The sequence below is a fragment of the Tiliqua scincoides genome, chromosome 2 (assembly GCF_035046505.1).
Source record: "Tiliqua scincoides isolate rTilSci1 chromosome 2, rTilSci1.hap2, whole genome shotgun sequence".
Taxonomy (NCBI): domain Eukaryota; kingdom Metazoa; phylum Chordata; class Lepidosauria; order Squamata; family Scincidae; genus Tiliqua; species Tiliqua scincoides.
In genome coordinates this window covers 270,964,033-271,035,011 of record NC_089822.1, presented here as the reverse complement: position 1 = coordinate 271,035,011, position 70,979 = coordinate 270,964,033, and the positions used below count along the sequence as shown (strand labels likewise).

General features: G+C 48.6%; 2 protein-coding genes across 2 annotated transcripts; both read left to right on the top strand.

Moving 5' to 3' along the window:
- The first annotated feature begins 11,552 nt into the window (after nucleotides 1–11,552).
- Nucleotides 11,553–16,971, top strand: LOC136639208 (vomeronasal type-2 receptor 26-like). The gene is made up of 4 exons (XM_066613210.1): nucleotides 11,553–11,705; nucleotides 13,566–13,796; nucleotides 14,667–14,793; nucleotides 16,061–16,971. Exons 1-4 carry the CDS (start codon nucleotides 11,553–11,555, stop codon nucleotides 16,969–16,971), a joined length of 1,422 nt encoding a protein of 473 aa, XP_066469307.1.
- Nucleotides 16,972–35,518: 18,547 nt separating this feature from the next.
- LOC136639207 (vomeronasal type-2 receptor 26-like) lies at nucleotides 35,519–49,089 on the top strand. The gene is made up of 10 exons (XM_066613209.1): nucleotides 35,519–35,547; nucleotides 35,746–36,037; nucleotides 36,295–36,544; nucleotides 36,902–37,101; nucleotides 39,404–39,634; nucleotides 41,147–41,275; nucleotides 41,402–41,594; nucleotides 41,907–42,604; nucleotides 44,261–44,299; nucleotides 48,883–49,089. Exons 1-10 carry the CDS (start codon nucleotides 35,519–35,521, stop codon nucleotides 49,087–49,089), a joined length of 2,268 nt encoding a protein of 755 aa, XP_066469306.1.
- Nucleotides 49,090–70,979: the final 21,890 nt, after the last annotated feature.

Genomic DNA, 70,979 nt, shown 5'->3' with positions numbered 1-70,979 from the left:
CTGGCAAGGTAAAAGCGACCCACCAATGTCACTACCCTAATTCAAAACCATGGTTTGACAAGGAATGTGTACTTGCAAAAAAAGTCTTACAGAGCACCTACCAAGCCTATAAATTACCTTCAGATCTGATAGTGGCTCAGTCCCTTTTGAGAGAGAAAAAAACCTATAAAAAGTTACTACTGCAAAAGAAAAAAGAGGCCCAGAAAGAAAATTGGGAAAAACTGATTCAAGAAGCAAAATCTAAAGACTTGACACTCTTCTGGCGAATGATAAAAATCTCTCCAACCACTGGGCCAACACTCCCAGATTGCTATATCCACCCAGGGATATGGGAGGAACACTTTCGAGACTTATATAAAGACGCAGATGCGGCCCAGCTGAGATGGAATAGCACACTTGAAGATGTCCCACTATGGTCACCGGTGTCAACTTCCAAAATTCATAATTTAATAACCCAGATGAAAATGGGAAAAGCCCCTGGAGAAGATTTGATACCGCCAGAGGCGGTTAAAAATAATTGAGAATTTTGGGCTCCGGTCTTAGCATCGTTATTTACGTATATTGACACAACTGGTAGAATTCCAGAAAATTGGGGATTTGCTATCATAGTCCCCATATTTAAGAAGGGAAATAGAGATGATCCTGCAAACTACCGGCCCATTAGTTTACTTATTACTATTTCTAAATTATATACCAGGCATTTGTATGAGAAATTTAAAGATTGGCTGGAGGAGGAGGAGATACTTGCAGAAGAGCAGGCAGGCTTTAGAGAAGGACGTTCTATCATTGACCATTGCTTGATATTACAATTTCTTGTTGAAAAATATGCCTCTGACAAAGCAACCTCACTCCATGTAGCTTTTATAGATCTCAAGTCAGCCTTTGAACCAGCATAGCATCGATCAGATCCACCAACTTAAATATTTAGGGGTTGTCTTCCAATCTAATGGCTCTAGGAAAACGCATGGTGATTGGATTGGTGATTGGATTTGTGAATATTAGGAGTCCCCAGAGATGTCGCCAATGTAAAACTAAGACTGGAAACTGGCCAAATTAAAATCGAGGCCAGGATATGGATCGCAACTCTCATGTACTGGCTAAGAATGCTCTGCCTTCCCATTGGTCTTCTACCATTGATCCTGCAAGACACTTTTAAGTCGAAATGGGTCCAGTTAATTGAGCAAAAAATTGCCTCCTTGGGTCACTCTAGATTGACTCTGTTAACCATGGGAATGGAACAGGCAAAGAAAATCATTAAGCAGTGTATTGAGGATAACGAGAGACAATATGACTTAAGCAGTGCCCCAGAATTCTTTCTTAGCGAAGATAGATTATATAAGGTTGCAATAGCACCTTATTTTGCCCAGCTGGAGCAGCCTAGACATAGAAAGGTGTTTACTCTGGCCCGGCTTAATGCACTACCCTCAGCAGTGCAGGAGGGACGGTATAAAAAGATCCCCTGGGCAGAGCGCCTTTGCCCATGCGGAATGGAACAGATAGAAACAACTGAACACATTCTGTTGTGGTGTATATACTACAAGAAGATACGTGAAGAACTTATTTCTCCTTTGATTGGCCGATCTTTCGGTTGCACAGAGCAACAATGTATGTATGTACTGTTATCTGATTCCAATCCTATGTTTACATATAGTGTCGCTAAATTGTTTACTGCTGCAATGGGCATTAGGAAAAGGACCTTAAATATGGATGAACCTCTGTAGTTAGAGCATAGTCTGCTAGATATATTGGAATTGCTTTAGGGGAGATGGCTGGAAGCTGTTGTTGGTTACCTCAGAATAGTTTCATACATAATTATAAACGGTTTTATCATTTTAAACTTAATCATCATATATTGCATACTTCTTTATCTGTATATATTCTGATATTTTATATGTGGCTGGTCTTATGACCGTAATAAAGTTCTTCTTCTTCTACCTTTCTCCCAGCTAGCAAATAGGAGCTGCAATCCAGCTGAAGCTTGGAGAAGTTTGTGCAACTAGCTGGCAACTCACTCCTCCTCCCATATAGAAAGCAGAGGAAGAGTCCATCAGCAATCAAGGTGTCCCTGAGGGAATTTAAACTGTGCAGAGCTAGGGCCCCATCCTATCCAACTCTCCAGCACTGATGCAGTCGCAATGCAGCCCCAAGGTAAGGGAACAAATGTTCCCATACCTTGAGGAGGCCTCTGACTGCACCCCCTACGCAGGAAGCAGTGCACACCCCTTTGGCCCAGCAGCACCAGCACTGGAAAATTGGAAAGGATTGGACCCCTAGTCTCTTTGCCAGCTGGTTCTTGGCACGGCCACAGTGACGCCACGAGGGTTTGCATCACATGGTACGGGAGGCCAAAATATCAAGATTTTAAAAATTTGGGTGCCTAGTGGTGCTACCCCCCCTGCACATCACCCGGTTCAGCCTGCACCCCCCAGTGAGGCCACTGCACAGCCATTCCCAACTCCAGATCACAAAGTCTTTTCTCAGCACGCGAATGAGCTGCTTTCCCACAGCATAGAAAACGGACACCGCCAGGCCCCAGACGGCATCGGGCAGAGGCCTACTTTTGCCCTTCCACCAGAGAGACACTTTTCTGTGTCACACAAATTTTCTAAGGTACGGACTGCAGGGATGGGAAAACCCAGTGCAGCTTGACTCAAGTCGAGTCACCGCCCTGCCCCTGCGAAAAGGTCTCTTAAAGGGGCACGTTCCAAGCCTCCGAGTCACCCTTTAGTACTCTAATGGACTCAAGGCGAGTTGCCCCCTTTAAAAAGCCCGCTGCGGAAAAAATGGGGCTGCTGCTGAGGGGTGCGTGTGTGTTGGAGTTCTCTTTACTCGCTCCCCTGCTGCCCCATCCATCTTTAACAGGGCGGGAGGGGGTAGGAGGCTGTGGCGTCACTAGTGATCCTGAGGAGTGGGTGTGGTGATGTATCACTGCCCCGCCCCAGATCACTGCCCCCCACGTCATTAAAATTGCACCTTTAAATTACAGCATTGTACACACTGCCTAAATGTACCCATTTCTGGAACTGAACGTGATTCAGCTTCGACAGGTTTAGTCTACTGGCTTCCATAGAGAACATGCCTGTTCAACATATTCTGGTTTTCAAGGCTTTCTGTGTGAAGTCATACCAGAAGCAATGTTCAACATCATGTGAACAGTCATCACAGGATGTCACATGGAGAATCATGGAAATCAGAGTTGGGACCTTCCAGATCATCAAGTCCAACCCTCTGCCAGTGCAGGGTGACCACAGCTACAACCAGTGCTTTTTTTGTAAAAAAAAAAAAAAAAAAAATGGTGCAGGAACTCACAACTTGTTAATCTTTTATTTATTTATAAACCATTTTTTATAGGAGAAATAAAATATTTTTTATGTGCTTCCCCCCTAAAAATAAACTTACTTCTGAGTAGACATAAATAGGATTGGGCTCTCAGGCTGCAAGTTTATGCACCCTTTCCCAGGAGTAAGCCCCGTTGAGCACAATGAGCCTTACTTCTGAGTAGACATGCATAGGCTTGGGCTCTCAGGCTGCAAGGCTATGCACCCTTTCCAGGAGCAAGCCCCATTGAGCACAATGAGACGTACTTCTGAGTAGACATGCCTAGGCTGTCTCAGGTGCAGGGGGTGCACCAGCCAGCTTCCTTCCCCCCTCCTCTGCCAAGCCAGTACCTGGGTGCTGCAGCCCGTCTCCCTGGCTGGCTGGCTGGCTGTCCCTCTTAGTCATCGTCGTCGTCCTCAGCACATGTCCCCGCACCCTCCACCGGCTTGGAAGCTGCGCGGGAAGCAGAGCGCAGGGAGAGGAAAGGCAGGCTGGGCTCAGGCGAGAGCTGTGAGTGCGGTGAGGGAAGGGCAGTGCTTTTTAGTAAAAAAAAAAAAAGTGCAGGAGCTCACTTACAAGAACAAGTTTAAGATTAACAAGTGTAATCTTTTATTTATTTATTTACCTCCCCACCTAAAAAAAAGAAGAAAAAAAAAATTTATTCCTTACGGGGATTTGAACCCCCAACCTCTGGCTCCACAGACCAGCACTTCAGCAATTGAGCCATAGGAAGTCTTAGGCTCAAAGTATTTGGAACTAGTACTTGAGGCGCTGATGGCCACCAGCTGGGCTCAAGACCTGATATATTAGTTCTGAACAATTTAACTATAGGCTTTCCTATAGCCCAATGGAGAGAGTGCTGGGCTGTGGAGCACAAGGTTGGAGGTTCAAATCCCTCCCTAGCCAGCAGTGCAGGGCAGCGCAGGGAGGGAAAAAAGGTGGGGGGGAGGAGGGGGGAAAAAAGGTGCCGGAATGACATTCTGGTGCACTCCATTACAAAAAAAGCCCTGGCTGCAACATTCCAGACAGAGCCTTCCAGACAGGAAGCAGAGAGTGGGTGTCAATGGGCAATTTTCACAATGGAGAGAGGTGAAAAGCGGTGTGCCCCAAGGATCTGTCCTGGGACCAGTGCTTTTCAACCTCTTCATAAATGACCTGGAGACAGGGTTGAGCAGTGAAGTGGCTAAGTTTGCAGACGACACCAAACTTTTCCGAGTGGTAAAGACCAGAAGTGATTGTGAGGAGCTCCAGAAGGATCTCTCCAGACTGGCAGAATGGGCAGCAAAATGGCAGATGCGCTTCAATGTCAGTAAGTGTAAAGTCATGCACATTGGGGCAAAAAATCAAAACTTTAGATATAGGCTGATGGGTTCTGAGCTGTCTGTGACAGATCAGGAGAGAGATCTTGGGGTGGTGGTGGACAGGTCGATGAAAGTGTCGACCCAATGTGCGGTGGCAGTGAAAAAGGCCAATTCTATGCTTGGGACCATTAGGAAGGGTATTGAGAACAAAACGGTTAGTATTATAATGCCGTTGTACAAATCGATGGTAAGGCCACACCTGGAGTATTGTGTCCAGTTCTGGTCGCCGCATCTCAAAAAAGACATAGTGGAAATGGAAAAGGTGCAAAAGAGAGCGACTAAGATGATTACGGGGCTGGGGCACCTTCCTTGTGAGGAAAGGCTACGGCGTTTGGGCCTCTTCAGCCTAGAAAAGAGACGCTTGAGGGGGGACATGATTGAGACATACAAAATTATGCAGGGGATGGACAGAGTGGATAGGGAGATGCTCTTTACACTCTCACATAATACCAGAACCAGGGGACATCCACTCAAATTGAGTGTTGGGCGGGTTAGGACAGACAAAAGAAAATATTTCTTTACTCAGCGCGTGGTCGGTCTGTGGAACTCCTTGCCACAGGATGTGGTGCTGGCGTCTAGCCTAGACACCTTTAAAAGGGGATTGGACGAGTTTCTGGAGGAAAAATCCATTATGGGGTACAAGCCATGATGTGTATGCGCAACCTCCTGATTTTAGGAATGGGTTAAGTCAGAATGCCAGATGTAGGGGAGAGCACCAGGATGAGGTCTCTTGTTATCTGGTGTGCTCCCTGGAGCATTTGGTGGGCCGCTGTGAGATACAGGAAGCTGGACTAGATGGGCCTATGGCCTGATCCAGTGGGGCTGTTCTTATGTTCTTATGTTCTTACCCAGCCTCTGTTTAAAGACGCACTGGGTCACTCTCTTCAAAAGCCTCCAAAACTACAGCAGTTCTCAGCTCCAGCAGATTTGAGTTCCTGTCTCATTATTTCCCTGCCAATAGTACTAGCTTGAATAGCATCACTTTGTTCTTCCCCAGCTCTCCCCTCAACAAAACAGAAATCAAAACATCCTGAATAATCCCCAGTTTGCAACTGAAGTACAGCATGCAAATCCTGCTAAATATTGTGCAATTGTGCAAATGCTGCTCTGTGACATGCCCCACAACAACTTCCAGTGCTCAGTTTCAATCAAAGGAGGAGACTGCAATCCCACACACCCTTACTTGAGAGGAAGTTCAGTTGAATGCATTGAGGCTAACTCCTGAGTAAGCATGGATTGAATTGCACTGTAACCCTTGTAGGACTGCCCTGACACTGATCCTGCTGGGATGCAATACTACAGAGAGGCAGCATTTCCAGGCTTCCCCCTTCTCCAGCTTCTGACTCTCTTGCAACTCTACCTACAGATATCCCCCCCTTTTTGTTCTGTTCTATCTATCTGGGGTGGGAAAGAATGGGGGGGAGGGAAAGGAAGTTTTAAAATGTAGAAAATGTTGGCGAAGGCAATAATCCTGAAAACATACAGGCTGAGGGAGTGGGGGAGGAAGGGAAGGGGAGAACCTCATGGAGGAGGCAAATTTGCTGCAGGTTTCGCAAAAGTCTCCCCTCCCAGACACAGCATTGGGGTTACCACCTTGCTCTTTGCTCCCACCTTCCTGCAGTTGGTGAGTGACTGGGATCTCCACCTCCCCTTCCACTTTTGCAGAGCATTATTTCAGATTTCCAGTGCCTGCCTTTTTTGGACAACAAACTTTTTAGCCCCTCTCCATGATCATTGGGGAGGGGGAGGAAATCCTCACCTGCCCATCATGACTCCTTATCCTCTCTCTGGGCTTCTGAGTGCAGCCTGCAGTCGGGGTGCATGCAGCCATCCAGAAAAAGGGTAGTTCCAACCTCCCCCCCCAACAGGGGGCAAAGGCAGAACTGAACCCTCCCTTCCAAACAGGCAACTCACTGGACCAGGTTTTGGTTTTAAAGGGACAGCAGCCCTTCCACGCTTTCCAGGGAGTAAGCCCCATTGACTCTAATGTGACTTACTCCTGAGCAGACATGCAGAGGACTGGGCTCTAAGGCTGCAATCCTATCCATGCTTTCCTGGGAGTAAGCCCCATTGACTGTGATGGGATTTACTTCTGAGTAGACTTGCAGAGGATTGGGCTGGAAGGGCTGCTGTCTCTAAAAACAAAGCCTGCTTGTTGCAAGCACAGCTAGTTGCCTGTTTGGGAAGCAAATGCCAGACAGGTGGGAAAGAGGCAGACGGAGGAGCAGCAGCAACTCCCCTTAGCTGCGCACAGAGAGGGAGGAGGGCAGGCTTCGGTGCTCCCAGGCTGCTCAGGTGAGGGCACAAGAGCAGGATGTCCCAGCAACCTCTAGCCCTTCTTTGCTGGGGCAAGCCCCTCCGAGATCGACCTGGAGGTTGCCATGCATTGCACTGGACGCACGTGTGAGGCTCACACATGCGTACAGAGCCTCAAAAGCCTCCAGACTCAGGCTGGAGGCTCCTGCAGCATCACGCGGGTGTGAGGCTTGCCTCAGAAGCCTCCGGCAGCACTTTAAGGCAGGGGTTTCTTTGGAAGGGCAGGGTTGGGGGCAGGGTAGTAGGCGCATCACCCCCCCAGCGCATCACCTGGTGTGGCCCACACTCCCCGCACCCCCTATTGATGCCACTGGTAGGAGGGACTGAGTGAGAGCCAGGACAGAAGTGGTGAAAAGGAGAAGGGTCACATCAGTAGCTGCAAGGCTTACGAGATGACCCAATCCTTGGCAGCCCTACGCAGAAGTAGTCCCGCTGTAGCCAGTCATTTAATGAGAGTTGCCCCTCCCCTCTTGTCCTCCTGCCCTCCCTCAGCCAATGGAAATATGAGAACGGCAACCCTTTGACCCTTGATAATCCCTTCCTTCCTATCAGAGAGGGGAAAAGAGAGCTCAGTCCTGTCTCCCCCTCCTGCTCACATTAACCCTTTCCTGCTGCTCACCCTGTTGGAATGCTGGCCGCAAGAGGTTCTTTACATCATGAAAACAGTAACACCTCTGGTCACAGGCAGACTCAAGTCAGCAGGCATGGGGATGAGTGACAAGTCAAGGGGGCCCTGACATAACACTTTCAGCGTCTTCCACAAGGGCAACTCATGATTCGCGAAGCCACCCAAAATCACACATATTCACAACACACAAAAGGCAAGGTGAGAGAGAGAGAGTGATGGCAGCAGGGAGGGGAATGTTCTCAGCTGGAGGTTCTGGGGAGTCCCCATCAGTAAGTGTAGAGTTGGACAGTCCCAGTTGCAAGCTGAGGAGGGTCATAGGAGTCACAGGACCTGGGTGGCACTCCATGGGGTGGGTGGCAATGCAACACTCTTGCAGCTGCCATGGTCCCACCCCCGTCACTTGCAACCACTCCCCCTCCAAATGTGACCAGAGCTTTTCTCCGATCACGTACGGAGGGGGTTCTGAGGGCTGAGGAGGCTGCACGCCTCTGGGCTCTGGAAGGCTCACCACTTCCAGTCTTTCTTTGGAAACCGGAAGGAACAATTTTCCATCTCCTGGAGGCATTCTGTGAGCCTCCCTGGCCCTCACGCAGCCTCCCTGGCCCTTAAAACCCCTCCAGTTGTGACTGGAGTGCAGCTCTGGTCACGTTTGGAGGGACAGCCCTGTAAGGTGTCCCCTGGGGTGGCACATCTTCCAGCCACACTGCTGGACAGTCCTGGTCTGGATGGGTCTCAGGTCTGGTGACATGAGTGTCCATCATCATTCCTTCTGGCGGGAGGTGTGGTTGACCAGAAGGACAGAAGATCGGGCTGCCCCCACACAAGGCCAGGATTTTCCCACTCTCTGGGGAACTCTCCAGGCATGCAGAAGAACATAAGAACAGCCCCACAGGATCAGGCCCTAGGCCCACCTAGTCCAGCTTCCTGTACCTCACAGCGGCCCACCAAATGCCCCAGCAGATGCCCCTTCCAATGGCACAACAATACCCTGAACAGATCCAGTGCCTCTTCAGGCAGCTTTGCTAAGCTCAAGTGATCCCACTGCTGACCCCTGGCAGAGTCTGGAACTGCATTCTCGCAAACATGTTTTCTCCAGCTCACACCTGCGCATGGAGGCACACAGGGAGTCCAGGTGTTGCACTGATGACTGCCCTCACTGTTATTACCCAAATCACGGTGTTCTATTCTCCAAAGGTCAAGGAACTCTTTTTTCTTAAAGATCATCTTTAACTTCATCAACATAGATAGACTGTGTCTGAAGAAACAGCTGCAGAAATAGCTTCTGGTCCATGGAGAGCTTGGAATGGGAATTCAGCCAGGCAGGGCCTCTGCTGTGAAGCTTCATATCACCCCCTTCAGATGCAGCCACTGAAAGGACTTGCAGCTTCCGCCTGGGAAGACGGTCTTGGCTTCCAATCCGCGGCTGGTGTTGGAGAGCAGATGCTGGGAGATGATTGCAGCAGGGGTGCCCAGACTGCTGCTGCTGCTCCTGGTCCCTGTGGCCTGCGGGGGACTAAAGGCAAAATGTCCCCAGTCTGTGATCAGGGAGGAGAAGGAGCTACTCAATTATTACAGGCCAGGAGACTACCTCCTCGGTGGGGCCGTTTCTGCAACTCGTGTCGTCTTTCAGCCACGACCCTTGACTGAGCCTCCCTCATCCAGCATTTCCATGTAAGTCAAGAGGGGCTGATGATGAGGGCTTGGTGGCTGCTACAGCCCCTTCTGATGTCATGGCTTCCAGCCACCCCAAATTGGGGGGGGGGGCTTTTCCTGCTGTGTCCTTGTCTTGGGTAAATCAGTAATCTTTCTGCATATGGGGGAAAATCTGGGAATGCATCAACATACTAAGGCACCATTTGGCATGCAGTCTGCCACTTCACATCTGTAGTCCCCACACTTGGGGGGAGTTGTCCATCTATCTGTCCCCCACTCACTGGTGGTGGTTTTAAACTGCCTAGATCTGGGCTCCTTGTAGCAGGTCCACATCCCCACCACCTGCAGCCTGAGCAGTGAGTCAGGTAGTCGCAATTCTCTGCAGTCCTCAACCTTCCTCTGCCCTCCCCTAAGAGGCTGCTTAGGGAAACCACATCACCGACTGACTCCCAATTTCTCCCCCTTCCCCCAACCTCACAAGTCATGAGCCTGGCCAGGCAGAATGTTCAATGATGACTTAATTAATTCCCCTGCAGTCCTCAAGGTGCCACTTCAACCCCTGAGCAGTCACTGAGCTCTGCAGGGCTTCTAAGGTGGGTGCAAATACTCTGGCCATTGCTGCTGGGAGGGAGAAGTGCTGCATGAATCTTCCCCGCAAAGGTGATGGCAAAAATCCCCCCACCCAGCCCCTAACAGAGAGAGCACCTGCTTTGCATGCCAGGTTCAATCCCTGGCAGTCCAGCCTTTGAAAGATCCCCACCTGACACCCTGAGGAGCTGCTGCCAGTCAGCGGGCAATGCTGAGCTCAGGGGCCAAGGGACTGACTCAGTCCAGGCAGCCTTAGATGCTCCCCTGTGCAGAGGATGGGGTTGGGGAGGGGCCCTGCCCTGGCTTCCTTTTAGAGGGAAAAGCGCTGGTCACCTCACAGCATGGATGTCCAGCCTGACACGCCCAAACCCTCATATGGGAATCCCCTCATGTTTTGGAACTAGACCTGGGGTAGCCACAGTTCTGACCCCCAGCAAAATCCAGACGTCTACATCAAGAACATGGCACAGTCCTTTTGTTTCAGGAAAGCATCCACACAGTACTGGCTCATCCTGTCCTTCCTGTTTGCCACTGAGAAGATCAACCGGGACCCCAGGCTCTTGCCCAATGTCACTCTGGGCTACAACATCTACGACACCTATTCTGATGCCCAAATGACTTCCGATGCCCTTGTAGACCTGCTCTCCACTGGACAGACACATGTTCCAAACTATAGCTGTGGAAGGCAGAAACAGCTGCTTTCAGTTCTTGAAGGGGCTGAAGCTGGCCTCTCCAGCCATATTTCAGCCATTTTGACTGCCTACAAAATTCCCCAGGTGAGAGTGGGTGGAGGGCACAGGCTGCGTCTCGTCCCACGTGGCTGCCTCCCATCCAAAAATGAGGTGGGGGCATGCAGTGTGTGAGTGGGCTGAACAGAGAAGCACTGCCTAGTTCCGTGGACGTGTCCTTGCAGTGGGTGGGGGCTTCCTTGCATCAGAATGAAAAAGGGTTTTGCTCACTGTTAACAAGCTCAGGCCACCAAATATGTGACCTGAAGATAAATCCAAACATCCATCTCTTCTCTCCTTTCCCAGGTCAGTTATGCTTTCACGGCTCATGTTCTGAATGACAGAACTCGGGCCCCCTTTCTCTATCGGATATTCCCCAAAGAGCCCCAGTACGTGGGGGTGGTCAGGCTGCTCCTGCACTTCCAGTGGTCCTGGGTCGCTCTGGTTGCTCCAGACACTGACAATGGAGAGCGGTTCATCAGGACCTTGACACCCGAGTTAACTCAGAGCGGCATTTGTGTCGCTTACTCCCAGAGCATTCCAGGGACAACTACAGGTAAATTGGTGCTCGATGTGGCATCATTGCTCAAGGAGAGACAAGTCAATGTGTTTCTTTACCATGCAGAGACCGATGCCTTCATAGATGGATTATTAATTATACAAGGGGTAGTTGAAATGTTAATAAAACCCATAGTGGGGAAAATCTGGATCACAAGAGCCTTTTGGGACATCAGCTTGGTCCTGAGGCTGAATCATAAGTCTTTCCAGCACATTCAGGGTCTTTTTTCCTTCTCCATCCAGTCAATGAAAATGATAAATTACAATGATTACGAAATGCTTTTCTTCACCTGGCAGCGGTTAGTGGCGGGGGGATTTCACTGTGCGTTTCCAAAGCCTGTTCTGTCCGTGAAAGGCTGGACGAGGTGCAGAGAAAGAGCGCAGCCCCTGCCTTGGGACGTGATGGAAAGAGCCCTGGCCATGGACAGCTATGCCATCCACAGCGCTGTCCAGGCCGTGGCGCAAGCCTTACATGCCGCGTCTTCGTCTCGACTCCGGCGGAGGGTGGTGGAGGCCGGAGGCAGCCTGGAGGTTCCGAGGGTGCAGCCGTGGCAGGTACTCCTCTCCCCACCCAGACAGTCAGGGCTACTGATGGGCCTTGGAACAAGGTCAGAAGGAAGTGAAATGGCACGTATCTTTCAGGGGAATCCAGTTGTGACTCTCCCTGCACAGGTCCTTCTCTCTGCCCCCTCCAAGTGGCTCCAGGGGACACAGACCATCCAGCAGCAGCCCCCAGGCAGGGCCTAGGAGAGGGGGGTAAAGGGGGTAATTTGGACCTGGGCCCAGGGTAAAAATGGAGCCAAAGAGGGGGCCCAGAAATTTCCTGGGATCTGACATTTTACAATCTCAGCCAGACTCATTGCCCTCATAGGATGCTGGGGGCATTACCGTCGGCACATGGCAGCAACTGTTGCCACAAGCCATACACACCAGACTCAGGAACATTCCTGAACAGTGTCATATCTGAGAGGAAGCTGGCCTGCTACAGTGGATCCGCTTATCATGAAGGAGTGTAGAGGAGCTCAGGGACACGGCTGTGGGACTGCAGCAGTCTGTTCTGGTGCAAACAGGACACTTTTCATTCTGGTGTGAGTCTGAACGCTCGTCTCCAGCAATGGTTTACTGTATTGGAAAGATTTGAGAGAGACTTAGGGGTGGGTTTGGTTTTCCGTATTGCTGTATCTAGCGACCAGTGCCGGGAAGGCAGGTAGACCTGAGTCAGGCCGGCTTCATACAGATTTCACACCTGGAGCAGAACATTCACATGACCCTGTGAAGGAAAAATGGGGGGGGGGGCTGGCCTGGGCAAAGCTGTGCCTTGTGGATAGCTAAGAGTTCACTGCCCCTGTTTTCCGCTACCCTCTGTTTACTAGGGAAACTGGTGGTTGAGTCCAGGCCACCATCAAAGCCAAACAGAAAGAGAACACCTTGAAAAACTCCTCTTTATAAGCACATCAGAAGAGCCCCGCTGGATCAGGCCAAAGGCCCATCTAGTCCAGCTTCCTGTATCTCACAGTGGCCCACCAAATGCCCCAGGGAGCACACCAGATAACAAGAGACCTCATCCTGGTGCCCTCCCCTGCATCTGGCAGGCAGCCTGCCTCTAAAACCAAGAGCTTGCACAGACCTACTATGACTTGTAACCCGTAATGAGCTTCTCCTCCAGAAATTGGTCCAGTCCCCTCTTAAAGGCATCCAGACAAGATGCCATCACTACTTCTTGTGGCAAAGAGTTCCACAAACTAATTACATGCAGGCTAAATAAATATTTTCTTTGTCTTACCAAACTCTCCCAACACTCAACCCTGGAAGCCTGCTGGTGCAGGTAAGGCCACACAGTGGCTGAGAGGGAGGTGAGAAGAGGATGGAACAAGTAGATGGGCAGAACAGGGAGGTGACGGAGCAGGAAGGAAGGCAGATTGGGTCCGGGAAGGTTTGGCAGCAGCACCACTCAAGCACTTTCTAGACCGAATTTCCCTTCACCTGTCAAGGTGGTCATGCACCAGTGATATTGCTGACACAGGTCCGAATTGACCCATGGCGACAGAGGGGGCTTACCCTGAAGGAGGGGAACAAATTTTCCCTTCCGCCAAGGAGGCCTCAGCATGACCAAACTCCCTCCCCTTACGGATTCAGCAAATGCCACGTTGGGGCTGCTCTGTTACCAAATGGGGAGTTGCGGTGATCAAGTTGCCTGTGTCTCTCCTGGACTGAGTCGGGATTCAAGGCAGAGGCATACCTGGAGGAGGGCAAGTGGGGTAGATCTGCCTCTGGGCAGCAGAACAGAAAACGGGGTTTAGACAAACCAACCAATCAGCCGTTTTCATTGGCATCGTCCCTGACTCATAGGAGATTCAAACTCTGTGAAGCACCCAACACGGTTCCCTGACCTCTGATGTTTCTCTTTTGTGTCAGCTCCATCCTTTCCTGAGGAACTTTGGGGTCTACAACACTTCCCTGGACGGCCTGTATCTGGATGGGGACGGGGATCTGGCAGCCGACTTCGACATTGTGAACTGGGCCGTTTTTCCCAACGGGTCTTATGTCAGAGTGACATTTGGGAGCCTGGCAAGACGACACAGCCCACCAGGCCTCCACGTCACCATAGACCAGAGCGCCATTGTGTGGCCTGAATGGTTCAACCAGGTGGGGAAATCCATGATTTCTAACATCTAATAAAATATTAGATGCATCATCTCAAGATTCAAAAGCTGAGAGTCCTTTTCCTGCCCACATATTTTGCAAGAGAAAACTCCTGACAGCAGGGATAGAGCAAAGGCAGGAGCAGTTTGTGATGGGCAGGCAACAAATGCGGGTTCTGGTGGCACCAAACAGGGCTAAACAGGGCTGGGGCAGCCACAACTAAACCCCAATGCAAAACAAGGTGGGGGGTCCCTGAGTTTGCAGTCAGTGACTTAAACTGGCAGCTGGAGAAGCTGAGCTGCAGCAAGTGGAAGAGCCTCCTCTGTTGACAGGGCAGAAGGTCTTTAAGAAAGTCTTAGACCCATATCAGTCCTGTTGCAGTTTGGGTTGTGGAGTGGAACTGCCTGGGTGGCCTTGGAGGACAACCCACAGCAGAATCTGGGTGGGCAAGTGTGTTCTGCAGTGGAATTCGGCACCATCAGCTATGACGCTTTTTGGGACCACCTGGCCACTCTGGGGTTGGGGGCAGTGTGTGGTGCTGGTTCCAGACTTGCTGGAGAGTGGTCTGCATGTGGCAGCACTGGGGCTCTGTCCTTTGGCCTCCTGAGTCCCACAGGATCCTACCTTGTCAGGAGCCCATGCTGCTGAATGTCTTTGTGGAACTCCTGGGAGAGCATCATCACCATGAGGATCAGGGAGGGGTCTTTTCCCAATTCTTCCCCCAAGCTCTGCCCTCAAGAACTGTCTTGGGGTGCCTGCTAACCTCAGACTCGAGGTCCTGTTGGGTCCCCCCAACTGTGTGACTCACTGCTACAGACAAACTGCTCCCCCACCACACAGATTTTCCTTGATGCGCCTTGTCTTCCTGTGTAGACCCTGCCTCAGTCGAGGTGCACCGCCAGCTGCCACCCGGGATACAGCAAGCTGATTCAGGAAGGAAGGCCGCTGTGCTGCTACGCGTGTGCTCGGTGCGCAGAAGGGACCGTCTCCTCCCAGGAAGGTGGGGGGCTCCAGAGCGATGGGCTGTTCATGGGGAGTGGGGCAAAGGTTGTCTCAGACCCATTCTGTGGAGGTGTCCAGACATTCCTTAAATCAGAGCCCTTCTTGCATTGTCTAACTTTAATACCCATCATTTATCTCACAAAATGCTTAGCGAGAAATTACTCCGGACAATAAACTGTGTCTGCAGGTGTGGGGGGGGAGAAGTGGGGGCCGGACTGGACACAGCCAGCTGCAGGCTCTCCCTCTGGTTCAAACTGCATTACTGCCTGTTCGCAAAACCTTCCTAAATAAGTGACACGGCAGTAGGAGGTTGGTTGGGTTCTCTTTGGCCAAAACGTCAACCTGCCTCAGCCTGTCCGTCCATCCCCAGTGCTTTGTGCTCCAGACCAGGGCCTGCCCGGACCCCCAGCCTCTGAGGCAGCCTGCCAAGTGCTGCCCTCCCACCTGATGCCCCACCCTCTGTGTGGTCCTCTGCAGCCCCACTTGCCCCTGCCTTTTCCAGGCCCTGGAGCAGGAGGAGAGGAGAGTGGGGAGCTTCAGTGCCTTCTCTGTTGTTCGCTCCTCCGCATTCCTCTTCCATTTCCTTCCTGCTTCTCAATCCCAGGAATGGAAGGAGGGGGAGGCAGAGCTGGTGACCCCTGCCCAGCTGTGCCTAGAGTGACTGTCTCGGTTGACATGCACAGACCAGCCCTGATCCCAGTCCTGAGGGTCGCTTTCAGCCACTGGTGACAACTGAACCTGCCTGTCGGCACTTCAGTCCCGTCTCCTTCCACGGAATGTCACCCTCCCTTCTCTCCACTGCACGTTGTCGGAAGCCAAGGACTCCCCCAGCCTGGATCAGTTGAAGTCTCTTGCAGAAGTGCTCACCCGCAACAGTGTTCGTGGAATGAAGTCAGACACGAGGCTCAGTCCTGGGCCCAGCAGAATGTGTGTTCCTCTGGTGACTGCTGGTGTGCCGAGTAGCGCATGGCCAGAGCACCTGTGGGAAGGCTGGAGCCTTCCTGTGTGTGTCGCTGAGGCCTGCTGGAGCAGGTCAGCCAGTGGGAGGGGGGAGCGGGCTAAGGGCAGGGAGGAATGGGGCCGGAGGGGGGAGCGAAGGGAGGGCAGAGTTATCAGACCCCCCCCCCCCGCTCAAGCTAGATACATTGTGGGTGTTTCTGGCATGGCTGTACCGGTGGAGGGGGCAGTGGATTGGGCTGACAGACTATTATGGGATGTAAGGCACATTAAATGATATTGGAAACACTGATTTTTTTTCATTTCAGATGCAGATCATTGCGACAAGTGTCCAGAAGACCAGCATCCAAACAAGGCCCAGACTCAGTGTGTCCCCAAAGTCATAACTTTCCTGTCCTACGAAGACTATTTGGGGGCCCTTCTGGCGTCTTCTGCTCTGGTCTTCTCCCTAACCACGGGTTTAGTGTTAGGAGCTTTCATCAAGCACCGGGAGACTCCAGTAGTCAAGGCCAACAACCGGGACCTCTCCTACGTACTCCTCGCCTCCCTCCTGCTCTCCTTTCTGGCCTCCTTTCTGTTCATCGGCCGGCCAAGGAGGGTGACCTGCCTCCTCCGCCAAACGGCCTTCAGCATCATCTTCTCCCTGGCCCTCTCCTCTGTCTTGGCCAAAACTGTCACCGTGGTGGTGGCCTTCATGGCCACCAAACCAGGAAGCAGGATGCGCAGGTGGCTGGGGAAGGGCTTGGCCAACGCCATCATCCTCTCCTGCTCCGCTGTCCAGCTCGGCCTCTGCACCGCCTGGCTGGGAATCTCTCCACCCTTCCCAGACTCCGACAGGCACTCCCAGCCCGGCCAAATCGTCCTGCAGTGCAACACGGGGTCCGTCGCCCTGTTCTACGGCGCTTTGGGCTACCTGGGTTTCCTGGCCGCCGTCTGCTTCACAGGGGCCTTCCTGGCCAGGCGGCTGCCTGGGGCCTTCAACGAGGCCAAGCTGCTCACCTTCAGCATGCTGGTCTTCTGCAGCGTCTGGGTGGCCTTTGTGCCCGCCTACCTGAGCACAAAGGGGAAGCACACGGTGGCCGTGCAGGTCTTCTCCATCCTGGCCTCCAGCGCTGGGCTGCTGGGCTGCCTCTTTTTCCCCAAATGCTACATTATTTTTCTGAGGCCAGATCTGAATAGAAAGGAACAGCTAATGATGAAAAGGAAAGATAGTGTTTGACTCACTGCTGGGCAAACCGCCAGGCCAGGCAGAGGGAAGAAAGACCCGTTGAGCTGAACTCTGCGTTTTGCATGGACCAGAGTCAAAAACAACATGATCGGTTTGCAGGTTGGGGATACACCTTGACCCACAGCTTCTCTTGGAGGTCCAGGTGGCCTCATGGCGGCCTCAGGTAGCCTCAGTTTAGCTCACCTGTTAGCTTCAGCCTTTCATGGAGATTTCTGAGCTAACCACAAATAATCTGCCAAAAAAAGAGTTTTATTTGGTTTTTCATATTTAAGGGGGAGCTGGATGGGTAATAACTGTGGCGCTTTCCACATGCGCTGCCTCCGACGCATCCTCGGCATCACCTGGCAGGACAAAGTTCCAAACAACACAGTCCTGGAACGTGCTGGAATCCCTAGCATGTATTCACTGCTGAAACAGAGACGCCTGCGTTGGCTTCGTCATGTCGTGAGAATGGATGATGGCCGGATCCCAAAGGATCTCCTCTATGGAGAACTCGTGCAAGGAAAGCGCCCTACAGGTAGACCACAGCTGCGATACAAGGACATCTGCAAGAGGGATCTGAAGGCCTTAGGGATGGACCTCAACAAGTGGGAAACCCTGGCCTCTGAGCGGTCCGCTTGGAGGCAGGCTGTGCAGCCTGGCCTTTCCCAGTTTGAAGAGACACTTTGCCAACAGTCTGAGGCTAAGAGGCAAAGAAGGAAGGCCCATAGCCAGGGAGACAGACCAGGGACAGACTGCACTTGCTCCCGGTGTGGAAGGGATTGTCGCTCCCGGATTGGCCTTTTCAGCCACACTAGACGCTGTGCCAGAACCACCTTTCAGAGCGCGATACCATAGTCTTTCGAGACTGAAGGTTGCCAATACAATACTATCTGCTGACACTATACTACCTGTATCAGCTACCTAGTCCAACTTTCCAGCACCGGTGCAGTCACAATGCAGCCCCGAAGTAAGGCAATAAATGTTCCCTTATCTTGAGGAGGCCTCTGTGACTGCCTCCCCACCAACAACAGTATTTATATACCGCTTTTCAACAAAAAGTTCACAAAGCGGTTACAGAGAAAAATCATAAATCTAATGGCTCCCTGTCCCAAAAGGGCTCACAATCTAAAAAAAAAAGAAGGCAACACACACCCCATTGGCATGGCTGCACCTGAACTGGCATATTGGATAGGATTCGGCTCCTCCTGGTGGTCTACCGTAACACATCTACTGACTGTCAGTGGGTCTAATACTCAATGGGCAGTGGGTCTCATACTTTATTTTTGGGGGTCATGGCATTAGAAATGATGAAGAACATACTGGCCCAGAAAGACCAGCCCGGTGCCCAGGACCCAGTGCTGGCTCCTGGGATGTAGTAGGAACATAAGAAGAGCCCCGCTGGATCAGGCCAAAGTCCCATCTAGTCCAGCTTCCTGTATCTCACAGTGGCCCACCAAATGTCCCAGGGTACACACTAGACAACAGACACAACCTGCATCCTGCTGCCCTCCCCTGCATCTGGCAATCAGAGACAGCCTGCCTCTAAAACCAAGAGCTTCCACATACTGCTGAATGCCCAGACCTTAACTTACTTCCACATACCTACTATGACTTGTAACCCTTGGCAGCGGGCATGGTGATCTCCCATCATCCCGCCCCCACTGGCTTTTTGGCTATAACTTTTGATAGAATAGAGACATTTCAATGCAGTTTGTTTCATTGCATTCTGCATGAAATTGTGCATCGAATGGTAAAGAATACCATGTACTCTTTATGTTGTTTGTTGGCAAACTTCAGCCTCGAAAGACTCTGGTATCGCACTCTGAATGTTGGTTCTGGCACAGCGCCTAATGTGGCTAAAAAGGCCGATTCGGGAGTGACAATCCCTTCCATACGGGGAGCAAGTGCAGTCTGTCCCTGGTCTGTCTCCCTGGCTCTGGACCTTCCTTCTTTGCCTCTTAGCCTCAGACTGTTGGCCAAGTGTCTCTTCAAACTGGGAAAGGCCATGCTGCACAGCCTGCCTCCAAGCGGGCCACTCAGAGGACAGGGTTTCCAACCGGTTGAGGTCCATCCCTAAGGCCTTCAGATCCCTCTTGCAGATGTCCTTGTATCGCAGCTGTGGTCTACCTGTAGGGTGTTTTCCCTGCACAAGTTCTCCACAGAATAGGTCCTTTGGGAACCGACCATCGCTCATTCTTACGACATGACCAAGCCAACGCAGGCGTCTCTGTTTCAGTAGTGCATACATGCTAGGGATTCCAGCTTGTTCCAGGACTGTGTTGATTGGAACTTTGTCCTGCCAGGTCATGCCGAGGAAGCGTCGGAGGCAGCGCATGTGGAAAGCATTTAGTTTCCTCTCCTGTTGTGAGCGAAGAGTCCATGACTCGCTGCTGTAAAGAAGTGTACGCAAGACACAAGCTCTGTAGACCTAGATCTTGGTATGTTCCGTCAGCTTCTTGTTGGACCAGACTCTCTTTGTGAGTCTGGAAAACGTGGTAACTGCTTTACCGATGTGTTTGTTTAGCTCGGTATCGAGAGAAAGAGTGTCGGAGATCGTTGAGCCAAGGTACACAAAGTCATGGACTACCTCCACCTCATGCGCAGGGATTGCAATGCTGGGAGGTGAGTCCACATCCTGAACCATGACCTGTGTTTTCTTCAGGCTGATTGTCAATCCAAGTCTTGGCAGGCCTTGGTAAAACAGTTCACGAGCTGCTGGAGATCTTTGGCAGTGTGGGTAGTGACAGCTGCATTGTGGGCAAAGAGTATGCCACACATACATTTCAGCTGGACTTTGGACTTTGCTCTCAGTCTGGAGAGGTTGAAGAGCTTTCTGTCTGATCTGGTCCAGAGATAGATGCCTTCTGTTGCAGTTCCAAAGGCCTGCTTCAGCAGGACAGCGAAGAAAATCCCAAACATGGTCGGCGCGAGAACACAGCCCTGCTTCACTCCGCTTCGGATGTCAAAGGGGTCTGATGTGGAGCCATCAAAGCCTACAGAGCCCTTCATGTCCTTGTGGAAAGAGGTGATGATGCCAAGGAGCCTGGGTGGACATCCGATCTTGGGGTAAATCTCGAAGAGGCTGTCTCTGCTGACCTGGTCGAAAGCCTTCGTGAGATCTATGAAGGCTATAAAGAGTGGCTGTCGTTGTTCCTTGCATTTGTCCTGCAGCTGTCTAAGGGAGAACACCATATTGGTGGTGGAGCTGTTGGCTTGGAATCCGCACTGCAATTCTGGATAAACGCTCTCTGTAAGGACCTGGAGCCTCTTCAGTGCAACTCGGGCAAACAGCTTTCCTACAACACTAAGGAGAGAGATGCCGTGGTAGTTGTTGCAGTCACCCCTGTCGCCTTTGTTCTTGTACAGCATGACGATGTTTGCATCCCTCATGTCTTGAGGTACTCCACCTTCTCTCCAGCAGAGACAGAGGATTTCCTGCAGCTCAGTGGCGATGATCTCTTTGCAGCACTTTAGAACTTCAGCAGGGATGCTGTCTTTTCCAGGTGCCTTGCTAAAGGCAAGGGAGTCCAGGGCCACGTGAAGTTCTTCTAGGGTTGGTTCACTGTCAAGCTCCTCCAACACAGGCAGGCACTCAATGTTGTTCAGTGCTTCCTTGGTCACTGCATTTTCTCGGGAATATAGCTCAGAGGAGTGCTGCAGCCAGCATCCCACCTGCTGCGCCCTATCCTGGATGACCTCACCTGCGGCAGAATTCAGAGGGGCAGTTTTCTTCTCTGTTGGACTTAGGGCCTGCTTGATACCATCATACATCCCCTTGACGTTGCCTGTGTCAGCTGCTATCTGCATGTGGGAACAGAGCTGGGCCAGTAGTCATTAGCACACCTCCTGGCAGTCTGCTGGACTTTGCTGCAAGCAACTTGGAAGACCTGCAGGTTGCACTCACTTGTATGCTGCTAGAACTCTCCTCTTTTCCTCAATGACTGGTGTCAACTCCTCAGAGTGGGCTTCAAACCAGTCTGCCGTCTTGTTGGTCTTCTTGCCAAATATGGCCAAGGCGGTGTTGTAAACAGCATTTTTGAAATGTTTCCATCTGTTGGATGCATCTGCATCGGCCGGGCCTGGAAGAGATTCCTCAAGCGCTCGTGCAAATTCCTCCACTTTTCCCTGGTCCTGGGTCTTCCTGGTGTCAATGCAAGGTCTTCCTTCCTTTTTCATGTGATACAGTCGCTTTGTTCACAGTTTCACTCTGCTGCACACCAGGGAGTGGTCAGTGTCACAGGCAGCACCCTGATATCTGCGTGTGATCTTGATGCTGGGAAGGCTGGAGTGTCTGGTGAGAATCAGGTTGAGCTGGTGCCAGTGCTTTGATCTTGGGTGTCTCCAAGAGACTCTATGTTGGGACTTCGTGCTGAAGAAGGTGTTGCTGATGCACAGACCATGAAGACAGCAAAGCTCAAGCAGGCGTTGGCCATTTTTGTTCATCCTCCCAGTGCCGAACTGACCTAAGCAAGTGGGCCACAAACTGTGATCAGCACCAACTCTAGCATTGAAATCATCGAGGATGAACACTGGCTCTTTTTTGGGGATCTTCTTCATACTCTTTATGATTATGGTATTATTCCATAATAATATAATAATTAATATAGTAATTATCATATATTAATATAGTAATCATAATAATTGTTGCAAGGTCAAAAGCAAACTCAGTAGGCAAGAGTGGTGATCGTCTGCAAGCTTTATTTCATTGCCAGCAATGGGCTTCTCAGGGACTCCTTGTCCAAATGGAAGAGAGCAATTTTCCAGTGTGAGTTTCTCACTTATATTTCATTTGGGCTCCTTTGTTTGAGGTGTTGTGCACCTCTCATTGGCTGGTGTGTGACATCAGAGATGGGGCTTTCTTTGGGCTGGCTAGTGATATCTTTACAAGCATTTGATTGGTTGGCTTCAGATTACAGGTTTCAAATATGGCAAAAATATACATTGAATCATATATAATTTAGAGATTCCAACAACCAGTAGGTGGCAGTCTTTACTCAATTATTACAGAACTGGTTTTTTGGGTATGTCTTTGCACTTATCTTTTGGCACTCTTCACTTGTTTGACATTGGCAAGTTGCAAGAAGCCACCTGCTTATCTATCTAGCATTCTTTGTACCAGACACTATGGGGCTCTGTGCCAACATTGCTTAAACCAAGTCCTCTCTATTCCATGTTGTGATGACCTGTTACTTTGGATGTATAGTGGTGCAATTATATTTATTGAATACAGGAAAACCAACCTCTTATTGTGAAAAGGATTTTAAGAGACCTTTTCTTATTCATTTTACTTTAACCAAATCTCAGCTTTCTCTGTCAGCTTTAGCTCAGACAAATGCTTTCATGATGTTTTGGCTTAATCAGGGGGCTCTCCCATAGAAAACTTTGTTGTCTGTTTCTGTGTTTGCAGGTGTCTGTAGAAAATGCTATTTCCATTTGCCAAACAAGATAAAAAGTTGCATTGCTAAGACTTCCCCATCAAATGTTTCAAGTCCCTTACCAAAATGTTGCAAACCTGTGTATAACTTTTAGTTTTCCCGCTTCTGGTGCCAAGACAGATAACTTTTCCCATTTCATTGTTGCAAGTGCACTCTGCTTCCTGGCTACCCCCTCTTGCTTCCCCACATATTGTTGCAAAGTCTGGTTTTAAGAAGCTACTCCCTATTTGCTCTCCCGAATGTTGTAGCCAAAACTGAAATTTCAAAATTGTAGCCAGAAGCAATGGTCAACATCATGTGAAGAGTCATCATGATGGAAGGCCTGTCAGGTATGCTATAATTATAGTTTAACAGGAATGATGGACGGTAGGCCTGATGCTCACCTGAAGCTTAACCAGCGTCTGTATGTGTAAGTTAGAGAACAGAAAAAAATTGTCTGTTTTAAAAGTGAAACCGTTTTCCTGGATCTTGGCGTTATGTCAATTGTTCTTGGCATAGCAGGACATTTGATAACGGATACATTTGAACAAAGGCACTAATGTAACAGGCTTTGTTTGCAACTTCTTAGAAGAAGAGAAAAAAAAAAACGGGTTTGGATTTTTAAAATCTGTATTTTTCCTTTTCAAACACAGAACAGTCTTGCTGGAAAGCCTTATATGCATATGGGCTAGTATTTACAAATACTAGGCCTAGCTAAAATTATCATAAGTGAGTTTTAGTGGCCTAACTTTATTAAAAGGGTTTAGTAAAGAAGAACTCAGTTCAAAGGTCAGGTTCCCAGAGAAAAGCATAAGGCAGCAGTTTTTCTTAGCTGAGTCCGCACACTTTTTCCCAAGGGCAAGTAAGTTGCATTTCAAAGGTTCTTTGGGTACCAAAGGGGGGAATAATGAAGATGGTGTCATGAGATAAAGTCCGTTTTCAGCAAAATTGAAGTTGCAGTACCACCTACTGACTGGTCAAAATCCGTAAATTGTATATGTTGGATGTGTGAAATCGCCTAAATTTGAAGAACTGGTGACTTGTAACCCACCAATCCAATGTCTGGAACTATCCTGACATGATTATTAAACCTCTGCTCCCAAAAATGCAGCCTCCCCCTCCTCTCCTTCCATCCAGCCTTGCGCAGGCTGGCTCTGTGCCCAGTCACTGGAGGAGAGATAATCGCACCCAGAGCGTGGGAGTTGCCAATTGCTTTTCTCCTGATTCAAGCCCCTTGGTGCTGCCGAGTGTTAATGAGTTAAAGACTATCACTGAATCTTTGGGAAATGCTTTGCTTCACTTGAAATCTTCATCTTCTAATAGTGAATGGCATGTCCAGCCTTCTGGCGCTGGCACCGAACCTCAAGCACCAGATCAGGCACATTCTTCGTTGATATCTGAGATGGTGGGAGCTCAGTCACCCTCCGTCTGCATACCCCCCCCCCCAACTGGAGCAGCTGAGCCTATGGATAGCTCTCCTTCTGAAGCCTTTAAGCCTGTGCTGATGAATGAATCGGCCAGTGAGGTGGACTATCTCAATGGAGTGGGTTTGCTGTGCCATTCAACTAACTCGGAGGAGGTCTTGCATCATGTTGTGGCTATCCAACAATTGCCTAGGGACTCAGCCCAGGTCTTGTCATCTTCCCCAAGTTCATCACAGCCTAATATGAACCTCTTATCTAAAGCCCTGGATGGGGTACCATCAGGGGCAACGTCTGCTGTTCCCTGCGATGAGGAATTGGAATCAGCTCTTGAGTCCTGTCAAGCTTTGCCAGAGATTCCTGGCTCCCACCTACCCTCCAGGTTCCTTGGGGACATAGAAGTGAATGGCTAAAATTCAGGTTCAGCTAACTCAATTACTACTGACCTCCCAATGCATTTACCTACTGATGACCATTCACTCATTCCAAGGGCGCTCCCAGCCCCCAAAGGCCCCTTGTCAATGGAACAAGGCCCTAGGGCAGATCCTCCTGCACTGGTGGCTAAAGATCTGATAATGGAATTACAGCTGGAGGGGGATGACATTGTGGAGGGTGCCATCAGCGCCTTCAAGGAACTCACAAGACCAGAACAATTAAATATCATCAGATCCCTGAATAGGGTTAAAGCAGAACTTCTCAATTATAATACGGAAACTTTGACCAATGAAATCCATCCTCTGACCCTTCCAGTGCCAGCATCTGCTCTTCACTCTGCTTCAGAAGTAGCCACTGAGGCAATTCCCGTCCCTTATTCCGGGGATTTTACACCATCTCCTGTGACCAACTTAGCCCTGAGTAGCTGCATGTCTCATCATCCTTCTGGTGCTGAGTGTCCATCAGGAAGCAAAGACTGACTAATTAATGCTTCTCCAGCCCCTGCTACTTCTTCCCAACTAAGAATTCTTTCCTGGAACATTGCAGGGTGGAAGAATAAGAAAAATGACAGCAGTTTCTTAAGCTATCTCAGAACGTTTGATATTATTCTGTTGCAGGAGACATGGGTTGTGGACCATCTGTACATCCCTGGCTACAAGGCTTTTGCAGTACCTGCAACTAAACCCACCTCTAATGGTCGTCCTTCGGTGGGTTTAGCCAGCCTTGTACTGAAGCGGTTTAAGTCATGCCCTTTAGACATCCTTCCAGGTTGTTGTAAGATACAAGCACTGAGGGTGTCTTTTGCAGACATTGACTTAATCTGCGTCAACACCTATATTCCTCCTTTGCTTAGTAGCTTACAAAGGACCCAGCTCTGGAATGATCTATTGACTTGTATGAATGAGCTTAAAAGGTCCCACCCCCATGCTGAAATTCTTTTGCTGGGCGATTTAAATTCGAGGGTGGGGAACTCAGCGGAAATCTTCCACAGAGCCTGGGATGTGGATGATGACAGCTCCCTCCCCCCCTTTTGTGCACTAAGCAGGTGGTCCAAAGATGCACACTATAATGCCAATGGTATGGCCCTTGCTAAGTTTTCCATTACCACTAACATGATTTGGCTTAATGGTCTAAAAGAATTCCCCAATGCTGATGAATTTACTTTTGTATCCTCTCGTGGCGCCAGCGTTGTGGATTACATTTTGGTATCCACTAAAATGAAGCACCATGTGAAGGATTTTACCATTGGGGATGTAACCTATAGTGACCATTTACCTTTAATCTTGGTCCTTGACCTCCATTCTGGGAGTGTTCCATCACAAGCTGAGGTAGAGCCAAATCTAGAGTGTAGGTATAAAATTGTGGCTAACAGTGCTCTTTCTTCAAACTTCCATCGTTTATGTACGGAACCAGCAAGCAGAGATTTTTTATCGGCCATTTGACAGGACTCTGATCCCTTTATTCAAATCAAATCCTTTGAAGGTTTTATTGGATACATTTTTAAGGCCCTGAGTACCAGGCCCATGTCAGTTAAGACATGCAGTGCTTTTGACAAAAAGGATTGGTTTGACAGTGAATGTAGGGATCTTAAGATGTGTATCAGGGCTTCTTATTTAGATTTTAGAAAGTACAACGACCCCAGTTGTTTAGTTAAACTCTCCATTCTCAAAAAACAACTCAGAGTTTTATTGACAGAGAAAAAGAAAAAGTTTGTTTTAACTCACTGGAACAAGCTGCATCAAGTGATTCAACACAAAAATAATAAACAATTTTGGGCAGTTGTAGCGGGTTCATGTAGATCAGAAACATACGACCCTGCTATTATCCCTTCGTCCACATGGGTTCAACACTTTACAGATCTTTTTTATGATAAGAGCAAATCCCCGGACACCAACCCAGACTTTACCTCTGTGGATCTGCCTATCTGGCCTCCTGTGACCCCTGATGAAATTAAAGAGCTAATTATGCAATTGAAGCCAGGGAAGGCTGCAGGGCCAGATGAAATACCACCCGAGCTTTTAAAAGGTGACCCAGAATGGTGGGCCCAGTTACTTGCCCACTTTTTTACAATGATCGACAGCTCTGGCCTATTACCCAATGCCTGGCTTACAGCAACAGTCATGCCTATTCATAAAAAGGGTGACCCTACCATACCAGGAAACTTTCGGCCTGTTAGTTTGCTACATTATTTTTCTGAGGCCAGATCTGAATAGAAAGGAACAGCTAATGATGAAAAGGAAAGATGGTGTCTGACTCACTGTTGGGCCAAACACCAGGCCAGACAGAGGGAGCGGACCGTGTGGGAGGGAGGGGGCCGTGCGTCTTGAGCTGGACTCTGTATTTTACATGGACCAGAGTCAAATTCAACACAATCGGTTTACAGGTTGGGGATACACCTTGATCCACAGCTTCTCTTGGAGGTCCAGGTGGCCTCATGGCAGCCTCAGGTAGCTGCAGTTTAGCTCACCTGTTAGCTTCAGCCTCTCATGGAGATTTCTGAGCTAACCACAAATAATCTGCCATAAAAAGAGTTTTATTCGGTTTTGATTATTTAAGTTCCCTCTCCAATTTCCTGATACCCACAAGATTATCTTAAGACGATCAGCCTTAAGAAAACACAGGTCATGGTTCAGGATGTGGACTCACCTCCCTGCATTACAATCTCTGCACACGAACTGGAGGTTGTCCATGACTTTGTGTACCTTGGCTCAACGATCTCCGACACTCTTTCTCTCAATACCGAGCTAAACAAGCGCATCGGAAAAGCAGCTTCCACGTTTTCCAGACTCACAAAGAGAGTCTGGTCCAACAAGAAGCTGACGGAACATACCAAGATCCAGGTCTACAGAGCTTGCGTCCTGAGTACACTTCTGTACTGCAGCGAGTCATGGACTCTCCGCTCACAACAGGAGAGGAAACTGAACGCTGCTGAAACAGACGCCTGCGTTGGCTTGGTCATGTCGTGAGAATGGATGATGGCCAGATACCAAAGGATCTCCTCTATGGAGAACTCGTGCAAGGAAAGCGCCCTACAGGTAGACCACTTTCAAGGAGTGGATATGGGGTGGGGCTTCCTTTTGTGGCTCCAGAAATTGCACAGGGCATAGCTGCTCTGTGTGACCATCTTGCATCAGGGAGCCTGAGTTGGGGTGGGGAGTGCTGAGGGGCAACATTGGAGAGCGGGAGGAACAGCAGCTGTCACATCATCAGGGAAAGGGGGTGGCCTTTGGCCCTGCCACCTCTGGCACTGGAAGGACATCAGCCAGATTTGGGGCTGTAAAATTCCCCCAGCCTGGAGCAGAACGCAACAGCTTTCCCTTCCCCCTTGCAACTGGTATTCAGAAGTGGACTGCCCCTAAACATGGAAGTTCTGTTTAGATCCATCTAGACCAGGGGTGTCCAAAGTTTTTGGCAGGAGGGCCACACTGTCTCTCTGACACTGTGTTGGGGGACAGGGAAAAAAAGGAATTAATTTGCATTTAAAATTTGAATAAATTTACATAAGTTTACATAAATGAATATATTAAAGATGAACTTATATGAATGAATGAAGGTCTTGCAATAGCTCATGGCCTACAAAAGGCCTTGCACAAAGCAAGGCCGGCCTTTCCTTCGCTGCCGCTGCTGCATCACAGACGTGAAACGACAAGCAGTGGAGGGAGCCCTCATCCCACAGCTCATGCGAGAGGTCAAACTGTCACCCTCACGCTGAGAGCAGTTGCGTCAGGCCAGCGGCTCATTGGAGACTGGGGGTTCCCTAAGGGCCGCATTGAGAGGCCTCGAGGGCCACAAGTGCCCCAGGGCCAGGGTTTGGGCACCCCTGTTTTATTTAGATCCATCTAGAACAGGCAAACTTGCAGAGGGCACAGAGGCAAAGGTAGAAAAGCATAGCAAGGGAGGACAGGGGGGCGTTAAATGCATTTACATGTATGTAGGCTTTATTGCGCTTTGCCTGGAGATCAAGGAGTAGCGCAAGGCTTTGTGGAAAAGGTGAATTTCGAGGAGGGGGTTTCTGCAGACATACTTGTGAAGGAGATGTAGTGTTGGAAGCAGCAGAATGGCAGAAAAGGGTAACATTGGCTTCTTTACATACAGCTTCTTTACTGGAGCAGTCTGTGTCAGGGCAAAGCGGTATTTTCTTTGCTCTGTTTTGGGTTTTTCTTTAATCCTAAAATCATAGGGTTTGGGAAGACTTCAAAGCGTTCTGGATCTAGCTCTGGGGCATGTTCCTGCTGCAGAGATGGGTGCCTGGAAGATGGGGATACACCCTATGATAAACTGAAATGACAGAGTGTCTAGCTGGGGTTGAGCCTGGCGACCCTCCATCCTGTCTCATTCCCTCTGCCAGGTTTTGGGGGTAGAGACTTCTAGAGCAGCCATGGATGGCGCATAGAGAGGGCGCTTCCAGTTCTACATGCGTGAAATTGAGATGGCAACTTATCCACACTTGCCTGGGAGTATGCCCCACTGGCTATAATGGGACTGACTTTTGAGTAGGCACTCACTGGATCGGGCTCCATCCTAAAACGTGTTCGAAGACAGAAGCAGTGACTTCAGTGCCACAGGCAGGAATGTGCAGCTGTTTGCACAATAAATAAATGCACTTATTCATTTTGGTTGCATTCATTCTATTTATACCCCTCTTTTCTCCTAGAAGGGTAACCAAAGCAGCTTATAAAATTAAAAAGTAGTATAATAAAACATACACACAAACAGGAGTTCTAAAGCTATTCAACATTTGAGGAGCTCAGGGCTATGGATGCAGTTCTCCTCTCCCATCCTCACACCAACCCAACATGAGGGGTAGAGAGAGGATCAAACTCATGCAGCGAGCTTTATGGCTGGAAGGTGATTTGAATCTGAGATGCCACAGCCCTAATGTTCCATTGCACAATTCCGCCATGCATGTCAAAAGCTGCTGAGTCACCCAGAATCTGCTGGGTAATCCGCCGAGTCAGCCATCATTCTAGCTCTGAGCATGTTCTCTTATTTGTTTTTTAAACAGTGATTTGTTCCTAAATTCACCTTTCACCATATTGAAAAGGAAAAACAAAAAAAATCTCAGAAACCATTTTAGTTGGGAAACTGTTCCATAGATTGCAGGGGGTTGGTGATTACACAAGCACTAGCCAATAGGCACTTCCACAAGCTCATTCCCCACCGCCAAAGTTAAGCCCATCTCCAATGCCAATTTGGAGAACTTGGCTTTCAGAGTTTGCCCTAAAGTGTTGTGACGATACTGCCAAAATGGCCACAATAGTTTAAAAAAGTTGGGACACAAGCCTAACCAGGTCTACTCAGAAGTAAGTTCCATTTTGTTCAATTGGGCTTACTCTCAGGAAAGTGTGGTTAAGATGACAGCCTGAAGAACATAAGAGGAGCCATGCTGGATCACACCCAAAGCCAATCAAGTTCAGCTTCCTGTATAAGAACAGCCCCACTGGATCAGGCCATAGGCCCATCTAGTCCAGATTCCTGTATCTCACAGCGGCCCACCAAATGCCCCAGGGAGCACACCAGACAACGAGAGACCTCGTCCTGGTGCCCTCCCTTGTATCCCATCAGAAGCTTCTGCAAGCACTCAAGACAACTTGATACCTTTATCTTATTGCCATTTCCTTGCACCTGGCATTCAGAGATAATTTATACCCTAAGTTAGCTACCTGGATCTTGGTATGTTCCGTCAGCTTCTTGTTGGACCAGACTCTCTTTGTGAGTCTGGAAAACGTGGTAGCTGCTTTACCGATGCGTTTGTTTAGCTCGGTATCGAGAGAAAGAGTGTTGGAGATCGTTGAGCCAAGGTACACAAAGTCATGGACAACCTCCAGTTCATGTGCAGAGATTGTAATGCAGGGAGGTGAGTCCACATCCTGAACCATGACCTGTATTTTCTTCAGGCTGATTGTCAGTCCAAAATCTTGGCAGGCCTTGCTAAAACGATCCATGAGCTGCTGGAGATCTTTGGCAGAGTGGGTAGTGATAGCTGCATCGTCGGCAAAGAGGAAGTCACGCAGACATTTCAGCTGGACTTTGGACTTTGCTCTCAGTCTGGAGAGGTTACATAAGAACATAAGAACATAAGAACATATGTTCTTCAGAACATATGTTCTTCAGGTTGAAGAGCTTTCCATCTGATCTGGTCCGGAGATAGATGCCTTGTGTTGTAGTACCAAAGGCCCGCTTCAGCAGGACAGCGAAGAAAATCCCAAACAAGATCCATACCAAGATCCATTGGAACATACCAAGATCCAGGTCTACAGAGCTGGCGTCCTGAGTACACTTCTGTACTGCAGCGAGTCATGGACTCTTCACTCACAGCAGGAGAGGAAACTGAATGCTTTCCACATGCGCTGCCTCCGACGTATTCTCGGCATCACCTGGCAGGACAAAGTTCCAAACAACACAGCCCTGGAACGTGCTGGAATCCCTAGCATGTATGCACTACTGAAACAGAGAAGCCTGCGTTGGCTTGGTCATGTCGTGAGAATGGATGATGGCCAGATCGCAAAGGCTGTCCTCTATGTTGAACTCATGCAAGGAAAGCGCCCTACAGGTAGACCACAGCTGCGATACAAAGACATCTGCAAGAGGGATCTGAAGGCCCTAGGAGTGGACCTCAACATGTGGGAAACCCTGGCCTCTGAGCGGCCTGCTTGGAGGAAGGCTGTGCAGCATGGCCTTTCCCAGTTTGAAGAGACACTTGACCAACAGTCTGGGGCAAAGAGGCAAAGAAGGAAGGCCCATAGCCAGAGAGACAGATCAGGGAAAGACTGCACTTTGTGCCAGACTGGCAGAATGGGCAGCAAAATGGCAGACGCGCTTCAGTGTCAGTAAGTCTAAAGTCTTGCACATTGGGGCAAAAAATCAAAATGTTAGATATAGGCTGATGGGTTCTGAGCTGTCTGTGACAGATCAAGAGAGAGATCTTGGGGTGGTGGTAGACAGGTCGATGAAAGTGTCGACCCAATGTGCGGCGGCAGTGAAGAAGGCCAATTCTATGCTTGGGATCATTAGGAAGGGTATTGAGAACAAAACGGCTAGTATTATAATGCCGTTGTACAAATCTATGGTAAGGCCACACCTGAAATATTGTGTCCGGTCCTGGTCACCGCATCTCAAAAAAGACATAGTGGAAATGGAAAAGGTGCAAAAGGGAGCGACTAAGATGATTACGGGGCTGGGGCACCTTCCTTATGAGGAAAGGCTACGGCGTTTGGGCCTCTTCAGCCAAGAAAAGAGATGCCTGAGGGGGGACATGATTGAGACACACAAAATTATGCAGGGGATGGACAGAGTGGATAGGGAGATGCTCTTTACACTCTCACATAACACCAGAACCAGGGGACATCCACTCAAACTGAGTGTTGGGAGAGTTAGAACAGACAAAAGAAAAGATTTCTTTACTTAGCGTGTAGTTGGTCTATGAAACTCTTTGACACAGGATGTGGTGATGGTGACTGGACTGGACGCCTTTAAAAGGGGATTGGACAAGTTTCTGGAGGAAAAATCCATTACGGGGTACAAGCCATGATGTGTATGTGCCACCTCCTGATTTTAGAAATGAGCTATGTCAGAATGCCAGATGCAAGGGAGGGCACCAGGATGAGGTCTTTTGTTATCTGGTGTGCTCCCTGGGGCATTTGGTGGGCCACTGTGAGATACAGGAAACTGGACTAGATGGGCCTATGGCCTGATCCAGCGGGGTTGTTCTTATGTTCTTATGAATTCTTTAAAATAAAACCATTTTTTATACAGTTTATATCTTGAATTTTTGTTTACTGTACTTGAATTACATAATATGTTAATTAATTAAAGAAGGACATAAAATGTAAAATAAATTTTATTTATACCTCAAAGATTCTGCAGACCTTGGCTGTGAACCTGGAAAAAGAGAGAGAGAGAGAGAGAGAGAGAGAGAGAGAGAGAGAGAGAGAGAGAGAGAGAGAGAGAGATGGGAAAGTTCTCAGCTGGAGGTTCTGGGGAGTCCCCATCAGTAAGGGGAGAGTTGGACAGTCCCAGTTGCAAGCTGGGGAGGGTCATAGGAGTCACAGGACCTGGGTGGCACACCATGCCATGGGGGGTGGCAATGCAACACTGTTGCAGCCACCATGGTCCCGCCCCCGTCGCTAACAACTGCTCCCCCTCCAAATGGGACCTGAGCTATGCTCCGATCAGGTACAGAGAGGGTTCTGAGGGCTAAGGAAGCTGCACACCTCTGGTCTCTGGAAGGCTCACATCACTTCCATTTTTTGGTCACAAACTGGAAGGAACAATTTTCCATCTCCTGGAGGCATTCTGTGAGACTCCCTGGCCCTCACGCAGCCTCCCTGGCCCTTAAAACCCCTCCAGTTATGACTGGAGTGCAGCTCTGGTCCCGTTTGGAGGGACAGCCCTGTAAGGTGTCCCCTGGGGTGGCACATCTTCCAGCCACACTGCTGGACAGTCCTGGTCTGAATTGGTCACAGGTCTGATTACGTGAGTGTGCATCATCATTCCTTCTGGCGGGAGGTGTGGTTGACCAGAAGGACAGAGGATCATGCTGCCCCCACACAAGGCCAGGATTTTTCCACTCTGGGGAACTCTCTAGGCACGCAGAAGAACATAAGAAGAGCCCCACTGGATCAGGCTGTAGGCCCACCTAGTCCAGCTTCCTGTATCTCACAGCGGCCCACCAAATGCCCCAGAAGATGCCCCTTCCAATGGCACAACAATACCCTGAACAGATCCAGTGCCTCTTCAGGCAGCTTTGCTAAGCTCAAGTGATCCCACTGCTGACCCCTGGCAGAGTCTGGAACTGCATTCTCGCAAACATGTTTTCTCCAGCTCACACCTGCGCATGGAGACACACAGGGAGTCCAGGTGTTGCACTGATGACTGCCCTCACTGTTATTACCCAAATAACTGTGTTCTATTCTCCAAAGTTTAAGGAATTCTTTTTTCTGAAAGATTCACCTTTAAATTCAATAGCAGAGACTTTTTCTGAAGAAACAGCTGCAGAAATAGCTTCTGCTTCACGGAGAGCTCGGAATGGGAATTCAACCAGGCAGGGCCTCTGCTGTGAAGCTTCATATCACCCCCTTCAGATGCAAGCCACTGAAAGGACTTGCAGCCTCCGCCTGGCAAGACGGTCTTGGCTTCCAATCCGCGGCTGGTGTTGGAGAGCAGATGCTGGGAGATGTCTGCAGCAGGGGTGCCCAGACTGCTGCTGCTGCTCCTGGTCCCTGTGGCCTGGGGGGGCCTAAAGGCAAAATGCCCCCAGTCTGTGATCAGGGAGCAGAAGGAGCTGCTCAATTATTACAGGCCAGGAGACTACCTCCTCGGTGGGGTTGTTTCCGCAACCCGTGTCTTCTTTCAGCCACGGCCCTTGACTGAGCCTCCCTCAACCAGCATTTCCAGGTAAGTCAAGAGGGTCTGGTGATGAGGGCTTGGTGGCTGCTACAGCCCCGTCTGATGTCATGGCTTCCAGCCACCCCAAATTGGGGTGGGGGGCTTTTCCTATTGTGTCCTTTTCTTGGGTAAATCAGTAATCTTTCTGCATATGGGGGAAAATCTGGGAATGCATCCTTACACTAAGGCACCATTTGGAGTGCAGTCTGCCACGCCACATCTGTAGCCCCACACTTGGGGGGAGTCGTCGTCCCCCCCGCTCACAGGTGGTGGTTTGAAACTGCCTAGATCTGGGATCCTTGTAGCAGGTCCACATCCCCACCACCCACACCCTGCAGCCTGAGCAGTGAGTCAGGCAGTCGCAGTCCTCAGACCTCCTCTGCCCTCCCCTAAGAGGCTGCTTAGGGAAACCACATCACCAACTGACTCCCAATTTCTCCCCCTTCCCCCAACCTCACAAGCCATGAGCCTGGCCAGGCAGAATGAACAATGATGACTTAATTAATTCCCCCTCCCTTACAGAACAGGCAAGCCCCCTGCAGTCCTCAAGGTGCCAATTCAGCCCCTGAGCAATCAGCCAGCCCTGAAGGGCTTCTAGGGTGGGGGCAAATCCTAACATAAGAACATAAGAACAGCCCCACTGGATCAGGCCTTAGGCCCATCTAGTCCAGCTTCCTGTATCTCACAGCGGCCCACCAAATGCCCCAGGGAGCACACCAGATAACAAGAGACCTGCATCCTGGTGCCCTCCCTCCCATCTGGCATTCTGACACAGCCCATTTCTAAAATCAGGAGGTTGCGCATACACATCATGGCTTGTACCCCATAATGGATTTTTCCTCCAGAAACTCGTCCAATCCCCTTTTAAAGGCGTCTAGGCTAGACGCCAGCACCACATCCTGTGGCAAGGAGTTCCACAGACTGACCACGCGCTGAGTAAAGAAATATTTTCTTTTGTCTGTCCTAACCCACCCAACACTCAATTTTAGTGGATGTCCCCTGGTTCTGGTATTATGTGAGAGTGTAAAGAGCATCTCCCTATCCACTCTGTCCATCCCCTGCATAATTTTGTATGTCTCAATCATGTCCCCCCTCAAGCGTCTCTTTTCTAGGCTGAAGAGGCCCAAACGCCGTAGCCTTTCCTCATAAGGAAGGTGCCCCAGCCCCGTAATCAGCTTAGTTGCTCTCTTTTGCACCTTTTCCATTTCCACTATGTCTTTTTTGAGATGCGGCGACCAGAACTGGACACAATACTCCAGGTGTGGCCTTACCATCGATTTGTACAACGGCATTATAATACTAGCCGTTTTGTTCTCAATACCCTTCCTAATGATCCCAAGCATAGAATTGGCCTTCTTCACTGCCGCCACACATTGGGTCGACACTTTCATCGACCTGTCCACCACCACCCCAAGATCTCTCTCCTGATCTGTCACAGACAGCTCAGAACCCATCAGCCTATATCTAAAGTTTTGATTTTTTGCCCCAATGTGCATGACTTTACACTTACTGACATTGAAGCGCATCTGCCATTTTGCTGCCCTCTGGCCTCTGCCCTCATATCCTCTGGCCATTGCTGCTGGGAGGGAGAAGTGCTGGGCTCTGAGAAGCACCTGCATCTCCAGGCAATGTGTCCTTTGCACACAAGGCCACTGTGATTCCTGAGCTGGGCTCCCCTGAACACCATCCCGACCAATGAAATCTTCCCCCCAAAGGTGATGGCAAAAGTCCCCCCACCTGGCCCCTAACAGAGAGAGCACCTGCTTTGCATGCCAGGTTCAATCCCTGGCAGTCCAGCCTTTGAAAGATCCCCACCTGACACCCTGAGGAGCTGCTGCCAGTCAGCGGGCAATGCTGAGTTCAGGGGCCAAGGGACTGACTCAGTCCAGGCAGCCTTAGATGGTCACCTGTGCAGAGGATAGTGTTGGGTAGGGGCCCTGCCCTGGCTTCCTTTTAGAGTGGAAAGGGTTGGTCACCTCACAGCATGGATGTCCAGCCTGACACGCCCAAACCCTCATATGGGAATCCCCACATGTTTCTGAACTAGACCTGAAGTAGCCACAATTCTGACCCCCAACAAAATCCAGACCTCTGCATCAACAACCCGCACAGTCCTTTTGTTTCAGGAAAGCAGGTACACGGAACTGGCTCATCCTGTCCTTCCTGTTTGCCACTGAGAAGATCAACCGGGACCCCAGGCTCTTGCCCAATGTCACTCTGGGCTACAACATCTACAACACCTATTCTGATGCCCGAGTGACTTCCGATGCCCTTGTAGACCTGCTCTCCACTGGACAGACACGTGTTCCAAACTACAGCTGTGGAAGGCAGAGACGGCTGCTGGCAGTTCTTGAAGGGGCTGAAGCTGACCTCTCCAGCCATATTTCAGCCATGTTGACTGCCTACAAAATTCCCCAGGTGAGAGTGGGTGGAGGGCACAGGCTGCGTCTCGTCCCACGTGGCTGCCTCCCATCCAAAGATGAGGTGGGGCATGCAATGTGTGAGTAGGCTGAACAGAGAAGCACTGCCTAGTTCCGTGAACGTGTCCTTGCAGTGGGTGGGGGCTTCCTTGCATCAGAATGAAAAAGGGTTTTGCTCACTGTTAACAAGCTCAGGCCACCAAATATGTGATCTGAAGATAAATCCAAACATCCATCTCTTCTCTCCCTTCCCAGGTCAGTTATGCTTTCAGGGCTCATGTTCTGAATGACAGAACTCGGTCCCCCTTTTTCTATCGGACGGTCCCCAAAGAGCCCCAGTACGTGGGGGTGGTCGGGCTGCTCCTGCACTTCCAGTGGTCCTGGGTTGCTCTCATTGCTCCAGACACTAACAACGGAGAGCGATTCATCAGGACCTTGACGCCCCTGTTAACTCAGAGAGGCATTTGTGTTGCTTACTCCCAGAGCTTTTCGGGGATAATTACAGGTAAAGTGACGATACGTACGGAATCATTCCTCAAGGAGAGACAAGTCAACGTGTTTCTTTACTATGCAGAGACCGATTTCTTCATAGAAGGAATACGCATTATACAAGGGGTAGTTGAAATGTTAATAAAACCCATAGTGGGGAAAATCTGGATCACAACAGCCTTTTGGGACATCAGCTTGGAGCTGCGGCTCAGTCTAATATCTTTCCAGAACATTCAGGGTCTTTTTTCCTTCTTAATCCCGTCAATGAAAAGTATAAATTACAATGATTTCAAAATGCTTTTCTTCACCTGGCAGCGGTTAGTGGAGGGGGGATTTCACTGTGTGATTCCGAAGCCTGTTCTGTCTGTGAAAGGCTGGACGAGGTGCAGAGAAAGACCGCAGCCCCTGCCTTGGGACGTGATGGAAAGAACCCTGGCCCTGAACAGTTATGCCATCCACAGTGCTGTCCAGGCCATGGCACAAGCCTTACATGCCGCGTCTTCGTCTCGACTACGGCGGAGGGTGGTGGAGGCCGGAGGCAGCCTGGAGGTTCCGAGGGTGCAGGCGTGGCAGGTACTCCTCTCCCCACCCAGACAGTCAGGGCTACTGATGGGCCTTGGAACAAGGTCAGAAGGAAGTGAAATGGCACGTATCTTTCAGGGAAATCCAGTAGTGAATCTCCCTGCACAGGTCCTTCTCTCTGCCCCCTCCAAGTGGCTCCAGGGGACACAGACCATCCAGCAGCAGCCCCTGGGCAGGGCCTAGGAGAGGGGGGTAAAGGGGGTAATTTGTACCTGGGCCCAGGGTAGAAAGGGAGCCAAAGAAGGGGGCCCAGAAATTTCCTGGAATCTGACATTTTCCAGTTTCACCCAGATTCACTGCCCACATAGGATGCTGGGGGCAATGCCGTGGGTACGTGGCAGCAACTGTTGCCACCAGCCATACGCTCCAGGCCCAGGGACATTCCTGAACAGTGTCACATCAGCGAGGAAGCTGGCCTGCTACAATGGATCCACTTATCGTGAAGGGGTGTAGAGGAGCTCAGGGACATGGCTGTGGGGCTGCAGCTGCTGCAGAAGTCTGTTCTGGTGCAAACAGGATGCTTTTCAATCTGGGGTGAGTCTGAACGCTCGTCTCCTGCAATGGTTTTCTCTATTGGAAAGATCTGAGAGAGACTCAGGAGTGGGTTTTGTTTTCCAAATTATTTTCTGTATCTAGCAGCCAATGCCAGTCAGGCAGGTAGACCTGAGTTCTGCATTGGGAAGACTGGTAGACCTGGGCTCCAAAGACTTTTCTGGCTGTTGCCACTTTCCCCCTGACTGTTTGGCCCCATTGCCACCTGCTACTCTGTTTCACCCCCTCTGTCTTTGGGAAGGGGCCCTAATGAAATTTTGTACCCTTGAGATGATTCCTCTCAGAGGTCCTGCCACGAGGTGCCACTATCAATTGGGGGACACTTGGCTAGCTCTGCCTGCCCCTTTCTGCTGCCCCCCCCAGCCTGGACTGCCACACTGGCCACCATCAGCCCCACTGGCATATCTCTCTCTCTCTCTCTCTCTCTCTCTCTCTGTCAAAGCCTGTACCTGCATGGGAGTGTGTGTATGTGGGGGGGGGGGGGGCTAGAGATCACACTTGCTCCAGGATGCCATTGCAATGAAAGCATCAAAACCCTTCCCTTGTTCTGGGCAGACTGTGCTGCAGATCTACACATCTAGCTTAGCATAGCTCAGATGCAGTACAGCTCAGGCTGGCTTCATGCAGATTTCACACTGGAGCAAAACATTCACATGCCTCTGTGAAGGAAAAATGGGGGGGGGGGGCTGGGCAGGGCATAGCTGTGCCTTGTGGAGAGCTAAAAGTTCAATGCCCCTGTTCTCCGCTACCCTCTGTTTACTAGGGAAACTGGTGGTTGAGTCCAGGCCACTACCAAAGCCAGACAGAAAGAGAACACCTTGAAAAACTCCTCTTTATAAGCACATCAGAAGAGCCCTGCTGGATCAGGCCAAAGGCCCATCTAGTCCAGCTTCCTGTATCTCACAGTGGCCCAGCAAATGCCCAGGGAGCACACAAGACAACAGGCACAACCTGCATCCCGTTGCCCTCCCCTGCATCTGGCAGGCAGCCTGCCTCTAAAACCAAGAGCTTGCACAGACCTACTATGACTTGTAACCCGTAATGAGATTCTCCTCCAAAAATTTGTCCAATCCCCTCTTAAAGGCATACAGGCATGAAGCCATCACTACTTCTTGTGGCAAGGAGTTCCACAGACTAATTACACGCTGGGTAAAGAAATATTTTCTTTGTCTATCCTAACTCTCCCAACACTCAACCCTGGATGACTGCTGGTGCAGGTAAGGCTGCACAGGGGTTGGGAGGGAGTTGAGAAGAGGGTGGAACAAATAGATGGGCAGAACAGGAAGCACTTTCTAGACCCAATTTCCCTTCACCTGTCAAGGCGGTCATGCACCAGTGATATTGCTAACACAGGTCCGAGTTGACCCATGGAGACAGTGGGGGCTTACCCTGAAGGAGGGGAACAAATTTTCCCTTCTGCCAAAGAGGCCTCAGCATGCCCAAACTCCCTCCCCTCATGGGATTCAGCAAATGCCACGTTGGGGCTGCTCTGTTACCACGTGGTGAGTTGCGGTGATCAAGTTGCCTGTGTCTCACCTGGACTGACTCACGATTCAAGGCAGAGGCGTACCTGGAGGAGGGCAAGTGGGATTGATCTGCCTCTGGGCAGCAGAATAGAAAATGGGGGTTAGACAAACCAACCAATCAGAAAATTGGCATCGTCCCTGACTCATAGGAGATTCAATCTCTGTGAAATACCCAACACGGTTCCCTGACCTCTGATGTTTCTCTTTTGTGTCAGCTCCATCCTTTCCTGCGGAACTTTGGGGTCTACAACACTTCCCTGGACGGCGTTTATCTGGATGGGGACGGGGATCTGGCAGCCGACTTTGACATTGTAAACTGGGTGGTTTTTCCCAACAAGTCTGTTGTCAGAGTGACATTTGGGAGCCTGGCAAGACGACACAGCCCACCAGGCCTCCACGTCACCATAGACCAGGGCTCCATTGTGTGGTCTGGATGGTTCAACCAGGTGGGGAAATCCATGATTTCAAACATCTAATAAAATATTAGATGCCTCATCTCAAGATTCAAAACCTGAGAGTCCTTTTCCTGCCCACATATTTTACAAGACAAAACTCCTGACAGCAGGAATAGAGCAAAGGCAGGAGCAGTGTGTGATGGGCAGGCAACAAATGCGGGTTCTGGTGGCACCAAACAGGGCTAAACATGGCTGGGGCAGCCACAACTAAACCCCAATGCAAAACATGGAGGAGGGTCCTGAGGTTGCAGTCAGTGACTTAAAATGGCAGCTGGAGAAGCTGACCTGCAGCAAGTGGAAGAGCCTCCTATTTTGACAGGGTAGAATTTCTTTAAGGAAGTCTTAGACCCATATCAGTCCTGTTGCAGTTTGGGTTGTGGAGTGAAACTGCCTGAGTGGCCTTGGAGGACAACCCACAGCAGAATCTGGGTGGGCAAGTGTGTTCTGCAGTGGAATTCAGCACCACCAGCTTTGACGTTTTTCGGGACCACATGGCCACTCTGTGGTTGGGGGCAGTGTGTGGTGCTGGTTCCACACTTGCTGGAGTGTGGTCTGCATGTGGCAGCACTGGGGCTCTGTCCTTTGACCTCCTGAGTCCCACAGGATCCCACCTTGTCAGGAGCCCATGCTGCCGAATGTCTTTGTGAAACTTCTGGGAGTGCTGGGATTTGGAGTGCAGCATCACCATGAGGATCAGGGAGGGGTCTTTTCCCAATTCTTCCCCCAAGCTCTACCCTCAAGAACTGTCTTGGGGTGCCTGCTAACATAAGACTCAAGGTCCTGTTGGGTCTTCCCAACTGTGTGACTCAATGCTACAAACAAACTGCTCCCCCACCACACAGATTCTCCTTGATGCGCCTTGTCTTCCTGCTTAGACCCTGCCTCAGTCGAGGTGCACCGCCAGCTGCCTCCCGGGACACAGCAAGCTGATTCAGGAAGGAAGGCCGCTGTGCTGCTACGCGTGTGCTCGGTGCGCAGAAGGGACCGTCTCCTCCCAGGAAGGTGGGGGGCTCCAGAGCGATGGGCTGTTCGTGAGGAGTGGGGCAAAGGTTGACTCAGACCCATTCTGTGGAGGTGTCCAGACATTCCTTAAGTCAGAGCCCTTCATGCTTTGTCTTCCTTTAACAGCCATCATTTATCTCACAAAATACTTAGTGAGAAATTACTCTGGACAGTAAACTGTGTCTGCAGGTGGGGGGGAGAAGTGGGGGCAGGACTGGACACAGCCAGCTGCAGGCTCTCCCTGTGGTTCAAACTGCATTACTGTCTGTCCGCGAAACCTTCCTAAATAAGTGACACGGCAGTAGGAGGTTGGTTGGGTTCTCTTTGGCCAGTACGTCAACCTGCCTCTGCCTGTCCGTCCATCCCCAGTGCTTTGTGCTCCAGACCAGGGCCAGCCCGGACCCCCAGCCTCTGAGGCAGCCTGCCGAGTGCTGCCCTCCCACCGGATGCCCCACCCTCTGTGTGGTCCTCTGCAGCCCCACTTGCCCCTGCCTTTTCCAGGCCCTGCAGCGGGAGGAGAGGAGAGTGGGGAGCTTCAGTGTCTTCTCTGTTGTTCGCTCCTCCGCATTCCTCTTCCATTTCCTTCCTGCTTCTCAATCCCGGGAATGGAAGGAGGGGGAGGCAGAGCTGGTGACCCCTGCCCAGCTGTGTCTAGAGTGACTGCCTCGGTTGACATGCACAGACCAGCCCTGATCCCAGTCCTGAGGGTCGCTTTCAGTCACTGGTGACAATTGAACCTGCCTCTCTGCACTTCAGTCCTGTCTCCTTCCACGGAATGTCACCCTCCCTTCTCTCCACTGCACGTTGTCGGAAGCCAAGGACTCCCCCAGCCTGGATCAGTTGAAGTCTCTTGCAGAAGTGCTCACCCGCAACAGTGTTCGTGGAATGAAGTCAGACACGAGGCTCAGTCCTGGGCCCAGCAGAATGTGTGTTCCTCTGGTGACTGCTGGTGCGCCGAGTAGCGCATGGCCAGAGCACCTGTGGGAAGGCTGGAGCCTTCCTGTGTGTGTCGCTGACGCCTGCTGGAGCAGGTCAGCCACTGGGAGGGGGGAGCGGGGTAAGGGCAGGGAGGAATGGGGCCGGAGGGGGGAGCGAAGAGAGGGCAGAGTTATTGGACTCCCCCCCCCCCCCCCGCTCAAGCTAGATACATTGTGGGTGCTTCTGGCATGGCTGTACCGGTGGGGGGGGGGGAGTTGATTGGGCTGACAGACTATTATGGGATGTAAGGCAGATTAAATGACACTTTTTGTTTCAGATGCAGATCATTGCGACAAGTGTCCAGAAGACCAGCATCCAAACAAGGCCCAGACTCAGTGTGTCCCCAAGGCCATAACTTTCCTGTCCTACGAAGACTATCTGGGGGCCCTTCTGGCATCTTTCGCCCTCCTCTTCTCCCTAACCACGGGTTTTGTGTTAGGAGCCTTCATCAAGCACCGGGAGACTCCAGTAGTCAAGGCCAACAACCGGGACCTCTCCTACGTCCTTCTTGCTTCCCTCCTGCTCTCCTTTTTGTCCTCCTTTCTGTTCATCGGCCGGCCAAGGAGGGTGACCTGCCTCCTCCACCAAACGGCCTTCAGCATCATCTTCTCCCTGGCCCTCTCCTCTGTCTTGGCCAAAACCATCACCGTCGTGTTGGCCTTCATGGCCACCAAACCAGGAAGCAGGGTGCAGAGGTGGCTGGGGAAGGGCTTGGCCAACGCCATCATCCTCTCCTGCTCCGCTGTCCAGCTCGGTCTCTGCACCGCCTGGCTGGGAATCTCTCCACCCTTCCCAGACTCCGACAGGCACTCCCAGCCCGGCCAAATCATCCTGCAGTGCAATGCGGGGTCCGTCACCCTGTTCTATGGCGCTTTGGGCTTCCTGGGTTTCCTGGCCGCCATCTGCTTCACAGGGGCCTTCCTGGCCAGGCGGCTGCCCGGGGCCTTCAACGAGGCCAAGTTGCTCACCTTCAGCATGCTGGTCTTCTGCAGCGTCTGGGTGGCCTTTGTGCCCGCCTACCTGAGCACGAAGGGGAAGCACACGGTGGCCGTGCAGGTCTTCTCCATCCTGGCCTCCAGCGCCGGGCTGCTGGGCTGCCTCTTTTTCCCCAAATGCTACATTATTTTTCTGAGGCCAGATCTGAATAGAAAGGAACAGCTAATGATGAAAAGGAAAGATAGTGTTTGACTCACTGCTGGGCAAACCGCCAGGACAGGCAGAGGGAAGAAAGACCCGTTGAGCTGGACTCTGCGTTTTGCATGGACCAGAGTCAAAAACAACATGATTTGCAGGTTGGGGATACACCTTGACCCACAGCTTCTCTTGGAGGTCCAGGTGGCCTCATGGCGACCTCAGTTAGCCTCAGTTTAGCTCACCTGTTAGCTTCAGCCTTTCATGGAGATTTCTGAGCTAACCACAAATAATCTGCCATAAAAAGAGTTTTATTTGGTTTTGATTATTTAAGGGGGAGGTGGATGGGTAATAACTGTGGCTCCATCTGCTGACACTAAACTACCTGTATCAACTACCTAGAACGCTTTTAAAGTGATTATGATTTATAGTTTGGAATAAAAACAGGTAACTGCTTTCTGCACTTCTGCCTTTGTAAAACACCAAAATCTGTGAAAACATACAACCCTTTTTACCCTTAGTGGGCCGCTAAGTGGTTATTCCCATTTTAGTCACCTCCCAGTGGTCTATTGTAACTCAGCTGCTGACTGTCAGTGGGTCTAATACTTAATGGGCAGTGGGTCTCATACTTTATTTCTTTGGGATCATGGTATGAGAAAGGATGAAGACCAGACTGGCCCAGACTGTGATGTGGCTAAGTACATAAAAACAGAAGCCCTGCTGGATCAGGCCAAAGGCCCATCTAGTCCAGCTACCTGTATCTCACAGTGGCCCACCAAATGCCCCAGGGAGCACAAAAGACAACAGGCACAACCTTTGTCCTGGTGCCCTCCCCTGAATCTGGCAATCAGAGACAGCCTGCCTCTAAAACCAAGAGCTTCCACATACTGCTGAATGCCCAGACCTTAACTTACTTCCACATACCTAATATGACTTGCAACCCTTGGCAGTGGGCATGGTGATCTCCCATCATCCCGCCCCCACTGGCTTTTTGGCTATAACTTTTGATAGAATAGAGACATTTCAATGCAGTTTGTTTCATTGCATTCTGCATGGAATTGTGCATTGAATGGTAAAGAATACCATCTACTCTTTATGTTGTTTGTTGGCAAACTTCAGCCTCGAAAGACTCTGGTATCGAGCTCTGAATGGTGGTTCTGGAACAGCGTCTAGTGTGGCTGAAAAGGCCAATTCGGGAGTGACAATCCCTTCCACACAGGGAGCAAGTGCATTCTGTCCCTGGTCTGTCTCCATGGCTATGGGCCTTCCTTCTTTGCCTCTTTGAATCAGACTGGTCCACGGGTTCCTAAAGGTTGGAAAGCACTGGCCTAGGAAATGCCTGATAGCCATCTAGATTCCCCCACATGCATCAGAAGCCACGTTCTCTACATTCAGTGGCTAAATAATCCTTGTATGATGAGCCTACAAAGTCCAGCTCTGGAAATTCAGATTGGATGGTCTCTGCAGGTCCCTCCCAGCTCTGATTTTTTGGTTTTGTCTCTGCAGAGAAACGTCCAGAGAAAGCAGCCTACAGAGCAGCGTCAAGTGAGTGCCAGAATGAGGTCTCTTGTTGTCTTGTGTGCTCCCTGGAGCATTTGGTTGGCTGCTGTGAGATACAGGAAGCTGGACTAGATGGGCCTATGGCCTGATCCAGTGGGGCTGTTCTTATGTTTTTAGTATTTGGCAACCTTCAGTCTCGAAAGACTATGGTATCGCGCTCTGGATGGTGGTTCTGGCACAGCGTCTAGTGTGGCTGAAAAGGCCAATCCGGGAGTGACAATCCCTTCCACACCGGGAGCAAGTGCAGTCTGTCCCTGGTCTGTCTCCATGGCTATGGGCCTTCCTTCTTTGCCTCTTTGCCTCAGACTGTTGGCCAAGTGTCAGCAACAAGGAAAGACAAAGAAAAAAGCATTTGCCCTCCAGAGGACAAATTTACTTAATCTCATTTCCTTTACAGGATCTAAGCCCTGACCCCTATATCTGTATATATTTTAGTTTGGTTTAATACTAATGAAGTATTTACATAAGAACATAAGAACAGCCCCACTGGATCAGGCCATAGGCCCATCTAGTCCAGCTTCCTGTATCTCACAGCGGCCCACCAAATGCCCCAGGGAGCACACCAGACAACAAGAGACCTCATCCTGGTACCCTCCCTTGCATCTGGCATTCTGACATAACCCATTTCTAAAATCAGGAGGTTGCGCATACACATCATGGCTTGTACCCCATAATGGATTTTTCCTCCAGAAACTTGTCCAATCCCCTTTTAAAGGCGTCCAGGCCAGTCGTCATCACCACATCCTGTGGCAAAGAGTTCCACAGACCAACCACACGCTGAGTACCACACGCTGAGTAAAGAAATATTTTCTTTTGCCTGTTCTAACTCTCCCAACATTCAATTTTAGTGGATGTCTCCTGGTTCTGGTGTTATGTGAGAGTGTAAAGAGCATCTCCCTATCCACTCTGTCAACCCTCTGCATAATTTTGTATGTCTCAATCATGTCCCCCCTCAAGCTTCTCTTTTCTAGGCTGAAGAGGCCCAAACGCCGTAGCCTTTCCTCATAAGGAAGGTGACCCAGCCCCGTAATCATCTTAGTCGCTCTCTTTTGCACCTTTTCCATTTCCACTATGTCTTTTTTGAGATGCGGCGACCAGAACTGGACACAATACTCCAGGTGTGGCCTTACCATCGATTTGTACAACTGCATTATAATACTAGCCGTTTTGTTCTCAATACCCTTCCTAATGATCCCAAGCATAGAATTGGCCTTCTTCACTGCTGCCGCACATTGGGTCGACACTTTCATCGACCTGTCCACCACCACCCCAAGATCTCTCTCCTGATCTGTCACAGACAGCTCAGAACCCATCACCCTATATCTAAAATTATAGACTTTCTAAAGTTATAGACCCCAACCCCTGCTAATTGGGTAAGAGGCACTTTTCCAATGGGTGCTCCTCTTTTTTTAGCAGGGGGAGAGTAACTGACCCCAGCAATGTCTGTTCTAGTGGCTGTCTGCTGGTATTCTGTTGCATCTTTTTAGATTGTGAGCCCTTTTCGGACAGGGAACCATTTAGTTATTTGATTTTTCTCTGTAAACCGCTTTGTGAATTTTTAGTTGAAAAGCGTTATATAAATACTATTAATAATAATAATAATAATAATAATAATAATAATAATAATAATAATAATAATAAAAGTTTTGATTTTTTGCCTTAATGTGCATGACTTTACACTTACTGACATTGAAGCGCATTGCCATTTTGTTGCGCATTCTGCCAGTCTGGAGAGATCCTTCTGGAGCTCCTCACAATCATTTCTCGTCTTCCCCACTCAGAAAAATTTGGTGTCGTCTGCAAATTTAGCCACCTCACTGCTCACCCCTGTCTCCAGGTCATTTATGAAGAGGTTGAAAAGCACCGGTCCCAGGACAGATCCTTGGGGCACACCGCTTTTCACTTCTCTCCATTGTGAAAATTGCCCATTGACACCCACTCACTCTTTCCTGGCCTTAAACCAGTTCTCAATCCATGAGAGGACCTGTCCTCTAATACCCTGACCGTGGAGTTTTTTCAGTAACCTTTGGCGAGGTTACTGTGTCGAACGCCTTCTGAAAGTCCAGATAGATAATGTCCATGGGTTCTCCCACATCCACATGCCTGTTGACCTTTTCAAAGAATTCTATAAGGTTCATGAGGCAAGACTTACCCTTACAGAAGCCATGCTGATTCTCCCTCAGCAAGGCCTGTTCATCTATGTGTTTTTAGATCCTATCTTTGATGAGGCATTCCACCATCTTGTCCGGTATAGATGTTCTCCTTGGCTATGGGTCTTCCTTTCTTGGCTTTTTGCCTCATTCTGTTGTACAAGTGTCACTTCAAACTGGGAAAGGCCATGCTACACAGCCTGCCTCCAAGCCGGCCGCTCAGAGGCTAGGATTTCCCACCTGTTGAGGTCCATTCCTAAGGCCTTCAGATTCCTCTTGCAGATGTCCTTGTATCGCAGCTGCGGTCTACCTGTAGGGCGCTTTCCCTGCACAAGTTCTCCATAGAGGAGGTTCTTTGGGATCCGGCCATCATCCATTCTCATGACATGACCGAGCCAACGCAAGCGTCTTTTTTTTAGCAGTGCGTCCATGACTCGCTGCAGTACAGAAGTGTACTCAGGACGCAAGCTCTGTAGACCTGGATCTTGGTATGTTCCGTCAGCTTCTTGTTGGACCAGACTCTCTTTGTGAGTCTGGAAAACGTGGTAGCTGCTTTACCCATGCGTTTGTTTAGCTCGGTATCGAGAGAAAGAGTGTCGGAGATCGTTGAGCCATGCAATGCAATGCAGGGAGGTGAGTCCGCATACTGATAGATGCGTTCTGTTGCAGTTCCAAAGGCATGCTTCAGCAGGACAGCGAAGAAAATCCCAAACAAGGTCGGCGCAAGTACACAGCCCTCCTTCAGAAAGAAATTCAGTGCAAAGACAAACCACCGTTCACATCAAAGCCTACACAGGAGGCAAAAGCTAGACTAATGCCAGGTACACACAAATCATTTCAGTCCGAGCAAGTGCCTCAAACTGCATGAAGTGGAGTCATGTTTGTGTGAACAATCTGTAATCTTCACATTGTTGGCCAGGATAGCATTGTACTCTGAAGCCACCTGCAACAGGCCACAGAAAGATGCACATGTGTCACCCTGCTGCAGCTCCTGAATGGTCTGCATGGCCGACAGGATGTTTCTGGAGTGGGTGGTGGTGGCACAGCCCACATTGGCAGGGCTGTCAGCCACCTTGTGCCGGAGGTCTGTGGTCTGCTACAGGGTTGGACTGAACCTCAGCGCCACCCCTGAGAGGGCAGGTCTAACTGTGCTGCTGGCCAGCTCCTCAGGACACGCTGCTGGGAGCAGCAGCCTACAGGAGGACTGAAGAGGGGTGAGAAGTCCCAGCCTTCTCCTCAATCTGAAAGAGCAGAGGAGCCAGCCCCATGAGTGGCCACCCTGGACCCCAGCTGGAGCCCGCCCGTAAGAGCCCCAGAGCCTCTGCTCCTCACGCTCTGGGGCAGGGCAAATGGGATCCTACTCTTACGAGCAGACCCCAGGAAACACTGTGGGACAACCTGTAGCAGTGCAGTGGTGCCAACTCGAAGGGACCCAAGCCCTGGCTCCAGCCCCAGCCCAGGAGAAATCCCTCATCACTTACCTGAGGCCACTGCAGTGGTGGAGACTGCCATACCACCAGACTGTCATCGACCAGCTGAAGGCCAGGATACTGTCACATCTGGAGAGAAAAGCAGCAGGAACTCATGTTAGATGGTTGTAACAATGACCTGTGATGTAATAAGGTAGCAAGGTAATGAAAGTCAAGTGCTTACGCCAGTGGTTTCCAAACTCTCAGAAATCTTGGGCCTATCTAAGTGTTTGCGGGTGTAAAGCAGGTGATGGCAACACAATTGCACCGCTGCAGGGGACAAAGGGTCTTTTTTTACTGACCACTGCCTATATCAACCTCTGGGGGGAGGGGTGGTGTGGGGAGCCTGCAGCCCCCTCTCCGGGGCTCCCTGTGCCTCAGAAAAGCTAAAAGTAGTGATTGTAACCCACTTTCCGTTGCACCACTGCCACCCCCCTTAAGGGGGCAGAGACACAGCTTCCCTGTTTGGGGCATCCTAGTGCCCCAGTCTGAGAACCCCTGGCTCACACGATTAAACCACTTTGGCAGAAGCACAAGTGAGTCCGTGCATGTTCCTGGGGCACGGAGGGGAGGCAAAGCCCACGGATCCCTTCCGTCCCCTTGGAGGCCCTCTTATCCCTGGAGCAAGGGCCACCCACTGAGATCACCACATGGCACGGGCTTCCTCCAAGCAGGGTAGCCAGACACAAGGGAGGACAGCATGCCTGTTCCTTTAACCACTGCATAGCAGAGGGAATTTTGATAGCTGCAGCTTTTTAAACCCTTTCATGTTGAGCTGCACATGCCAAAATTCCGTCCTCTATTCCAAGGTTAAAGGCAGTGGTGGGATTCAGCAGGTTCTCACCTATTCTACAGAACCCCTACCTAATCCAGCTGTTGGTTCTAAGAACCGTTTGCTGGCCAGGGAGCTCACGCCTTGAAATGTCAGGGCTAACCCTCCTGGGGGCAGAGGCCGTGCGGGGCCAACCTGTCCCGGGGGGAAAGGGGGTCACTCCCAGCGGGTACCAAGGCTGCTGGGGCTGAAGGGGAGAGCCAGACGCGGCCAACTGGAGTCTCCCGCGACGCGGCTGCCGCTCACCAGCACTTGCGAGCTCGCTTTCGCAACTCCTTCGAAAGGGCACGAACGGCCGGCACGCCCGCAGATGCAGCCTGCTGACGAGGGCAAGAGAAGCAGCCCAGCTGCCCGCCCCATGCCTCCCCTCCCTGGCTGAGCTGGCCGACTGGTGAGTAGACTGCTCCTCCGCCTGGAGGCTCCTTGGGCTCAGCTCTCCCTGTAGGTCGGGGGTGCGAGCAGAATGAAGAGGAGGGTGCCGGAGCAACTACCGCCCAAAGAGGCCCCGCTGCCCCTGAGGGCAAGCCCCCCCGCCACATGTCCATGGACACACAATGGAAGTTACCTCTGGGTAGGCACTGAGCACTATTCTAACCAGGTCTACTCAGAAGTAACTCCTGTTTTGTTCAATGGGGCTTACTCTCAGGAAAGTGTGGTTAGGATTGCAGCCACTGTCAATCAGAAGGTGAAGGAAGGAAGCATCTCATCCTAGTCACTGAGGCTGCAGTCCTAGCCACACTTTCCTGTGAGTAAGCCCCTTTGGCTATAATGAGACTCTATAATGAGTAGACATGCATAGGCTTGGGCTCTCATGCTGCAGTAAGCTCTGTTGACTATAATGGGACTTACTTCTGAGTAGAGGGGCATAGGGATTGTGCCCTTACTTCCCACAAGCACAGGACTGCACCATGGGGTTGGTTTTCATCCTTGGGGTTTGGGAATGCAGTTTTGTGCCTGGAATCTGATAGAAAGAATTTGGATTTCTTTGTTTTCAAATTAGGAGCCGAAATCAAAAGTCAAGAGTTGCTCTCTTTCAGACGGTTTATTAGCTAACAGGCTCAGACAGACTTGTCAAAGACAAGACCATACCCCTTGTACCTCCCCTTTTGTGATCACTTTTATAACAGTAGAAAACCAACTGTGCATAACAACCATGACGCATTTTGGCTTCTCGGGACTTTCTAAACTTTCCAGAATTCATAAACACGGGTCATTGCGCCCTAGAACTTCTTGACATGGTCTTCTCATTATCCTGCTATATCTGTTCCCTTGCAAAAGTCCGTGGATGTCAGCCACAGTCAAAAGCTGAAAAACACATTCCTTCTTATCTGCGTAAGCAGAGAACTGCACAACCAAAGTCTGCATCCATATTTGCAGGCCCAAGAACCGGTTTCAGAGAACAATATACATTACTTAAGTTCTACAAGTATAGTATTGGCAACCTTCAGTCTCGAAAGACTATGGTATCGCGCTCTGAAAGGTGGTTCTGGCACAGCGTCTAGTGTGGCTGAAAAGGCCAATCCGGGAGTGACAATCCCTTCCACACCGGGAGCAAGTGCAGTCTGTCCCTGGTCTGTCTCCCTGGCTATGGGCCTTCCTTCTTTGCCTCTTAGCCTCAGACTGTTGGCAAAGTGTCTCTTCAAACTGGGAAAGGCCATGCTGCACAGCCTGCCTCCAAGCGGGCTGCTCAGAGGCCAGGGTTTCCCACTTGTTGAGGTCCATCCCTAAGGCCTTCAGATCCCTCTTGCAGATGTCCTTGTATCGCAGCTGTGGTCTACCTGTAGGGCGCTTTCCTTGCACGAGTTCTCCATAGAGGAGATCCTTTGGGATCCGGCCATCATCCATTCTCACGACATGACCAAGCCAACGCAGGCGTCTCTGTTTCAGCAGTGAATACATGCTAGGGATTCCAGCACGTTCCAGGACTGTGTTGTTTGGAACTTTGTCCTGCCAGGTGATGCCGAGGATGCGTCGGAGGCAGCGCATGTGGAAAGCGCTCAGTTTCCTCTCCTGTTGTGAGCGAAGAGTCCATGACTCGCTGCATTACAGAAGTGTACTCAGGACGCAAGCTCTGTAGACCTGGATCTTGGTATGTTCCGTCAGCTTCTTGTTGGACCAGACTCTCTTTGTGAGTCTGGAAAACTTGGTAGCTGCTTTACCAATGCGCTTGTTTAGCTCAGTATCGAGAGAATGAGTGTCGGAGATCGTTGAGCCAAGGTACACAAAGTCATGGACAACCTCCAGTTCATGCTCAGAGATTGTAATGCAGGGAGGTGTGTCCACATCCTGAACCATGACCTGTGTTTTCTTCAGGCTGATTGTCAGTCCAAAATCTTGGCAGGCCTTGCTAAAACGATCCAAGAGCTGCTGGAGATCTTTGGCAGAGTGGGTAGTGACAGCTGCATCGTCGGCAAAGAGGAAGTCACGCAGACATTTCAGCTGGACTTTCGATTTTGCTCTCAGTCTGGAGAGGTTGAAGAGCTTTCCGTCTGATCTGGTCCAGAGATAGATGCCTTCTGTTGCAGTTCCAAAGGCCTGCTTCAGCAGGACAGCGAAGAAAATCCCAAACAAGGTTGGTGCAAGAACACAGCCCTGCTTCACTCCGCTTCGGATGTCAAAAGGGTCTGATGTGGAGCCATCGAAAACAACAGTGCCCTTCATGTCCTTGTGGAAAGATCTGATGATGCTGAGGAGCCTGGGTGGACATCCAATCTTGGGGAGAATCTTGAAGAGGCCGTCTCTGCTGACCAGGTCGAAAGCCTTTGTGAGATCTATGAAGGCTATAAAGAGTGGCTGTCGTTGTTCCCTGCATTTCTCCTGCAGTTGTCTAAGGGAGAATACCATATCAGTGGTGGACCTGTTGGCTCGGAATCCACACTGCGATTCTGGATAGACGCTCTCTGCAAGTACCTGGAGCCTCTTTAGTACAACTCGGGCAAACAGCTTTCCTACAACGCTAAGGAGAGAGATGCCGCGGTAGTTGTTGCAGTCACCCCTGTCACCTTTGTTCTTGTACAGCGTGATGATGTTTGCATCCCTCATGTCTTGAGGTACTCCACCTTCTCTCCAGCAGAGACAGAGGATTTCATGCAGCTCAGTGACGATGATCTCTTTGCAGCATTTTAGGACTTCAGCAGGGATGCTGTCTTTTCCAGGTGCCTTGCCAAAGGCAAGGGAGTCCAGGGCCACGTGAAGTTCTTCTAGGGTTGGTTCACTGTCAAGCTCTTCCAGCACAGGCAGGCACTCAATGTTGTTCAGTGCTTCTTCGGTGACTACATTTTCTCTGGAATATAGCTCAGAGTAGTGCTGCACCCAGCGTTCCATCTGCTGCACCCGATCCTGGATGACCTCGCCTGTGGCAGACTTCAGAGGGGCAATTTTCTTCTGTGTTGGACCTAGGGCCTGCTTGATACCATCATACATCTCCTTGATGTTGCCCGTGTCAGCTGCTATCTGTATCTCGGAACAGAGCTGGAGCCAGTAGTCGTTAGCACATCTCCTGGCAGTCTGTTGGACTTTGCTGCGAGCAGTTCGGAGGACCTGCAGGTTGCGCTCACTGGGACAGGCCAGAATTTATGCTCCAGAATTTGAGACTGTACAGGAGACTAGGGAGAAACTACAAGACCGAAGAAAGTATATAGCTAAAGCAACTAGTACTAAATTATATCAGCTGAAGGGGGAAGGAAAAATCCAGACTATGAAACCACAGGAAAGGATTCTCCCCCCCGGCCTTAAGAACCCCCGCCTGCCCTTCTACAAGTCCTGTACACTTGGTAGGACATCTATATTTGCTGAAGTTATATGGGTGAACATCCCCTAATTGTTCTACTGTTCAAATAATTTTCCTGCCCACTTATTTTGTAATTTAATCACTATCTTATATGTAAATTTAATACATTACAGATGTTACTATACATCGTCAATTAAGCATGTCTGCCCCACAAACCACACAAGGTGGTTTTGCACAGTTGATCTTGATGCTGATCCTTGCTAGTGTCAATGGTAAGCCTGAGTTCCCCTGAGCCACTCCAAAACAGCTCATGTTCAGTTCTACAAGTACATAAGTTTATATAAGAAGATATATCAATACAGGTTAACCTTAAAAATCTCCTTTAGTGCCTCCTCTTGGCACAGATGAACTAGTGAATCTGAGCTACCACCATAATCTCTTATTCTGTATATATTGATACATGATAATATAAGTTGATATATGCGAAATATGATTATATATTCCATTAACTGTCATTTCTTGTAAATACCTTTGCTAGCATTAATATAATGCTCTCTTGGGTTCAGGTGTTGTGCATGCTTTAGACACGATTATCTTACCCATGCAACAAGTACATTTTACTAAAACATATATCAGTAACAGAATACAGATAAAGACAACCAAAGTCCTTATTAGGTTATGCAACCAGCCACCCACATCAGGGAACCAACTGAACAGATTAGCCCAAAATCTTACCACCAGTTTGCCAGCCATATCTTTAGCAACTGTGCGTATGTGATGTGCACGATCCCAGGTAGCGTTGTACGTATCCGGAATGTAAACACAACATTCCTGGCCAATTAAGGCACACACACCTCCCTGAACAGCCAATAAAAGATCGAGAACAATGCGGTGTTGTATCACAGTTTGCCTTAGTTGCTTCTGCTCAGAAGCTAAATCAAGAAAGTCTCTTGCTGTATTGTTCGCCATTTGTTTAAGTACCCCTTGGACATGAATCAGGCCCTCACCTACTCTCCAGAAAGCTCCACTACAAGCCCAAGGAAAGGCTGCACAGGTACCTTTCTTGCTCACTCTTGTCACCCATGGTGTTTCTCCCAACTGGTTAAACTGCCTTGTGGATTTTGGTTAACTTAGGTCTCTTTTCGTGTCAATTGGAGTTATTGCTGTTCTTGTATTTCTGTCTTGTTGCTGCATTTACTCAGTTCCCTTATGTTTTCAATATGTTAGGACTCAGCATCCTACAGTCCCTCCTGTCTCTCATGCCCAATTTTACCAAGCTAATTTGCTAAATTTCCATCCACTTTCTGTCCACCTTGGTGCCCATCAGGGGGGAAACTGATATCAAAATGCCCAGCTCACAATATAGAAATATCCCAAAATGCTCAGTTCACAATATAGAAATACCCACAAAGCCCCTCTCTGACCCTTGTCCACCAGTCCACCAGTCCACCTAATATCCCTCTCGGAGAACAAGCTGGCTGTAGTATGGGCCCCAAGGGTGGGCAGAAAGCCATAAATAAGGGCAATCAACAAAGAAAGATGAAAGAGTTAGGGTAAAAGAGTACCAGATCCTCTGTAAGGGATATGTCTGTAAACAAATTGCCGATGCGTATCGAATTGCCCTTCTCAAATTAACATCCTGAGCTAATAACAAATGCCAAATGTTTTTATGCCTGCCTGTATGTTATTCTTCCCATGGATGCTCTCCTCTCTTTGTGTGCTCTTGTCCCCCTCCCTTATCTAAAATACCCTAGAAAACCTGCATCATTGTAATCCTTCGAGGTCCTCCACTTGTGTGGGTGGGGGTCCCGTTTGCAAACGAGTAAACGTTTACTGTTGTCAGAAGTCCTCTGAATTCTCCTGTCATCTGTTGTTTGCTGCTCCAAAACCAAACTAACCGTGTGCCCATTTGGGATCACTTGCACCAGGTGAATGTGAGCTTGTGCAAAAGAAGGGGGAACAGACCCATTCCCTTTGCTTTTCTCCACCTTTTCTTTCTTCTGGTTCCCCTCTCCTTCACCTCCCTTTCCTCAGACCTCCTCGTCAAGGCTGCCCTGCCAAGCCTTGGATGAGTGTCAGGGTCTGCCTGTGCTTATACATACATACATATAAAGAGAGGAAGGGAGGGAGAGAGAGGGGGGAGGGTTCCTCGAAGGAGGAAGGTTGAGCTCTATGATACAAATAGGAACACATGTTTGTACACCGGAGATGCTGAGAAGGTATTTATATATGAATCTCAGAGCTCACCCTCCTCTCTCTCTCTCTCTCCCTCCCCCAGAGGGCAGCGAATCCCCTCCCAGCTGGCAGCCATACCAAAAAGTCTACAGAGCCCTCGTGAAATGGCCCACAGCCTGGAGAGGCTGGGAGGGGCAGTTCATGCCAATTGGGCCTTGACTCCAAGCCAAGACTGCGTAGATCAGGTTTCTTCAGAGAGGAGCGAAGGTTAGGGAGACATGGTGGGCTGACGGCTGCTGGAAGCTCTGCTTATCAGCAGATACGTCTGTCGCATTTAATCTAAACCCCCCTGGACTGAAAGGGGCTACGGCATGAGATAAACCACAATTCACTCCAGATGCTCCAGTTTTATCTCCCTGGGGCGAAGGCTCTGGGTGTCAAACAGTTTCAGAGTGAAGGAGTTGGAGGCCATCATGCTCAGCCAGGGACTTAAGCCTGACCCCCCCTTCCTACAGCTTTATTTTTCTGGGGCAGGTAGCGGAGAACACAGTCGGGAAAGAGAAAGAAATATTTGGACTTGAAAGACAAGAGGGATTAACAGCAACAAGACAAGAAATAATTAAAGGACTTATTTATAAAATTAAAGGACTAATGAAAAGGACTAATAATTAAAGGACTCTCTGAGGAAGTGCGCGTGGCCTCTGGGACCACAAGTGCCTCTGGGAACAAAGTGCCAGGTAAGGCACTGCGAGTTTAGCATCTGGGCGAGGAAAAGGCAAGTGGACCTCTGAGTTTTGGAGAAGGGGAGAAGGAAGAAGAGAAGGAGAAGGTAAGTGTACTCTTTCTAACTCTTTGTCTTTCTAACTCCTTGTCTTCTAACTTTAAATCAACCTTAAATCAACTTTGAAATTTAGCTTTACCTAAGCTTTACCTAATCTAAAGTGTCCTGAGTACACTTCTGTACTGCAGCGAGTCATGGACTCTTTGCTCACAACAGGAGAGGAAACTGAACGCTTTCCACATGCGCTGCCTCCGATGCATGGGAGGGGCATTGGGAATGGCATGCTCTGAGACTCCATGTCTCCAGATACACTTTTTCCTTCCGCTTTGTAAAACTGGAGCAATTAAGTCACCCCTTGTGGGTGGAACAAGCCATTACCAACAGCATTCAGCAATTGCTTGATGAGTTACGTGATGAGATAGAGGAGTCTGATTTAGTTCAATTGCGTTTAGAGGGGGGGTTAAATAACCCTCTGTTCTCCTTGAGGAGACACAAGAGAGCTCTGGATGCTTCCTCATTTTTTGATAACATCGGGAATCTCATTCAGAGCAATGCAGAAGATTATCTCAATGGTCTGCTGTGTCTCATTGTTTCTGTTATCAGAAACAGAGGTGGACGAGGGCGTAGACTCATAAGCACTATCCTTTATAGCAAGATCGAAGAAAAGAAAAAGCGACATCTTGTGGACCTGAATAATGGGGACAACAACCTCTGTTTTGGGTGGAGTCTCTTATCTCTCATAGCTGGCAGGAGGTTTACTGATTATCAATTATTACAGGGTGCAAGACAGCTGTATGAGGTGGTAGGGATTGGCCCTGATAAAAAAAAATACTGCTATCAGACCTGGGGAGATTTAAAAGGTATTTACAAGTGAATATAGGGGTTGTCATACATGGTGATAAAGGTTGGGAAATCTTTAGAATGGGTCCCCCTATACATGACAAGTCCTACTTTCTGCTGTTACACAATGAGCATTATTACGGAATTCTAAACATGAAAGGATTCTTTGGCTCTAGAAATTACTGTTCCCTCTGTGGGACTCCCTATGCTCACACACACACTTGTAGATTTCGCTGTTGTTTTTGTTCACGGAGACAGTGTTCCAGGGTAATGTGTAGAAGCTGTAGACTGATATGCCCTTCTCAGAGCTGTTTAAACATTCATAAAAAATTAGTGGCCAAAAAAAAAATATTGACTGTTTCTCTAAAGAACAGTGTGAAGAATGTGGAGGTTATGTTTATAAGGGACACAAATGAGAGCCGCAAAAGTGCTTGGTGTGTCTTGAACTAGCTATACCTGGCCATCTCTGTTACATTTCCTGTCTTAGGCAACCTGAACTATCGAACAACTATATCTTTTATGACTTTGAATGTACGCAGGAGACAGGCATTCACATTCCCAATTAAATATATGCGATAGGAACAGTCAATGGGGCAACTTGGGAGTTCAAGGGCGAAGGCTGTCTTACAGACTTCATCACAACCTTTATCTCCCCAGATTTCAAAGAATTCACATTTTTGGCACACAATGCGAAGGGCTATGACAGTTACTTTATCTTAAACCAGCTGGTGAAGGAAAAGATGGAGGTGAATCTTATTGTACAGGGCAGTAAGCTTATGTGTGTGACCGTGAAAAAATAAAAAATTATGTTTATAGACAGCTTAAACTTCCTCCCCATGAAGCTTCGAAAGCTTCCCAAGGCTTTGGGGTTTGAGGGCTGCAAAGGTTATTTTCCCCACTTTTTTAACACTGCTGAATACTAGAATTACTGAGGGCCTCTCCCCCACCCAAAATTTTATGGGTATGACACCATGATCCCCGATGAGATAAAAGATTTTCTCGTGTGGTATGAGGAAAATAAGAACAACACTTTTGATCTCCAGAAAGAGCTAGCACATTACTGCCAGCAGGATGTAAAAATACTGAAGAAGGCATGTTTGTTGTTCAGGGATGAAATCCTGAGAATGACTACATTGGCGAAGAGGGACGGGTTAGACCCCTTTCAATACCTAACCATTGCTAGTGTTGCTATGGCCATGTTTAAATACGTGTTTTTATATAGCGGGACCATAGCTATTCTTCCATGGAACAACTACCTCCTGAGAGGAAAAAGATTTTCCTCCCCAGCTATTCAGTGGTTGATGTATCTGGAGCATAAAGAATCAATCGAAATCAAACACGCTCTGAAATGGAGGGAATTTTGGGCTGGTGAGTTTTCTCTGGACAGTTACACAGTGATTGGGGGCAAGCCGACAGCTTTAGAATTTTACGGTTGCTTTTTTCACGGCTGCCCCATTTGTTACAAGGAATCAGATATAAACCCGCTCAGGAACTTAAGCTACCACATGCTTTATTATCTCACCAAGCGTAGAGAGGACCGGATCAAAGACATGGGTTTTGAGGTCAGAGCCATTTGGGAACACGAATGGCGGGCTATGATAGCCACCGATGCACCGCTTAAAGCGTTTCTATGTGAAACAAACCCACCGCAGCCTCTGCAGCCTAGAGATGCTCTGTTTGGTGGGAGAACAAACACCATAACCCTCTATTACAAGCCAAAAGAGGGGGAGGAAATATGTTATTATGACTTCATGAGCCTTTACCCGTATGTGAACAAATCAAAGAAATATCCTTTGGGGCATCCGGATATTATCACCAAGAACTTTTTGCCCCTCTCTTACTACTTTGGTGTTGTAAAAACAAAGGTGGTTCCCCCGAGAAGTCTCTTTTTCTGTGTATTACCGGTTAGGGTGTGGGGGAAGCTCATGTTCCCTTTGTGCCAGAAATGCACTGAAACTAGCTAGCAGGAGACCTGCCATCACTCAGATGAGGAACGAGCCCTCGAAGGCACCTGTTGCACTGTTGAACTGATACAAGCCTTGGAAAAGGGGTATAGGGTCTTGTCAATTTCAGAAATTTGGGATTTTCCAAACAGATCTGACGAGTTGTTTTCTGGCTACATTAAAATGCATCTACGCCAGAAACAAGAGGCATCAGGCTACCCAACGTGGTGCATGGATGAGGCGAAGAAGAAAAAATATATCTCTGATTATCGTAAAAAAGAGGGAATCAAATTACGCCCCAAAAAGACTGAGGTGAACCCTGCAAAGCGGCAGATAGCAAAGTTGTTTTTAAATTCTTTATGGGGAAAATTTGCTCAGCATTCTAACTTGCTGAACAACAGCATCATAAGGGACCCTACACAGCTTCTGGAGTACGCCTTCTCTCCTGCCTATGATATTTCAGGGTTTGAAATTCTAGACGATGAGGCTGCCACTGTGTCCTGGAGACACTCAGCCGGCCCAGGAGAACAAATGTACTAATAGGGGCTTTTACAACCGCATACGCGCGGTTAGAGCTTTACAACTTGCTAGACAAGTTACAGGACAGGTGCTTGTACCACGACACAGATTCTTTTATCTTTGTACATTGTGAGGGGGACTGGCGTCCCCCCTTAGGCGACTACTTAAGGGATCTGACAAATGAGATTCCCCCAAATGAGCGCATCACAGAAATGAGAAATAAAAAGCTGTGGCATATTGAAACAAGCAGTGTGAAGAAGACGCTAAGGGTTGTATATGATAAAAGGGTCCTTCTGAAAGACTTCAGAACGCTACCTTACGGGTATTAAGATGGATGTGCGGTGGAAACACCCCTTTTCGGCCATTTTAGCAGGGCTAAGCAACTGCGGGAACACGTATTTTGTAAAAAACATGTTGGATCATGCGTGTACTGTGCTCTCTGTCGTTCCTGAAAATATTGTATGATGTTATGCATGCTGGCAGCCTTGTACAAGGAGCTCCTTCAGAAGTACCCCCACATATGTTTTATGGAAGGGCTCCCTGTGATGTTTAATGATGATGAATTATTACCCCCCAATAAAGTGAATCTTATTATCCTTGATGATTTCATGGCCTCTGCTTCTTCCAGTACTGAGATTTTACCAAGTATGTGCACCATCGTAATTTAAGTATTTTTGTCATCACACAGAACATTTTCTTCCAGGGAAAATCCAATCGCACCATTACCTTAAACGCAAAATACATGGTGCTCTTCAAAAACCCTAGGGACAAACTACAGATCGTTACACTGGCATGTCAGATGTACCCTGGAAACATGCAGTTCTTTCTAGAGAGTTTTCAGGATGCGACTGCAAAATCTTATGGGTATCTGCTGGTAGACTTAAATGCTTCCACGCCTGAGTCTTACAGATTGAGGATGGGGCTTTTCCCTCCGGACTGGCCAGTTGTCTACACTATGAAAAAAAGAAACTTGGAGCCCTTTACAAAAGCAAGTGAGTTAACCTCAAGACCCTTCAATTGTAATCGCGTCCTCCTCATGGCAACATGTCTAACTGCATGAGATTAAATCTGCCCCTTTTGCAGCTACTTATTAAGGCCTCATGGTGACAGAGAAAAGCCATGCTGTCCTCATGTCCTAGTCTCGGCTATCTCAGAAATTGCACTCAACCCTTTAAAAGGTAAATCCCCTTATCTGGCAGACAGATTTCTGTGCTGAGAAAAAACAGCTCGCTCATCAAAATACTGAGCAATAAATGGTTATCAATAAGAAAAAAGAAACAGCTGGTAAATCAGTTTGGAGCATTTCTAGCACCCTTGTTAAGCATCGCTCTTCCTTTAGTCGCAGAGCTTTTACGTAACTGGTGATGGAGCACGCTGAATAAATGTTCCTTGTACCTAGCCACCAGCTAGAGCAACTGAAAAATCCTTCCCCAGGAGAAGATCAGAACTACAGCCCTCAGTTCCTTAGATGTTGACATGTGAAATGTTTTACAGAGAAGGGATTTAACAGAATATGAAAAGGCAAAACAATATTCCACTCTGCTTCAAAAATATCTAACTCGTGTGAAACAGGGGGAAGCTGAAAAAGGACATCTGAGCTTGTTGTTACCAATACCAGCTCCAACAGCACCAGCTGAGACAACTACGAAAGCACATGCCTCTTCAGCTCCAGACAACGTGTATCATGAAGTCTTGGAAGCCTGTCCATCAGATTAAAGAATGCTGCAAAGATACTGGTAAACAAAATGATGCAAAACAAGTCTGTTTCTTCGTGGAATGAAAAGGGGGCTTCTGTTTACAAAGGGGAAACTATCCCAGGCTCCAACATGTTGGACTTGGTGAAAAGAATCACACAAATCCATGCGTTGCCATCTGCATGCACCCCTAAAGGCTGGGATGTCTTTCTGAAGGCGATGGCTGAAGTAAATATCCCTTCCATGGTTGTTGGCAACCCTGGAAACAGGACCTCTTTGGATCACTTGAAAAACCACAGCCCCGTGACAGAATTAAAACATACCCCATATGCTTCTAGAAGATCTTCTAAAAAGCAGAGACAATCTAGCTCTGTAGCATGGCTCACCTTATAAAAATAAAAGTACTTTAAAAAAAAAAAAACAAGCTGCTTCGGCATTTTTTCTTTTAAACCCGTCAGTGGGGGTATCATTTTATTGAAAAACATACCCATGAAAATTACTACAAGACACACAGGTTTGGAGTTGATAAAAAAAACTGCGGGGCAAGCCACGACACATACTGCTTCTTTTTTACAAATAGCAGTACCATGCGATCGTTCCTTAGCAAATCATCAGAATAGAGTACTTGAATCTGGTTGAAAGTTAGCCCCTTATAGTGCAGGCGCAGAAAACACACACAATGGTAACCGCAGGTTGCAGAGTCCGGGGGCTGTACTTGCTTTGCTTGAAATGTCGTTACAGGGTCACATTTTCTTAAAAAATCCATGATTGCCTCGGGGAATCGGGGATGGTCTGGCGGATGTCCATAAGAGTCGAAAAACTATACGTGGTTTTCTTCTGTCAGGTACAATGCTAGCCAGTGCTCTCCCAGTCGGTCGTGAGGGTCCGTGTTGACCACCAGCCCCGCGGGTCTCTGTAGCTGATTCGCTTTAGGAAGTTGGTCACAAGGAAACACTCCCTTGAATACCCTGCGGGTGGCGCGGTCAGCGGTCAGCAACCGTGTTAACTGCAGAGTGCCCATGTCACATATAATCAAACAGAACATTCCTCTGGTTATTTATTTCGATTATATTGTCAAAAACCCCATAAATGATCATGTTACATAAGAACAGCCCCACTGGATCAGGCCATAGGCCCATCTAGTCCAACTTCCTGTATCTCACAGCAGCCGACCAAATGCCCCAGGGAGCACACCAGATAACAAGAGACCTCATCCTGGTGCCTTCCCTTGCATCTGGGCTTCTGACATAGCCGATTTCTAAAATCAGGAGGTTGCGCATACACATCATGGCTTGTACCCCATAATGGATTTTTCCTCCAGAAACTCGTCCAATCCCCTTTTAAAGGCATCCAGGCCAGATGCTGTCACCACATCCTGTGGCAAGGAGTTCCACAAACCAACTACACGCTGAGTAAAGAAATATTTTCTTTTGTCTGTTCTAACTCTCCAAAGCTCCCGACTGCCTCAGGTGTATAATATATATTTTTTAAAAATTTCCTCATGCTTTTCCATGGTTCCAGTTAGCACAGAAACGTGCACAATCAGATAACGTAATTCGATTTTATTTTATTTTTCTTCACAATTATTTTCATTCCTCTGGTATTTTAGGGGAGCAGGAGCTGCCTAGCGGTTCACTGAGACTCAGATTTTCAAGACCCGCAACAGCCTTTTCAATTTCCTAGACAAGACAAAAAAATCATGTCTCATCAACCCCGCTCACATTTTCCTCAGTGGTTGAGGTATCTAGCGAATTTAAAAATACACGTATGTATATAATTCAGATCCCCCCCAGAAAAATTTACATACAGACAACAGGGCTTTGTCTTCTTTGGGACTTTCCAGATATCTTCACTGGTATCCCCATCAGCTGACCATTCTAGTGGCGCAACATCTAGTTCCCACATCTGGTTATTTAAAAGAAATATGCAAATTATTACCACCCCACCCCATGTGATCAATATCAAAACCACCCCATGCCCCCCAAAACACTTTTGCTTACCATAGATTGCGTCCAATAGGGTGCTGAATCTGTTTCTATTTCCTCGCTGTCAGACAGAGAATTACCCCTGTATAAAACCCCCTCCGGAGGTCCAATACAGGGCTCTGGTTCTTCACTCTCGAGGGGAACCTTTTCAGTTAAATCATCCTTGTGTGTACCCCATTCGAGTGAATTACTACACGGATCCACGGTGTTATAAAAATTGATAGTTGTACCTAAGCACTGCCCGTCTACGGTCTCCATTTTTTATATTTTTTTACACTCAGGCCTGTGTCTTAAATACATAGGCGGTGCCGGGCATGCCTGGACATGTTCCTGAAAGCCATTTCCTATTGGTTCATTCCTCCCTCCTCCCTCCGCCACGCCCCCATTCCTCCCTCCTCAAAAAGCAAACATTGTAGGTCTTCCATTTATTTATTTATTTATTTTTAAAACAGACATTTGCTTTGTAAGACATAAAGCTTTCTTACATTTCCTTCACTTGTTTCGAACACTTAGACAACAGTGGCCTCTTGCAAGAAACTTTTGATACTTTTTTTACATACTCAAGGTAAGTGTAATCCTCCTCACTCATCATTGTATCAAGCCATTTCAGGGTGTCAGGAAAGGCATTCATGCTAGCGAACAGGCTTAAAATATAATCAACGGTTGTGGCGGTCACATGCAAAAACCGTAAACTGTAAACTATATTAATCACAGTCTTCAGAATTGCCTGCAAGTAGATTCTTTTACACACAACTTGGAATAAACCTATTCTATCAAAATTATCCCAATCTCCGCAATTGTGGGCTTCCTCATCCTTGGATTTAATTTTACATCCAATGCAGCAGTCAAGTAAATACCCCTTATAACAATGCTTAAGAATCACATACAACGTAGCTCTGAATAGTGATTTCATAGCGCCCGAGCAGCAGTTTGAGCTGAAATGCTCCACGGGGGTCTTCTGAAGGCCTAAAATATCACGGAAACTTGTATGGCCTTCTTGATTTCCTGGAACCTTCTGCATCTTTGGAGAACCGGGACATTCTTTCTCCTCTGGGGATTCCTTTAAAAAATATAAAAACAAACTTAATTTCTAATATTTCTCTTTCTAACCCATTAATACAACAATAATGAGTATCAAACATGTCTGCAAAAATATGTTACCTGCGCAATCTTGATTGCCGCTGCCTCTGGAAACTCGGATACTGTGTGGAAAAGCACAAACCCACAGTCACAGCCTTTTGGGGGAAAATGCACAGTCTCTTCATCCCACGCTAGCTTATAAAGAAGCTCCATAGGTATCGGTCTACGACATTGGGTCGACACTTTCATCGACCTGTCCACCACCACCCCAAGTTGGGTGCCCTAAGTTGGGATCAGTTGGCAGCCCTAAGTTAGGATAGCCCTAAGCCCTATAAGTTGGGAAAATATAGGTTTCCCAGGTATATAAATGTATGTTTCCGTGTTTTTTTTGTTTTTGTTTTTTGGACTTTTGTCTTGGTTTTCACAGCTGAAATGCTGTGAATTCTTAGATTCTGCCTGGGCTTTGCAAATCAGGGGTTCAGTTGAAGTACTGAGATTGGAGTTGCAGTGTGTCTGGGCGTTCAGCCAATTGCTTGGCATTCTTCCCAGACTGCTTGTGTAGCAGAGTTATTTTTAAACTAAAGGCTTGCTCAGTATCCTTTTGCGCATCCTGCTAGATTGTGGCCTGTGAGTAACTATATGGTGTGATTTTAAGTTTGCTTGGTGTGCTTGTGTGTGAATGAGAAGGGACTGCATGAATGAATGAAGCTGAATGAAAAGGGACTGTTCAACCCTACATTTTTGGCTCTTTACCTGCAGGTAAATCAGGTTGTCTTAAGATGGGCCAAACAACTAGCTGTGCCCCTGATGCTCCTCTGTCCCTGATTTTGAGGGACTGGGGCAGCATCCCGGGATCAGTGGGGCTGCCTAAAAAAAGTATGGATATGTTATGCACCGTCACCTGGCCAAGTTTAACCTCATCTTTGCCAGAATCTAGACAATGGCCAAGTTGCAGAACGTTCTCTGAGGAAAGGATGAATTCGTTACGCGATATTTTATTGCACCAGTGTCATGATCAAATATTATAGATCAATATAACCCAGCCCTGTATCCATTTCATTTGTTGACTCCTAGGGGACAAGCTGGAGCTGCTCCAGTGCCTCAGGTAGTTGTAACTGGAACTGGAGGAATGGGAGGGCAACCTCCAAACACATTGAGGGCCATAGTTCCTCGAGATCAATTGGCTAGTCCTGTCTTGCATAGCCAGGTTCAGGGACAAGATTCCCCTGGGTCACCTGACTCTTCTTGGGGAGCTGAGTCTAGTAATATTTGTCAGGCTTTGAACCTGGAGGTCCCTTCTAGGACCTATGGTGGGCACAGCTGTGATCCTACGGTGCTCGAGAGAAGTCCACTTACTGATCATGATTTGTCTGTGGCTAAATCAGTCAATAAGATTGCAAGGCACAAATTGAAGGTAAAATACCTTCAACTGTAGATTGGTCTTTCTCTTCAACACATACAACCAATAGGATTGATAGATTTAGCCCACAGACCCCGGGAAATTTTGTGGCTCCACTGAGGGCCTACCCAGTTCCTACGGCAGATGGTCATGAGCTGGTATTTACTCTTACACCTTTTACTACCTCTGATTTGTTGAACTGGCAGCAGACAATACCATGTCTACGAGATAGCCCAGATGTGGTGTATCAGACATTTAAAATCATTTTTGCCACTCATTCGCTGGTCTGGGCTGGTGTTGTGCAGTTGTTGGAACACCTGTTAATTGAGGATGAGAGGCAAAAGGTTAAACTTAAAGCTACAGAATATATAAGGGGAAAACCTGCTTCTCCTGCTTGGGTTTTGGCGGGTTGGCCTGCTAATGATCCTGATTGGGATCCAAATATTCCAGATGGCAAACTGACATTGTCAAATTTTATAGAAGCTGTTTTGGAAGGAATTAAAGCTGCAGGAGAAGTTACTGCAAACTGGAGTAAAATTACGGCCTGCACGCAACGCTCTGATGAGCATCCTTCTGATTTTTGTACACAATTGACATGTGAGTTTAGAAAGCATGGAGCTTTGGATCCGGAATCAGATCAAGGGCAGGAGGTATTAAAAACTGTGTATATGGCTCAGTATTCAGAAGATATTGCACGTTGCTTTAGGGAACATCCTGATGGCATGCAAGGAAAAATCTACCTGAGATTGTAAGCATTGCCACCAGAGTGTTCAACGCAAGGGGGGATTTGAAGGATAAGCAGAGAAAGAAGGAAAAACAGGCTGAAGTGAAAGAGCAGGTTTCTCTTCTTGCAGCTATGGTTGCAGCTGGCAGAGAAGAGGCAAGGGGTTTCAAAACAGGGAATTTCAAGGCGTTCCTTTCCAGAACAGAGGGGGGACTGGAAGAGGTCGTGGAAGGGGAAAGCCAATGAACCAAGGAGGAATTAATATGGGAGGTAGCATGACCCCACAAGGGGGTAATCAAATCATCTGTCACAGGTGCGGGTTCTTGGGACATATTCAAAGAAATTGTCCTTTGAATTTCCAGGAGGGTCCCAGACAGCTCAGCCAAGGGACTGCTGCTGGGCAATTCATGGAACTTACTGACTGAAGTTGCCCGCCACTCCCCTGGAGTCCAGAAGTGTATGAGGCCAGATTTTTGCAGTTTAAATGTTATCCAAGATTCCCCACTATTCCATTAAAAGTGGAAGAACAGGTTTTTAATTTATTGCTTGATACAGGGGCTTCTCATACAGCTTTACCGGGGGGGGGGTGGCTCCAAGAGGGCAAGTGGAGAAGGAAGTTCTGGGAGTCACAGGGAAACCAGAGAGACATTTCATGAGCACTGAGTGCTCAACTTATCTGGGTTCCCTGAGTTTTGAGCATTCATTTCTGTTGATGACCCAGAGGGGAGAAAATGACCTTTCTGCCCTTTTAAGACGTGACCTGCTTACGAAACTGCATGCGCAAATATTCTGTGAACCTGATGGTATAACTGTTAAATTTCCTTTGCATCAAATGCATCTCTTGGCAGGGCTAGAGGCTAAGGAGATTGCAACATTGCCTGAAAGACTACAAAATGAGGTGAACCCTATAGTATGGGGAGACAAACATACAGTGGGGTTAGTGAAATCAGCAGCTCCTATTTCTCCTGTTGTGAAAGAGGGAAGGCCTCCACCAAGGCAAAGGCTATACCCATTGAAACCTGAAGCAATCCAAGGTCTTGCACCTCTCATAGATGCACTGCTAAAACAAGGGGTTTTGGTTCCTTGTGAATCTCCTTGTAATACACCTGTACTTGCAGTGAAGAAAAAACAGGTGGGATCAGATGGAAAACCTCTCTATCTGATGGTGCAAAATCTGAGGTTAATTAATGATTATGTGATACTATCTTTCCCAGTTGTGCCTAAACCAAGTACGATACTGGCTCAGGTACCTTCTGATGCCCAGTATTATTCACTGACTGACTTATCAAATGCTTACTTCAGTGTAAGGGTCAATGAGGATAAGCAATATTTGTTTGCTTTTACTTGGGGCCAACCAGGTGTGCACAGATGTGTGCCTAACCTACCTGGGTATGCACAGGTGAGCATACCTGGGAAGATAACGTGGGCTAGAATGCCCCAGGGATTCGTGGAGGCTCCATCCATCTTCTCAAAGGTGTTGGCAAATGATTTAAGTGATGTGCAATTACCTAGAGGTTCTACTCTTCTTCATTTTGTTGATGATATTTTGCTTGCCTCAAAAACACGTGAGGACAATGAGGAAGACTCTATTTACCTGTTGAATCAGTTAGCCATGAAGGGGCATAAGGTAAATCCTTCAAAACTGCAATGGGCAAAGCAGGAAGTGAGGTTTTTAGGATATACTTTGGGACCAGGAGTATGCTGGTTAGATCCTGATCGTATCAAAGTAATCCAAAGCTATGTTTTCCCAAAAACCAAAAGAGAAATGCGTGGGTTTTGGGGGGTAATTGGATTCTGTCGCCAATGGATAATATCAGCAGGGGAATTATTGAAGCCTTTAATTGAACTGACATGTGAAGAGGCTGAGGAACCTTTGAAACCTAATGCAGAGCAATTGAGAGCATTTCAAGAATTGAAGTCAGCACTTAGTAATGCTCCTGCATTGGGTATTCCTTCCTATGAAAAAGGCTTTGATCTTTTTGTCCATGAGCATAAGGGAGTGGCCTCAGGGGTCTTAACACAAGACTTTGGAGGATCACCTAGGCCTGTGGCCTACTTGTCTGTACAGTTGGATCCAGTTGCAAGGGGATTACCTGGTTGCCTGAGAAATGTAGCAGCAGCTACAGTGATTGTAGAAAAGGCTCAATATATTGTCTTAGGACACCACCTAGTGGTGCATACTCCTCATGCAGTGGCAAGTTTATTGAATTCTAAACATCACAAGCATTTGACAAATCAACGGTTGACTAAATATGAAATAACTTTGTTGATGACACATGGAGTCACCTTGAAGAGGTGTTCTACTCTCAATCCAGCCTCTTTATTGCCAAAAGAGGAGGGAAATGAGCAGCAATACATGCATGATGGTTTGCAAGCAGTTGATTTGTTATCTACTCCACATACTGATTTAAAAGATGTTCCCTTAAAATCTCCAGACCTTGAGTTATTTGTGGATGGGTCTGCATTCTATAAAGAAGGGAAAAGATATGCAGGATATGCAGTTACTACTCAGGATACAATGGTAATTGCAAAATGTCTTTCACCTGGAGTAAGTGCACAACTTGCTGAGTTACTTGCTTTGACAGTCACTTGATCAATATAACCCAGCAATTGATCACTTTTTACTTTTTAAAAATAGGCATGACATTTGCTATCCTCCAATCTTCTGGCACCGTGGCCATTTTCAGGGACAAGTTGCATACCTTATTCAAGAGATCTGCAACTTCATTCTTCAATTCCTTAATAACTCTTGGGTGGATGCCATCAGGGCCCGGTGACTTATTGATCTTTAATTTATCAATGAGGTCTGAAACATCTTCTCTTTTAACCTCTATCTGACTTAACTCTTCGGTCAGGAGGGGCCATTCGGGCAGCAGTATCTGCCCGAGGTCTTCTGCAATGAAGACGGATGCAAAGAACTCATTTAATTTCTCTGCCATCTCTCCTTTTATCTCCCCTTTCCCTCCCTCACCATCCAGAGGGCCAACCGCTTCTCTGGCGGGTTTCCTGCTTCTAACATTTTTGAAGAAGCTTTTATTATTCCCCTTAATGTTGCTGCCCTATGTTGGGATAGGGCTGCCAACTTAGGGCTGCCAATAGGGCTTTCCCAACTTAGGGCTGCCAACTGATAGAAATTTATTTACACAATATTTTATTGCACCAGTATCGTGGTCAGATGGCTTATTTATTTGCATGGTATAATTATAAGCCTCCGAATGGCCAGCAGGCTATCCAGGCTATGTGTTTGGGGAAAAATAAATGTGAGGTATCCCCAAACAGTCCACCTCCCTACAAAATTGATCCCACTCTATGCCAAAGGTAAACTAATTAATCTTTTTATGGACTCATAATATTGTTTCAGTGTGTGTCATTTTGTTGGTTCCATTTGGCAGCAACAAGGATTTATTACATCCTCTGGTAGTCAAGTTGCCCATGGTAAAGAGATTGCTGAGCTACTTGAGGCAATCAAAAGGCCTAAAGAGATAGCTATTATGATTGCAAGGCTCATACTAACCAGACTGATCCTATCTCTTTGGGAAACAAATTTGCTGATTCTGCTGCAAAGGCAGCTGCTGTGCAGGAAATGCAGGCAGCTCAACTAACTACACCGATAAGTGAGTGGCAGGAAGCTGCTCCAGAGGTGGAGAAGGAAAAGTGGAGAAAATGGGGATTGCAACCTGATGATAATGGGATATGGAAATCTGAGCACAGGTTGGTGCTTCCTTGAAGTAAACAATATGAAGTTGTATTGGCAACCTTCAGTCTCGAAAGACTATGGTATCGCGCTCTGAAAGGTGGTTCTGGCACAACGTCTAGTGTGGCTGAAAAGGCCAATCCGGGAGAGACAATCCCTTCCACACCGGGAGCAAGTGCAGTCTGTCCCTGGTCTGTCTCCCTGGCTATGGGCCTTCCTTCTTTGCCTCTTAGCCTCAGACTGTTGGCAAAGTGTCTCTTCAAACTGGGAAAGGCCATGCTGCACAGCCTGCCTCCAAGCGGGCCGCTCAGAGGCCAGGGTTTCCCACTTGTTGAAGTATTGAAAAAGATTCATGAAAATACTCATGGGGGAGCTGAAAAAATGGCTGAACTTGTGCTTAGGCAATTCATATCTCCAGGAATTCATGAAACTGCTAGACAAAGATTAAAGAGTTTTTATTATTGCCAGCAATGTTATCCAAAAGGGAAATCTCAAGTGAAAACCCCAGGTGGGCGACCTTGGGCTCATAGACCTATGCAGCATATTCAAATTGACTTTACTAAACTGGTACCTTCAGAAGGGAAGAAGTATCTGCTTGTAATGGTAGATCAACTAACAGGATGGGTACAAGTTTTTCCTGTGAAACGAGCTGATGCAGTGACTGTGTGTAAGTTAATTTTAAATGAAATTTGCCCTAAATTTGGCCCACCAAATTTTTTGGACTCCGACCAAGGTTCACATTTCACGGCTAAAATATGCAAGTTACTGACTGAAGCTATAGGTACCAGGTGGGCTTACCACACCCCTCATCACGCAGAATCATCGGCGCAGGTTGAGAAGATGAACTGTACTTTGAAAAATGTTCTAACAAAGCTATGTATGGAGTTTAAGATGAAATGGACAAAGGTTTTGCCACTAGCTTTGTAGATTATTCGAACCCTGCCTAACAAGAGGACAAGGTTATCACCTTATGAACTTTTATTTGGACATGTTTCTCCTACCCTAATGCCATTAACCTCTATTCCAAAAGACTGTGGGGCAAGTGGGTTAACTGAAGAGACTTATAAGTATGTGTAAGCTTTGCAACGACATCTAGTGACTTTGCATAGATATGCCACTCAGTCGCAGTCATTACCTTTGTGGGAAGCTGTCCATTCTATCTCCCCAGGCGATTTCATTTGGGTGAAGTCCTACAAGAAGGCATCATTGCGTCCAAAGTGGCAAGGTCCCTTTGAAACCCTGTTGGTGAGTCCGACTGCAGTTCGAGTGAAGGAACTCCCTACATGGATTCATCTCACCAGGGTCAAGTAGTGCACAGCAGAAGAGGTTTGCACCAACGAAGCAATGAGGGAGCACCACAGCTCACTGACCGGCAAGGTGAGCCAGAAGTTGCTGACAGCGCAGGAGCAACGCAGCCTGACTGACCTGAAAGGCAGGCCAGAAGTTGCTGGCAGCACAGGAGCAATGCAGCCTGACCGACCTGAAAGGCAGGCCAGAAGTACTGAACTTTGAGTGACTGAACTTTAAATGACTTTGAATGAATTTTGAGTGACTGAACATTAAATGACTTGCTATCCTTCTGGGAAGCCTGAAGCACCTTCAACAGAAGAACTTTTCTGGTGTCCATTTCCAGAAGGATGACCACGAATT

What these genes read in the sequence shown, in the direction of transcription:
- LOC136639208 (XM_066613210.1), top strand. Translation starts at nt 11,553, where the DNA reads ATGGAAAGAGCCCTGGCCATGGACAGCTATGCCATCCACAGCGCTGTC. An exon ending in GGCCTGAATGGTTCAACCAG is followed by an intron (nt 13,797 to 14,666) that starts GTGGGGAAATCC and finishes CTTCCTGTGTAG; the next exon opens with ACCCTGCCTCAGTCGAGGTG. An exon ending in GACCGTCTCCTCCCAGGAAG is followed by an intron (nt 14,794 to 16,060) that starts GTGGGGGGCTCC and finishes TTTTCATTTCAG; the next exon opens with ATGCAGATCATTGCGACAAG.
- LOC136639207 (XM_066613209.1), top strand. Translation starts at nt 35,519, where the DNA reads ATGGTCACCTGTGCAGAGGATAGTGTTGG. An exon ending in TGTTCCTCTGGTGACTGCTG is followed by an intron (nt 41,595 to 41,906) that starts GTGCGCCGAGTA and finishes TTTCAGATGCAG; the next exon opens with ATCATTGCGACAAGTGTCCA. An exon ending in TGCTCACCTTCAGCATGCTG is followed by an intron (nt 42,605 to 44,260) that starts GTCTTCTGCAGC and finishes TTGTCTCTGCAG; the next exon opens with AGAAACGTCCAGAGAAAGCA.